Source organism: Triticum urartu, chromosome 1A, assembly GCF_056163025.1.
Source record: "Triticum urartu cultivar PI428250 chromosome 1A, HENAU_Tu73, whole genome shotgun sequence".
Classification (NCBI taxonomy): Eukaryota; Viridiplantae; Streptophyta; class Magnoliopsida; order Poales; family Poaceae; genus Triticum; species Triticum urartu.
Window position 1 is genome coordinate 97,140,737 of NC_141873.1, and position 72,089 is coordinate 97,212,825.

The window sequence follows — 72,089 nt, forward strand, 5'->3', positions numbered from 1 at the left end:
TCTTCTTTTTAGAAGAACTAGGTACATCTGTATTATTTCTTTGAGAATCTTGCTCAATTCTCTTAGGATGGCCTTCAGGATACAAAGGTTCCTGAGTCATTCTACCAGTTCTAGTAGCCACTCTAACATCATTATCATTATCTTTAATATTCAATTCATTGAGCAAATCATTTTGAGCTTTAAGTAATTGTTCTACTTGAGTGGTAACCATAGAAGCATGTTTACTAATAAGTTTAAGTTCACCTTTAACATTAGCCATATAATCACCCAAGTGTTCAAGCATATTTGAATTGTATTTCAATTGTCTACCAAAATAAGCATTAAAGTCTTCTTGCTTAGCCTTAAATTTATCAAACTCATCTAAGCATGGGCTAGAAAATTTAGTAAATGGGATTTCAGCTTTATCATATCTATAGAGAGAATTTACCTTTACTACCTGTGTTGGGTTATCAAGACCATGAGTTTCTTCAATAGGAGAAGGATTTGGATTATATCTTTCTTCAACAGGCGGTAAATTAAGACCATGTATTTCTTCAATAGGAGGTAAATTCTTAACATCTTCAGCTTTAATACCTTTTTCTTTCATAGATTTCTTTACCTCTTGCATATCTTCAGGACTGAGAAATAGAATGCCCCTCTTCTTCGGAGTTGGTTTAGGAATAGGCTCATGAATTGGCTCCGGAGGTGTCCAATTATTTTCATTTGTCAACATATTGTTCAATAGAATTTCACTTCATCTGGTGTTCTTTCCCTGGAGGCATCGGTTAGTCCATTATGAAAGATATCAAGTATTTCATTTTTCTTAAGAGGATGATCATGCAAAGCATTAAGTAATTGGAGAAGCCTCCCCCAAGCTTGTGGGAGACTCTCTTCTTCAATTTGCACAAAATTATATATATCCCTTAAAGCAGCTTGTTTCTTATGAGCAGGGAAATATTTAGCAGAAAAGTAATAAATCATATCCTGGGGACTACGCACACAACCAGGATCAAGAGAATTAAACCATATCTTAGCATCACCCTTTAATGAGAACGGGAATATTTTAAGGATGTAAAAGTAACGAGTTCTCTCATCTTTAGTGAACATGGTGGCTATATCATTCAACTTAGTAAGATGTGCCACAACATTTTCAGATTCATAACCATGAAAAGGATCAGATTCAACCAAAGTAATTATATCAGGATCAACAGAGAATTCATAATTCTTATCAATAACAAAGATAGGTGAAGTAGCAAAAGCAGGGTTATGTTTCATTCTAGCATTTATAGATTGCTTACTCCATTTAGCTAATAACCTTTTGAGTTCATTTCTATTTTTTCAAGCTAAAATAGCGAAAGAAGCTTCTTGATCAAAAACATAACCCTTAGGAATAACAAGTGATTCTTCATCATCACTTTCATCAGTATCATCAGATTCAATATTTTCAATTTCTCTAGCCCTAGCAATTTGTTCATCAAGAAAATCACTAAGTGGCACAGTAGTATTAGGCATAGAGGTAGTTTCATCATAAGTATCATGCATAGCAAAAGTGGCATCATCAATAACATGCGACATATCAGAACGAATAGCAGAAGCAGGTGTAGGTGTCGCAAACTTACTCATAACAGAAGGTGAATCAAGTGTAGAGCTAGATGGCAGTTCCTTACCTCCCCTCGTAGTTGAGGGATAGATCTTGGTTTTTGGATCTCTCAAGTTCTTCATAATGATAAGCAGATATATATCCCAAGTGACTCAAAGAATAGAGCTATGCTCCCCGGCAACGGCGCCAGAAAATAGTCTTGATAACCCATAAGTAAAGGGGATCGCAACAGTTTTCAAGCGTAGAGTATTCAACCCAAATTTGTTGATTCGACACAAGGGGAGCCAAAGAATATTCTCAAGTATTAGCAGCTAAGTTGTCAATTCAACCACACCTGGAGACCTAATATCTACAGCAAAGTATTTAGTAGCAAAGTAATATGATAGTAGTGATAACGGTAACAAAAGGTAACGATATTAAAAGCAATGTTTTTGGTATTTTGTAGTGATGATAGCAATAGCAACGGGAAAGTAAATAAGCGAAGAACAATATGTGGAAAGCTCTTAGGCAATGGATCGGTGATGTAGAATTATGCCGGATGCGGTTCATCATGTAACAGTCATAACCTAGGGTGACACAGAACTAGCTCCAGTTCATTGATATAATGTGGGCATGTATTCCGAATATAGTTATACGTGCTTATGGAAAAGAACTTGCATGACATCTTTTGTCCTACCCTCTCGTGGCAGCGGGGTCCTTACGGAAACTAAGGGATAGTAAGGCCTCCTTTTAATAGAGAACCGGAACAAAGCATTAACACATAGTGAATACATGAACTCCTCAAACTACGGTCGTCACTGGTAAGTATCCCGATTATTGTCGCTTCGGGGTTAACGGATCATAACACATAATAGGTGACTATAGACTTGCGAGATAGGATCAAGAACACTCGTATATTGATGAAAACATAATAGGTTCAGATCTGAAATCATGGCACTTGGGCCCTAGTGACAAGCATTAAGCATAGCAAAGTCATAGCAACATCAATCTCAGAACATAGTGGACACTAGGGATCAAACCCTAACAAAACTAACTCGATTACATGATAGATCCCATCCAACCCATCACAGTCTAGCAAGCCTACGATGGAATTACTCACGCACGGCGGTGAGCATCATGAAATTGGTGATGGGGGATGGTTGATGATGGCGATGGCGACGGATTCCCTCTCCGGAGCCCTGAACGGACTCCAGATCAGCCCTCCCGAGAGGTTTTAGGGCTTGGCGGCGGCTCCGTATCGTAAAACGCGATGATTTCTTCTCTCTGATTTTTTTCTCCCCGAAACTCAATATATGGAGTTGGAGTTGGAGTCGGAGAGGCAACAGGGGGTCCACGAGGTAGGGGAGCGTGCCCCCCACCCTCGGGGAGAGGTGGTGGGCCCCCTGGCCTTCATCTTTTGCAAGTATTTTTCATATTTTCTGAAAAGTGGCTCCGTGAAGTTTCAGGTCATTCCGAGAACGTTTGCTCCTGCACATAAATAACACCATGGTAATTCTACTGAAAACAGCGTCAGTCCGGGTTAGTTCCATTCAAATCATGCAAGTTAGAGTCCAAAACAAGGGCAAAAGTGTTTGGAAAAGTAGATACGTTGGAGACGTATCACCTGCTGAGGGCGAGGATCATCGGAAGTTTGAAGCAGCAGGAGGAGACCAATGCCTTGTTGAAGAGGACCGGCGTCATTGTCAAGAAACTTATGGACGAGAATGCCATGCTGCGCATCGAGCGCAGAAGGCTGGTGGAGGAATCCGTGGATGCTCTCAAGCAGCATCTTGAGGACAAGGAAGAGCTCATCGAAGCTCGCCATGGAGACTAGTTCCTGCGGCCTACAACAATACATGAAGAAAGTAGAGATCAGCGAGCCAGATCATTATCTTCCTTCTTCTTTTTCCCTTGTGTATTTCGGGTGTTGCTGCATGTGGCTTTTTATAATTATGTTCCTAAATATGTAAGACAATTATTATCCACTGTCATCGTCCTTATATATGCTTGCTATAAGTCGCAGTCGATGCTATATAGGTCCGTCGGATCTTAAATTAAGATTTGCGCAAAACTTTCTTTTCCGATTTTCATTTTTCTCTCTTAAATCGCAGTCCAGTGAGACATATAGCCATGCCGTAGAACAGTGGCTCAAGCGCCATTAATGGATACGTTGGGAGGGAGGTGCGTGACGGGTAGAGGTCAAAGGGCTCTCGTCCCGATGAGCACGCGCAGGGGTCTGATCGCACGTAATTGGTAAGTAGAACGCCCACGGTTTCAATAATACTTGTGTTTACGATTTTTAATGTGACAACCCTTCTTCCAAAATGACTGTGTTGATTGTTAATGTGTGCACCTTTGCAAATCTGACAGAAAAATTACCACAGCATGTTGGTGCCATGTCATGACACCATGCCAAGTTTCATGATTTTCGGGCTTTTTTTGGATTTACAGGAATTAAAGAACCAAGTTTCTCAAGCTTTCCGGCCGAGCCACGACACCGAGATCTTTGAATTTCATTCCCATGTGTTGCATGGGACCTAGAATTTCACCCCCGGACACATGTGATTTTTCAACCAACTTTGGTGCACTGGAGCATGTGCTTGTAGTTCAAATTTGAATTATGCACATTAAATGCCCAAAAATTCAATTAACGTATAAGAAAGGACAAACGAACCCGGAATAATTCCAAAATTTAGCACGATACTTCTATTTGGTATAATCTGCATGTGAAAAAAAATTAAGGCAGGAGAAGGTAGTGTATGTATGTCGTTTCGCATACGGAGGTGACACATTCCCACTCAGAACCACAAGCCTTATTGAGAGAAGCTCCGGCTTGCAAGAAGCTTACACCAAAGCGTGTACCAATTCGGCCAAAAAAATTACCGCAGCATGTTGGTGCCATGTCATGACACCATGGCAAGTTTCATGATTTTTAGGCGGGGTTTGGATTTACATGAATTAAAAAACCAAATTTCTCAATCTTTCCGTCCGAGCCACGACGCCCAGATGTTTGAATTTCATTCCCATTTCTTGCATGGGACCTAGATATTCACCCAAGGACACACATGTGATTTTTTGACCAACTTTGGTGCACTGGAGCATGTGTTTGTAGTTCAAATTTGAATTATGCACATTAAATGCCAAAAAATTCAATTACTGTATGAAAAAGGCCAAACGAACCCGAAATAATTCCAAAATTTAGCACGATACTTCTATTTGGTCTGTTCTACCTTTGTAAAAAAATTAAGGCGGGAGAAGGCAGTGTACGTATGTCGTTTGTCACACAAAGGTGACACATTCCCTCTCAGAACCATGAGCCTTCTTGAGGGAAGCTCCGGTTTGCAAGAAGCTTACACCAAAGTTTGTCCCAATTCGGCCAAAAAAATTACGACAACATGTTGGTGCCATGTCATGACACCATGCCAAGTTTCATGATTTTCAGGGTTGTTTTGGATTTACATGAATTAAAAAAACCAAGTTTCACAATCATTCCGACCGAGCCATGACACCCAGATGTTTGAATTTCATTCCCATTTCCCGCACGGGACCTAGAAATTCACCCAAGGACACACTTGTGATTTTTCAACCAACTTTGGTGCACTGGAGCATGTGCTTGTAGTTCAAATTTGAATTATGCACATTAAATGCCTAGAAACTCAATTAATGTATAAAAAAGGCCAAATGAACTCAGAATAATTCAAAAAGTTAGCATGATACTTCTATTTGGTCTAATCTGCCTGTGTAAAAAAATTAAGGCAGGAGAAGGCACTGTACATATGTTGTTACGCACACGGAGGTGACACGTTCCCTCTCGGAACCACCAGTCTTCTTGAGGGAAGTTCCGGTTTGCAAGAAGCTTATACCAAAGCTTGTCCCAATTCGGCCCAAAAATATACTGCAACATGTTGGTGCCTGATAAACCACAAGTATAGGGGATCGCAACAGTTTTCGAGGGTAGGGTATTCAACCCAAATTTACTGATTCGACAGAAGGGGAGCCAAAGAATATTCTCAAGTATTAGCAGTTGAGTTGTCAATTCAACCACACCTGGGTAACTTAATATCTGCAGGAAAGTATTTAGTAGCAAAGTAATACGGAAGTAACGCTAATGATAACAAAAGGAATATTTCTGGGTTTTATAGTAATTGTAATAGTAGCAACGGAAAAGTAAATAAGTGGAGAACAATATGTGAAAAGCTCATGGGCATTGGATCGGTGATGAAGAATTATGCCGGATGCGGTTCATCATGTAACAATCATAACATAGGGTGACACAGAACTAGCTCCAATTCATCAATATAGTGTAGGCATGTATTCCGAATATAGTCATACGTGCTTATGGAAAAGAACTTGCATGGCATATTTTGTCCTACCCTCCCGTGGCAGCGGGGTCCTAGCGGAAAATAAGGGATATTAAGGCCTCCTTTTAATAGAGTACCGCACCAAAGCATTAACACATGGTGAATACATGAACTCCTCAAACTATGGTCCTCATCGGGAGTGGTCCCGATTATTGTCACTTCGGGGTTGCCGGATCATAACACATAGTAGGTGACTATAGACTTGCAAGATAGGATCAAGAACTCACATATATTCATGAAAACATAATAGGTTCAGATCTGAAATCATGGCACTCGGGCCCAAGTGACAAGCATTAAGCATAGCAAAGTCATAGCAACATCAATCTCAGAACATAGTGGATACTAGGGATCAAACCTTAACAAAACTAACTCGATTACATGATAAGTCTCATCCAACCCATCACCATCCAGCAAGCCTACGATGGAATTACTCACGCACGATGGTGAGCATCATGAAATTGGTGATGGAGGATGGTTGATGATGACGACAGCAACGGATTCCCCTCTTCGGAGCCCCGAACGGACTCCGGATCAGCCCTCCCGAGAGAGTTTAGGGCTTGGCGGTGGCTCCGTATCGCAAAACATGATGAATCTTTCTCCCTGATTTTTTTCTCCCTGAACACGAATATATGGAGTTGGAGTCGAGGTCGGTGGAGCACCAGGGGGCCCACGAGGCAGGGGGCGAGCCCAGGGGGGCAGGCGTGCCCCTCACCCTCGTGGCTAGGGTGTGGGCCCCCTGGCCTTGATTATTCCGCCAGTATTTTTTATTATTTCCAAAAATAAGTTCCATGGAGTTTCAGGTCATTCTGAGAACTTTTGTTTCTGCACATAAATAACACCATGGCAATTCTGTTGAAAACAGTGTCAGTCCGGGTTAGTTCCATTCAAATCATGCAAGTTAGAGTCCAAAACAAGGGCAGATGTGTTTGGAAAAGTAGATACGACGGAGAGGTATCAACTCCCCCAAGCTTAAACCTTTGCTTGTCCTCAGTGATAAAGAAAAACTTTTACAAACTCGGTTTGCTGTTCTTGTTGTAAATATGTAAAGCCAACATTCAAGTTTTCAGCAAAGATTATGAACTAACCATATTCACAATAACTCTTAGGTCTCATGTTTACTCATATCAATGGCATAATCAACTAGCGAGCAATAATAATAAATCTCGGATGACAACACTTTCTCAAAACAATCATAATATGATATAACAAGATGGTATCTCACTAGCCCTTTCTGAGACCGCAAAACATAAATGCAGAGCACCTTTAAAGATCAAGGACTGACTAGACATTGTAATTCATGGTATAAGAGATCCAACCATAGTCATACCCAATATAAATTAATAGTAATGGATGCAAACGACTATGGTGCTCTCCAGCTGGTGCTTTTTAATAAGAGGGTGATGACTCAACATAAAAGTAAATAGATAGGGGAAGCAGGGATTTGTAGAGGTGCCAGAGCTCGATTTTGAAATAGAGATGAATAATATTTTGAGCGGTATACTTTCATTGTCAACATAACAACCAAGAGATGGCGATATCTTCCATGCTACACACATTATAGGCGGTTCCCAAACAGAATGGTAAAGGTTATACTCCCCCTCCACCAACAAGCATCAATCCATGGCTTGCTCGAAACAACGAGTGCCTCCAACTAACAACAGTCTCGGGGGAGTTTTGTTTGCAACTATTTTAATTTGATTTGCATAAAGCATGGGACTGGGCATCCCGGTGACCAGCCATTTTCTCGTGAGTGAGGACCGGAGTCCACTCCTCTTGAGAATAACCCGCCTAACATGGAAGATACGGACAGCCCTAGTTGACACATGAGCTATTCGAGCATACAAAACAAAATGTTTATTTGAAGGTTTATAGTTTGGCACATACAAATTTACTTGGAACGGCAGGTAAATACCGCATATAGGTAGGTATGGTGGAATCATATGGAACAACTTTGGGGTTTATGGAATTGGATGCAAAAGCAGTATTCCCACTTAGTACAAGTGAAGGCTACCAAAAGACTGTGAAGCGACCAACTAGAGAGCAACAACTGTAAAGAACATGCATTAAAATTAATATACACTGAGTGCAAGCATGAGTCACTACAAAAAAAGACACATCCATGACAATTTGGGCCGAACGAAAAAATTTTCTGTCATACATCTGACACTTCTATGATGATAATTGTGACAAAACCCGATATCATCATAGATGTGGTGGGATCCTACTTCTACGACAAAAAATCATGACAGAAAATGGACTTTCGTCCTGGGCGGGCCGGAGACATAGCTGCATGACATTCTTTGGGCCGTCCATGATGGAAAAAACCGTGGTAGAAGCGAGGGCGAGGAAAATTTCGGGGAGTTCCTGTCACAGCCCTAGAGTACCTGAGTGAAATTGTTGCATCTGCACTCATGCATCATGTCTAAAATTTCTGAAAGTTGAATTGAGGTTTGTTGAAACCCTCAGAAACCAGTTCAAAAATAATCAACATTAATATGTCTTCAAAGAAGTCCAAGAAAATGTTCCTCTTAGAATGTGAAAATATTGGCAAGAGGTAAAATTCAAACCAATGTTTTTGGTATCTCAGAAACATTTATTTTGGGCCTTTGAATTAATTCAATAACTATTTGCATTGGATATATATTCTTTATATAATTAATATATGTCCAATAATTCTGGAACATTTTATGTGGTTTTGGATATTTTAGTTCTAGCCACATAATTATTTTCAGGATTTCATAAAATGGTTTGGAGTTAAAACTAAACCCAAAACAATTGCAGAAAAATAGAAAACAGAAATAATTTAGAAACCAGAGAAGAGAGAGAGCTTACCTGGGCCACTGCTGGCCCGACACTATGCCGGCCCAGCCGACTGGCCAGCGCCAGTCACCCCCTACCTGGCGCCAGAAGGCAGGGGCGCGTGCTCGCCACGCGCCGGCCACCTCCTGCCTCCCTGCCAGCCTCCTCGTCGCTCTGGCCCTCCCTCGCGATGCCACGCATCCCCCGACCTCTCTCGCACTCTCCCTCGCCCTCATCCCCTCCTCTATCTCTCTCTCACACGCGCGACCGAACGTAGACGTCGCCGCCGACGAGCTCACCCACGCCCAGAGCCACCTCCGAGCCTCTCCGACGCGTCCCCGAGCTCCGCCGTGACGCCCCGGTCCTTTCCGCCGAACCACATGACGCCGGACGCCTCGAAGCACCATCCCCGACCCCTTCATCCTCCTCGGGTCGCCGGAGATTCGCCTCGCCGCCCCCCTCGCTCCGACACCTCCCCGGCCCCGCCATCTGCACTGGAAGACTCAACGTAAGCCCCTGCCCCTAACCCCCCTCCTCTACGTGTCGGTTGCACCCCCTAGCTGCCATCTCCACCGAGCCCGAGCACTCGGCTCCGCCGGCGACGCCGTCGTCATGGCCACAGCCACGCGGGCTCGAAACCGAGCGTGTCACCGCGTTTGCCACACTCCCGGGAGGCCGTAGCCCCTCTCCACGCCCCTGTTGTGTATCCCAGCGCCGAACCCGAGCACGCCCGAGCTCCGGCCACCGCGGCCGAGCTCCCCGCCGTCGCCTCCGGCCGTCCCAGGCCCGGCTGGCGCCACCATCCGACGCGCGCTGGTTTGGGCTCTCGAACGAGCCCAACCACGCTGCGAACGGGGCCCCAGAGCCTGTTCCCGCGGCCCTCCGCCGCGTCTGGTCATCGCCGGCGGTTTAGCCCCGGTTGACCAGGGGTTTGAACTCCCCTGACGTGTGGGCCCAGGCGCCTGCTTAATTAGTGTTAGGTTTAGTTAGTGTTAATTAACTTAGCTAATTAGATGAGCCACTGACATGCGGGCCCCGCCCGGCTAACTAAGTTAGTTAGGGCTAATCCTATTTAGGTTAGTTAGGTTAGTCGCTGACCAGTGGGCCCAACCCAGTTAGTTAGGGCTAACTAACTTGGTTAGTTGACTGGGTCACTGACCAGTGGGTCCCACTGGTCAGGTTTGACCTGGCCGACCAGTTGACCCGCTAACATCACCCTTGCGCAATGCTGATGCAGTAAAGCTTTTCTGGGATTTTAAATAAATCAGAAATGATTTATTTATTTCAAAAAATAGCTAAAACTTCTAAAAATCATAGAAAATAAGCTATAACTCCAAATGCAATAAATTATATATGAAAAATTATCAGAAAAATCCAAAGAATCTGATTATGGCATTTTCATGCATGTTTGAACAACTTAATCTCACTGTTTAGTCCAAACCATGATAATGCACTATTTGAATTCATAGTTTGAATTTGATTTTGAACCTAGTGTTCAAACCAACTCCATTTAACTTGTTGCTAGTTGCATTAGCTCAATCAATAGCATATTGCCCTGTCATGATCATGCATCATATTGTTGCATCGCATTGATTATGTTCTTCCCTGTTTGCCGGTAATTGTCCCCTCTCGGTAGACGCTGCTCCGACGCTATGATCGTTGACACTGATGAAGACTCAATGTTATCTTCAGAAGTGCCAGGCAAGCAAAACCCCCTTGTTCATTCCGATACAATCCCACTCTCTCGCTCCTGCTCTCTTTTACTGCATTAGGACAACAACGATTCAACTGTTACATATTGCGGTAGTTGAACCCCTTTCCTCTGCATGACTTGTCATTGCCACAGTAAATAGATGAAATCCACTAGCATGAGTAGGAGTTGTTTGAGCCCTGATGTGCCTACTCATTCATGCTTATTTGTCATGCCTGCTACTGCTTAGAGTTGAGTCAGGTCTGATTCATCGGGGATGAATTGGAACAGTGATGAACATGTCCTACTGTGTGTGAGCTAAGTGTGTGAACACGATTTGGTAAAGGTAGAGGTGAGAGGCCATGTAGGAGTACATGGTGGGTTGTCTCATTCAAACCGTCCTTAGGAACTGAGTTCTGTGTTTGTGATCCATGAAACAGTTACTACCACGCATTGGGCCCGAAACCAATGGACCCTCTCGGCTTCTTGATCACCCTTGTCCTCTGTCCAAGAGTTGCAACTAGTTTCTGGTGTTTATAGGATATGTGTTGGCGGCCGTGCGTAGCGCTGACCCTAGGGATGGGCTATGATGCGGTAGATACACCATGGTCGGGCATGCCGGGCGCCCGTTTGGTGTCTCGGAACCCTGTACACATCGTCCGGGGCCGTATGTGGAAACCTCAGCCAGACTCCCTGCAGATGGAACCTGGATAGGCGATAAACCTGGACTAGAGACTTGAGTGTTTAGGTAGGCTATGGCTGACACCCTCGTTGGGCTTCCGCTTGAAGGTTGCCGAGTACATGTCGCGTAAATGGCGGTAAGTGGTGAGAGCGTGTGTGAAGAAATACACCCCTGTAGGGTTAACATCATCTATTCGAATAGCCGTGTCCACGGTAATGGACTTCTGGGTTGCCTATAAAAGTTCATAGACAAGTGAAAGTGGATACTCTAAAACTCGCAAGATAAGTGTGAGTGCTATGGATGGCCTTCTCGTAGGGAGATGAGAGCGGATCCATAGTGGTGTATTGAATGGTGAACATGTGGACTCGTGTGCGCCACCTCAAAAGAGTTGCTTGCAGTCGTAGTTCAGGTTAGCCACTGAGTCAAAGCTGGCTTGCTGCAGTTAAACTCCACCCCCCCTTTGTTGATACCGATGCATATGTAGCTAGTTCTGATGTAAGTCTTGCTGAGTACTTTTGTACTCACGTTTGCTTAATTTATGTTTTGCAGAGAGACTCCAGTCTCGCTAGTAGTTTCGCGTGGACTTCGACGTTAGCTTGATACCTCAGCTATGATCTTGTGCCCTCGGCAGGATCTAGTAGATAGTCAGGCTTCTTAGCCTTTTTCATTTGTAGATGTCTGTACTCGGACATGTTAAGCTTCCGCATGTGCTTGATTTGTATGCTATGATTGTTGGGTCATAAGACCCATGTTTGTAATATCTCGCTCCTCGGAGCCTAATGAATAAATACTTTGAGTCGTAGAGTTATGTTGTGATGCCATGTTGTATTTACACATATCGAGCATATTGTGTGTATGATTGAAATGCTTGGTATGTGTGGGATACGGCAATCTAGTTGTTTATCCTTGGCAGCCTCTCTTATGGGGAAATGTACTCTAGTGCTTCCTTGAGCCATAGTAGTCCGCTATAGCCCGGTTCACCGGAGTCCTGCTAGCCCAGCACTACTGCTCAGGACACTTGACTGGCCGGCATGTGTTTCACTTTGTTCCTGTGTCTGTCCCCTTTGGGGAAATGTCACGCGGTGACATCCGGAGTCCTGTTAGCCCAGTGCTACAGCCCGGATTCACACGCTATTGACCGACATGCTCGAAGTTGATTCATGTATGCCTGTCCCCATGGATTAGTGCCGCTTTGGGTTCACGACTAGCCATGTCAGCCCGGGTTCTTTGTCATATGGATGCTAGCGACACTATCATATACGTGAGCCAAAAGGCGCAAACGGTCCCGGGCCAGGTAAGGTGGCACCCGTGGGAATACCGTGCGTGAGGCCGCAAAGTGATATGATGTGTTACATGCTAGATCGGTGTGACTTAGGATCGGGGTCCTGACAGCTTTGGTATCAGAGCCTAACTGCCTGTAGGATTACCAAGCCAAACTGGTCGAAGTCGAGTCTAGAAATGCTTTAGTTATGTAAGGGGATTGATTGTGGAAGGGAATGTAAGGCTCTTTTTACTCCTTTACCCTATGCCCTTCTGATCTGAGTCAACCTCTTCTTTTCTACGGGGATTAAGAATTAGGCCTTCTCATCTATCTATCAGGATGACGTGCTACTAATCCATAGACTTATAGAATTGATAGTTTCAAGCTTCAGTTCCGTTCCTACTACTTCCGTATGTTGATAGTTGATCTCAGAACCTTGATATTGTGTTGTTGAGTGGTTATGCCACCATTTTGCAGGATGTCTCAAATCATTTTGAGCATTTACAGCCGTTATGCTGTCCGAGTCATCCTAGGTTTCTAATTAGTCTGATGCATTTGCAAATCCTTCTTCCTATCCCGATGTCCTTTGGGCCAGATTAAGCACACTAATCGATGAGTTGAGGTACTCTATTGCCTCGACATATATGTTGGAGCTATTATTATGACCCTAGGTGTCTAGAGTATCACCTGGTAATCTAGCAATGCTTTGCATCCCCAGTGTGATGATTCTGGCCACCATTCTCGAAAGCATCCCGTGATGCCGTTTAGTTAGTACGCATTCTATTCCTGGGTTCTTGGCCCAAAATTCACTCTACTTATCTCGTGTTGATAGTGTTGCTAGTTCCTTTAGGATATTAGTAACCTTGCGACGGTCCTTGAGGTCCGTGGTATTTCCTTCTTCCAAATACCATGAACCATTAAGGCAGAAGTTCTTTGAACCAAAAGATCACAATAAGAGTGCTCTTAATGGGTTCTCCATTCAAGAATTGTGAATCTGCTAGTCCTACCTTGCTGCATGGATTATCCGGAAGAAACCTGTTGAACTTGTTCGACATACTAATCTATGCATCCACAACCCAGGAAATTATATGTCCCTTGAGTGGTTCCTCTTCAGTTGTATCCCGACCATCCTCTATCAGTTGATAGCCAAGAGTACGTGTGCATTTGTGTTCATCGATGCCTAGTATTCTTGTGGTTCGTCAAGCCGTTCTATTTCAGAATGACTAGGAGAAACAAAATCCAGTACCTCATCCATATCCAGGATTGGGTCAAAGCAGTTATATTCCGCAGATCAAAATGCAACCCAGCTTTTGGTTCTGTTCTACCCTGAAGTATTACCCACTTTATGTCAGGAGCGTCATGAGATTTGCACCTTCTCTTATGAATTCTTGACGCGGTGATACTTCTTACCATCATTTTTCATTCCTCGGTTCCTGTGTTATTGTAACCGGAATGCCGGCAAGTGAGTCGTGATGTGTGAAATCAATACTCCTAGCAACTCCGTTGCTTAGTAGTTAATGGGCAATATTCTCATTCTTAGCGTGTTGGTTATTGAATCATCATTCTAAGATTGATCATGCTACCTAGTCCATTTCCCTGGTGCACTCTTCGATCAAGAGTTGGGACTGTGTCTATCCTTGCTTATTTGATCATATCGTCTTGCCCTGACAAGCAAGATTTTTCTCGAGCTTAATAACATATCGGTGGTTCGTGATTTCCGAAGATCTTCTCGGAAGTATTACCTGGTTGTCGCCTGAACAGTATGTTGAGTTCGTGATTAAATGGGTTTTCTTATAAATCACCCCTTCTCCAAGAATCTGTGTTGGATATCCCTGAGCTAGTTGGTTGAGTTAAACAACAACTTGGAGAGTTGGAAGATAAAGCTTGTCTGACTTAGTTCATGTTAAGGGATATCTTTTTGTGTGTGTGCGTGTTGAAGAAAGATGATATCTCCATCGATTGGTCCTCGTGATCAGTTGTTGGATCTATTGCCTTGTCAAAATATTGACTTGAGTATGGGCTATCGTCAAGTCAAATCAGAACCAACAATGTTCGTAATGTTGTCTTACTCGTGGTTGATCCCTCGAGCATACACCATTACATCTTTTGGTCTGACCAATGCTATCACCGTGTTCACATGATGGTGGAAGTCCAGTGATATGGAAATTCGGATGAGTTGCTGTTGAGCCCATTAGCAACATTCTGTCTTCCCCCATGACTCATGTTGAACATCAACCTAGTGTTGGAAACTTGTGTAAGCATTTCTTCGTGTTTCGTTCATGAAGCATATGTTTGGATGAAAGAAGCGACTTTCTCTGATTCATGTGCATTTGGTGCAAGTTGCCGCTATAAATTCGAGAAAGCTTGTTTTTGCTCCCTCTGGAATCATCCCAAGTTAGTCATGCCTATGTGCGAAGTACTCTATGGTATGATAGGTTGGCCGCCTCCATTCTGTATGTGTTCCTAGCACACCAAGCCACTGATTGATTTGTTCAAGGAGAAGAAGTTCCTTCTTAAGAGCTAATGATGACTTATGCAAGGACTTTGTTATCCTTGATGATGGTTCCCCACCTGAACTCGGTAGTGTTTTATTATAAGACTACTATGTGGTCATGCTTGTCTGGAACAGCGTGTTCACCACTTTGTACAAAACCAGCTCATGTTTTGGAGCTTACTATCGTAGTTCATTCCCTGAGAATCTCGCAATGTCATCTCGTTGATTTGTGTTGCAAACTTTAATTTTTCTTGCTAGACTCGATGAGTCTGGAATGTCCTGACACCAACCAGATCTGAATCTCAGGTAGATGTGATGGTTGGAACGTTTTCCCAAGAACTATAATATTGGTCTCACCATAACCGGTAAAGTGGATGTCGTGGCCAACACACCCAACCAGAAGACCTATTATTGTAGTATCTTGATTTAGAAAGTTGGCCACCTCCCCATAAGGATTTCATAGGATTTACCCCCTGGATGTCCCTTATGGATTTTGTGTTCCTGAAGTCCGACCTTTACTTGATGTTCTAGGTATCAAACCATATCTATGATTGGGATACGCTAGTACCTCAAGGAGAACATTAGAAGCAGAGTGCTAAATGTCTCTCGGTCGATTATCCAGATTTTGTCCCCTTGGCCTCGCTAAGGTGAAATCTGAGAAAGTGTTATCTTCCTTTGCACCCGCATCCTCCACCAATATCAATCATGGTGGTATGTTGTGTTGCCAGGATCCTTGTCACAGATATTGGTAAAACCTTGATGAATATGGAAATGCTCAAGTTCTTGAGAGCACGTGCAAGCACTAGGATTTATCTTCAGCATTAAATGGGATCCGCTCTCAGTTTCCTCGGTTATGCTATAACCATTCAAACAGGGGAATCACTCTCGTATGTTGAGCTTTTTCCCAATCACTAGAATCATTCCCAGTATTTGCATTTTGTTCCCAGCTTGCACCCGTCATTGTGTCAGTCTACCATGGGTCCCATCCATTTCCAGTGATAAGCAAAAATCATCCATTGCGTTGTCTTCAACAAGGTAGTCCACATCATCCATCCTAGTCCAAGTATGCCATCTCTTCGAGCTATCTCAAACGATCAATTGTAAATTTCCTTAAGCCGGTATGAAGAGTTTCAATGATCTCTGAATCAAAAGTATTTCTTTTTGCCACTTAAGGGAATATTTCTGCGAGTCACCTTCCTTAAGATGTCTCGTTATGGTATCATGGCAATTATCTCCTCACTACCTTGAAAACCATGCACCATCCTACTCCAGCATGGAATTATCGCCTACCAATTTGAACCTTTGTCATATGTTTCTCTTCCATCATCTCTGATGCATGTTTTGCCTCTCAGCTCCAGAGATGTTTCCATGTCTCATTCCATGAGTTGATCTTGTGATCATTAATATGTTGCTTGAACCTCAAGAAGATCGTTTCTTCTTAAATTCTCCCTTTCTACTCATTGTCATGTTGGATGTAGTTCTCAAAGCAAGACGTCGAGATCAAGATGATGCAATAAATCAACATCCTCGAGAAGACATCTGGATCGTGAAGATTTTGTTAGCTTGTGTTTCCCCCTTCACCTTACCCTACGCTTGAATCTCAGGACGAGATTCTTGTTTAGTAGGGGTGAGTTGTCACAGCCCTAGAGTACCTGAGTGAAATTGTTGCATCTACACTCATGTATCATGTCTAAAATTTCTGAAAGTTGAATTTAGGTTTGTTGAAACCCTCAGAAACCAGTTCAAAAATAATCAACATTAATATGTCTTCAAAGAAGTCCAGGAAAATGTTCCTCCTAGTCTCTGAAAATATTGGCAAGAGGTAAAATTCAAACCAATGTTTTTGGTATCTCAGAAACATTTATCTTGGGCCTTTGAATTAATTCAATAACTATTTGCATTGGATAGATATTCTTTATATAATTAATATATGTCCAATAATTCTGGAACATTTTATGTGGTTCTGGATATTTTAGTTCTAGCCACATAATTATTTTCAGGATTTCATAAAATGGTTTAGTGTTAAAACTAAACCCAAAACAATTGCAGAAAAATAGAAAACAGAAACAATTTAGAAAACAGAGAAGAGAGAGAGCTTACCTGGGCCACTGCTGGCCCGACACTGTGCCGGCCCAGCTGACTAGCCAGCGCTAGTCACCCCCTACTTGGCGCCAGAAGGCAGGGGCGCGTGCTCGCCGCGCGCCGGCCACGCGCCGGCCACCTCCTGCCTCCTCGTCGCTCTGGCCCTCCCTCGCGACACCATGCATCCCCTGACCTCTCTCGCACTCTCCCTCGCCCTCATCCCCTCCTCTGTCTCTCTCTCACACGCGTGACCGAACGCAGCCGTCGCCGCCGACGAGCTCCCCCACGGCCAGAGCCACCTCCGAGCCTCTCTGACGCGCCCCCGAGCTCCGCCGTGACGCCCCGGTCCTTTCTGCTGAGCCACATGACGCCGGACGCCTCGAAGCACCATCCCCGACCCCTTCATCCTCCTCGGGTCGCCGGAGATTCGCCTCGCCGCCCCGCTCACTCCGACACCTCCCCGGCCCCGCCGTCTGCACCGGAAGACTCAACGTAAGCCCCTGCCCCTAACCCCCCTCCTCTACGTGTCGGTTGCACCCCCTAGCCGCCATCTCCACCGAGCCCGAGCACTCGGCTCCGCCGGCGACACCGTCGTCATGGCCACAGCCACGCGGGCTCGAAACCGAGCGCGTCACCGCGTTTTCCACACTCCCAGGAGGTCGTAGCCCCTCTCCACGCCCCTGTTGTGTATCCCAGCGCCGAACCCGAGCACGCCCGAGCTCCGGCCGCCGCGGCCGAGCTCCCCGCCGTCGCCTCCGGCCGTCCCAGGCCCGGCTGGCGCCACCATCCGACGCGCGCTGGTTTGGGCTCTCGAACGAGCCCAACCATGCTGCGAACGGGGCCCCAGAGCCCGTTCCCGCGGCCCTCCGCCGCATCTGGTCATCGCCGACGGTTTAGCCCCGGTTGACCAGGGGTTTGACCTCCCCTGACGTGTGGGCCCAGGCGCCTGCTTAATTAGTGTTAGGTTTAGTTAGTGTTAATTAACTTAGCTAATTAGATGAGCCACTGACATGCGGGCCCCGCCCGGCTAACTAAGTTAGTTAGGGCTAATCCTATTTAGGTTAGTTAGGTTAGTCGCTGACCAGTGGGCCCAACCCAGTTAGTTAGGGCTAACTAACTTGGTTAGTTGACTGGGTCACTAACTAGTGGGTCCCACTATTCAGGTTTGACCTGGCCGACTAGTTGACCCGCTGACATCACCCTTGCGCAATGCTGACGCAGTAAAGCTTTTCTGGGATTTTAAATAAATCAGAAATGATTTATTTATTTCAGAAAATAGCTAAAACTTCTAAAAATCATAGAAAATAATATATAACTCCAAATGCAATAAATTATATATGAAAAATTATCAGAAAAATCCAAGGAATATGATTATGGCATTTCATGCATGTTTGAACAACTTAATCTCACTATTTAGTCCAAAACATGATAATGCACTATTTAAATTCATAGTTTGAATTTGATTTTGAACCTAGTATTCAAACGAACTGCATTTAACTTGTTGCTAGTTGCATTAGCTCAATCAACAGCATATTGCCATGTCATGATCATGCATCATATAGTTGCATCGCATTGATTGTGTTCTTCCATGTTTGCCGGTAATTGTCCCCTCTCGGTAGACGCTCCTCCGACGCTGTGATCGTTGACACTGATGAAGACTCAATGTTATCTTCAGAAGTGCCAGGCAAGCAAAACCCCCTTGTACATTCCGATACAATCCCACTCTCTCGCTCCTGCTCTCTTTTACTGCATTAGGACAACAACGATTCAACTGTTACATATTGCGGTAGTTGAACCCCTTTCCTCTGCATGACCTGCCATTGCCACAGTAAATAGATGAAATCCACTAGCATGAGTAGGAGTTGTTTGAGCCCTGATGTGCCTACTCATTCATGCTTATTTGTCATGCCTGCTACTGCTTAGAGTTGAGTCAGGTCTGATTCATCGGGGATGAATTGGAACAGTGATGAACATGTCCTACTGTGTGTGAGCTAAGTGTGTGAACACGATTTGGTAAAGGTAGAGGTGAGAGGCCATGTAGGAGTACATGGTGGGTTGTCTCATTGAAACCGTCCTTAGGAACTGATTTCTGTGTTTGTGATCCATGAAACAGTTACTACCACGCATTGGGCCCGAAACCAATGGACCCTCTCGGCTTCTTGATCACCCTTGTCCTCTGTCCAGGAGTTGCGACTAGTTTCTGGTGTTTATAGGATATGTGTTGGCGTCCATGCGTAGCGCTGACCCTAGGGGTGGGCTATGATGTGGTAGATACACCGTGGCCGGGCATGCCGGGCGCCCGTTTGGTGTCTCGGAACCCTGTACACATCGTCTGGGGCCGTATGTGGAAACCTCGGTCGGACTCCCTGTGGATGGAACCTGGATAGGCGATAAACCTAGACTAGAGACTTGAGTGTTTAGGTAGGCTCTGGCCGACACCCTCGTTGGGCTTCCGCTTGAAGGTTGCCGAGTACATGTCGTGTAAATGGCGGTAAGTGGTGAGAGCGTGTGTGAAGAAGTACACCCCTGCAGGGTTAACATCATCTATTCGAATAGCCTTGTCCGCGGTAATGGACTTCTGGGTTGCCTATAACAGTTCATAGACAAGTGAAAGTGGATACTCTAAAACTCGCAAGATAAGTGTGAGTGCTATGGATGGCCTTATCGTAGGGAGACGAGAGCGGATCCATAGTGGTGTATTGAATGGTGGACATGTGGACTCATGTGCGCCACCTCAAAAGAGTTGCTTGCAGTCGTAGTTCAGGTTAGCCACTGAGTCAAAGCTGGCTTGCTGCAGTTAAACTCCACCCCCCCTTTGTTGATACCGATGCATATGTAGCTAGTTCTGATGTAAGTCTTGCTGAGTACTTTTGTACTCACGTTTGCTTAATTTATGTTTTGCAGAGAGACTCCAGTCTCGCTAGTAGTTTCGCGTGGACTTCGACGTTAGCTTGATACCTCAGCTATGATCTTGTGCCCTCGGCAGGATCTGGTAGATAGTCAGGCTTCTTAGACTTTTTCATTTGTAGATGTCTGTACTCGGACATGTTAAGCTTCCGCATGTGCTTGATTTGTATGCTATGATTGTTGGGTCATAAGACCCATGTTTGTAATATCTCGCTCCTCGGAGCCTAATGAATAAATACTTTGAGTCGGAGAGTTATGTTGTGATGCCATGTTGTATTTACACATATCGAGCATATTGTGTGTATGATTGAAATGCTTGGTATGTGTGGGATCCGACAATCTAGTTGTTTATCCTTGGCAGCCTCTCTTATGGGGAAATGTAGTCTAGTGCTTCCTTGAGCCATAGTAGTCCGCTACAGCCCGGTTCACCGGAGTCCTGCTAGCCCAGCACTACTGCTCAGGACACTTGACTAGCCGGCATGTGTTTCACTTCGTTCCTGTGTCCGTCCCCTTCGGGGAAATGTCACGCGGTGACATCCGGAGTCCTGTTAGCCCAGTGCTACAACCCGGATTCACACGCTGTTGACCGACATGCTCGAAGTTGATTCATGTATGCCTGTCCCCATGGGTTAATGCCGCTTTGGGTTCACGACTAGCCATGTCAGCCCGGGTTCTTTGTCATATGGATGCTAGCGACACTATCATATACGTGAGCCAAAAGGCGCAAATGGTCCCGGGCAAGGTAAGGTGGCACCCGTGGGAATACCGTGCGTGAGGCCACAAAGTGATATGATGTGTTACATGCTAGATCGGTGTGACTTAGGATTGGGGTCCTGACAGTTCCCGGTTATGGTGGGAGGTCGGGGGCCGAGCGATGCGCGTTTCTCTCGTACACGTACGCGCGTGTGTGCGAGGCGTTGGCTCTAACTGAACCCGAGCAAGGCGTTGGGCTCTAACTGAACCCGAGCGATTGCATTGCAGGCTACACATTACTGAACATGAGCGATCAATCGATGGTTGTTAACTGAATCCGATCGAGCGATTCCTTCGCTACTGCTGCTAACTGAAGCCGATCGATGCTGCCTCTGGGATGAACAGTGAGAGTTAAGGGGGGTTTGGATGAACAGTGAGTGGTGGCGTTGCCTCTAGATGAACAGGACCCCATGGTGTGGAGGCCTGGATGAACAGTAGACGGTGGAGGGGTGCCCGTGGAGGGGTGGTTGAACAGGACCCCGTGGTGTGGAGGGCTGGATGAACAGTAGATGGTGGAGGGGTGGTTGAATAGTAGCCGGTGGAGTAGCGCGCGGTGGAGGCTGGATGAACAGGAGCCCGTGGAGGCTAGAGGAGGTCGACGGTGGAGATGAACAGTATCCCGTGGAGTCCCATTTTGCAGTACGCCACACCCCTCCCGATGAACAGGACCCCCGTTTCGACCGTAGGAGGTCCGTTTCGTCTGTTTTGCGGTACGCCACACCCCTCCTGATCAACAGGACCCCCGTTTCGACCGTAGGAGGTCCGTTTCCTCCTTTTTACGGTACGCTACACCCCTCCCGATCAACAGGACCCCAGTTTCGACCGTATGAGGTCCGTTTCCTCCGTTCTTCGGTACGCTAGTGTCAGGACACCGATTCCAAGTCACATCGATCTAGCCGGTAACACCTCATATCACTTTGCGGCCTCACGCACGGTATTCCCACGGGTGTCGCCTTACCATGGCCCGGGACCGTTTGCGCCTTTTGGCTCACGTATATGATAGTGTCGCTAGCATCCATATGACAGAGAACCCGGGACGACATGGCTAGTTGTGAACCCAAAGCGGCACTAACCTATGGGGATAGGCATACATGAATCAACCTCGAGCATGTCAGTCAGCAGTGTGTGAATCCGGGCTGTAGCACTGCGCTAAAAGGACTCCGGTGAACCGGGCTGTAGTAGGCTAGGCAGGACTCCGGATGTCACCGCTTGACATTTCCCCGAAGGGACAGACAGAGGAACAAAGTGAAACACATGCCGTCTAGTCAAGTGTCCTGAGAAGTAGTGCTGGGCTAGCAGGACTCCGATGAACCGGGCTGTAGCGGACTACTATGGCTCAAGGAGGCACTAGACTACATTTCCCCATAGGAGAGGCTGCCAAGGATAACTACTAGATTGTCGGATCCCACACATAGCAAGCATTTCAATCATACACACAATATGCTCGATATGTGTAAATACAACATGGCATCACAACATAACTCTACGACTCTAGTATTTATTCATTAGGCTCCGAGGAGTGAGATATTACAAACATGGGTCTCATGACCCAACATTCAGAGCATACAAGCAACAACCACATGCGGAAGCTTAACTTGTCTGAGTACAGAAAACTACAAATGAAGAAGGCTCGGAAGCCTGACTATCTACAAGACCCTCCCAAGGGTACAAGATCGTAGCTGAGGTAACAAGCTAAACGTCGAAGTCCACATGGAACTACTAGCGAGACTGACGTCTCTCTTCAAAACGTAGAATAAGCAAATGTGAGTACAAATGTACCCAGCAAGACTTACATCAGAACTATCTACATATGCATCAGTATCAACAAAGGGGTGGTGAAGTTTAACTGCAGCAAGCCAGCTTTGACTCAGTGGCTAACCTGAACTATGACTGCAAGTAACTCTTGAGGTGGCACACAAGGGTCCACATATTCACCATATCAATACTCCACTGTGGATCCGCTCCCGCCTCCCTGCGAGAATGCCATCCATAGCACTCACACTTATCTTGCGCATTTTAGAGTATCCACTTTCACTTGTCTATGAACTATGCAAGGGGTCCAAGTTTCCATATCCGCGGAATCCGGCTATTCGAATAGAAAATGATAACCCTACAGGGGTGTACTTCTTCATGCACGCTCTCGCCACTTACCACCATGTACACATCGCGTATCTCGGAAACCTTCAAGCGGAAGCCTGGTGAGGGAGTCAACCACGACCTCACTAACCAACCGGGGTGTCGCTCATGGCCCCAAATGATGTGTGCAGGGTTCCCAAGCCCACCATCCGGGTGTCACTTGGTACACCGTGCCACTGTGCCTAGTCTGTCCCAAGCCCACCTGTACCGGGTGCCACTTGGTAGACTACTAACACAACCTACAAACACCAGAAACTAGTTGCAACTCCTGGACAAAGATCATGTTGATTAATAAGTCGAGAGGGGCACTTAAGCATTCCAATGCGTGGTAGTAGCTGTTCATGGATCACAAACACAGAACTCAGTTCCGGAGGACGGCTGCAATGAGACAACCCACCATGTACTCCTACATGGCCTCTCACCGCTACCTTTACCAAATCGTGTTCACACACTTAGCTCACACAAAGTAGGACATGTTCATCACCATTCCAATTCATTCCCGATGAATCAAACCTGACTCAACTCTAAGCAATAGCAGGCATGACAAACAAGCATGAATGAGTAGGCACACCAGGGCTCAAACAACGCCTACTCATGCTAGTGGGTTTCATCTATTTACTATGGCAATGACAGGTCATGCAAAGGAAAGGGGTTCAACTACCGTAGCATGTAGCAGTTGAATCGTTGTTGTCCTAATGCAGTAAAAGAGAGCAGGAGCGAGAGAGTGGGATTGTATCGGAATGACCAAGGGGGTTTTGCTTGCCTGGCACTTCTGAAGATGATATAGCTCTTCATCGGTGTGATTTGGCCTAATGCAAGTAGCAACACAATTAAGTGTAGTTGGTTTGAACCCAAGGTTCAAATTCAAACTCCACATATGGTTATTTAAATGACATTCATTTGATTTGTCCTAAACAGTAGCTATAAGTTGTTCTAACATGCATGAAAATGGTACATATGGATAGATTGGATTTTTCTGATCATTTTTCATATATAATTTATCTTATTTGGAGTTACGGTTGAATTTCTATGATTTTTAGAAGTTTTAACTATTTTCTGGAATTTTCTAAACCTTCTCTGATTTATTCAAATTTCATAAAATAGTTACAGCGTCAGCATGACGTCAAGATGACGTCCTCAGGTCAACACAGCTGACCGGGGTCAAACCTGAGTTGTGGGTCCCACATTCCATGTCACTATGCTGATTAGGTTTAGATTTAAACTAATCCAAAACTTAATAGGGGCTGGCCCCACCTGTCATGGACCCAGGGGGTCATTAGGTTAGTGCCTAATGGCGTTTTCACCGGAGTTAGGCTGCCGGCCATGGACAGACGCGGCGGAGGTGCTCGGGAATCGCCCACACGGCTCGAACGGTGGTGGTGGCCGGGCCTGTGGTTGCCGGAACCGACGACGACGAGCTGATGAGCGGCGGCCGGAGCTCGGGTGCGGTCTGGTTCGGCGCTGCTGCTCACAAACGAGCGAGCTGAGGCGCTGGGGGTGCTCTACAGGTCGTGGCAAGCACAACGGGTGCACGCCCGTGACCAAATGGTCACCGGGGCTTCGCCGGAGACGAGCCCGTGCGGCGGTGGCTGCTATTAGCAAGGGGGCGGCGGCTACGGCAATCAAACGGAGGCGGGGTTAGGGGGAAATGACCGGGGGCTCACAGCGGTTGCAACGTGGGCCTCGGCGAGCTCGGGGAGGGCCTGGTGACGTCGGAAGGTCGCCGTCGATCTCGGGGCAGAGGCGGCGAACATGGCGGTGCAGAGGGTGATGCAGGGCATCCGGCGTCGCGTGAGTTGACGGAGAGGCGTGAGAGATGGAGGCGGAGCCCGTGGACAGTACGGGGAGACGAGGGAAGCACGGTGGTTGCGGCTTTACGGCGGCGCGGCTGCGTTAGCCATGGCGGGGAGAGGCGAGGGAGAGGAGCAGCGGGTGAGGATGTCGGCCCAATCAAGACGGCAGCGGGGGAGGCCGAAGCGGCGTCGACGTGGCCTGGGGAAGCAGGCAGGTAGGAGGCGTGGCGGCGCGCGCGCATGGCCGCACGGCCACACAACAAAATTAGCAGGCCGGCTGGTGAGCGCCAGGTAAGTGGGGCTGCCGCTATAGGTAAGTGGCCCAGGTGGTTTTCTCCCTTTCTTTTCCTATTTCTGTTTTGTTTCCTATTTTGTTCTGTTTGTTTGATTTGGTTTAACTACCAAATCACTTTATAAACTTCTGAAATTCAATATGTGGACTTAGGGAGCTAGTCCAGAGTCACATACAAACTTTCAAAATTATTGGACCCATATTTAATATATAACAAATATGTCCAATGCAAATAATTATTAGATTAACTCAAATTCCCGAAATAAATATTTCTGACATTTCAAAAATATTGGTTTGAATTTTACCTCTTGCCAATATTTTCATAGAATAACATGAACATTTTCTTGGACTTATTTGAGAAAATTTTAATGTTGATCATTTTAAAAAAAATTCTGAGGCTTTGAAAATTCCCTCAATTCAAATTCCTTGAATTTAAAAAGATGCATGGATGCTCACAAATGCAATTAATTACAAGAAAGATCTAGGGCTGTGACAACTCACCCCCACTAAACAAGAATCTCGCCCCGAGATTCAAGACGTGAGTTAAGAAGACAGCGGGGACACGGAACTGACATAGTCTTCACGATCAATGTTGCACTTCATAAGAACGTTGATTCGTCACCATCTTTGTCTCAACGTCTTGCTCTGAGAACTCCATCCAACACGACAACGAGAGGAAAGGGAGATTTTTAGATGATCATCTTGAGGTTCGAGCCACTTAGGATCATCTCAATGATCACAAGATCAACTCACGAAATGAGACATAGAAACATCTCTTGTGTTGGGACACAAAACATAGATCAAGACGGATGGATAGTAACAGATGATGAAGTTCGATTTGGTAGGCAACTATTCCACGCTTAAGAAGATGGTGGATGGGTTCAAAGTAGCAAGGAGATAATTACCACGATTCCATAACAGGGCATCTTAGAGGAGGTGACTCGTAGAATTATTGCCTTAAGTGGCAAAAAGAATTACTTTTGATCCATAGATCATTGAAACTCTTCATACCAGCCTAAGGAAATCACAACCGACCATTCGAAGGAGTTCAAAAGAATGTCATACTCGGACTAGAATGGATGATGTGGACTACCTTGTTGAAGACAACGCAATGGATGATTTTGCTTATCATCGAAAATGGATGGGACCCATGGTAAGTCCACTTTTGAAGATGATCCTGAACAACAACTACTGAGGTGCAAGCTGGGAACAAAATGCAAATGTTGGGAATGATTCTAGTAACTGGGGAAGAACTCAACAGTCGAGAGTGTTTCGAACGTTCCAATGGTTATAGAATCATCGAAGAAACTGAGAGCAGAAGGATCCTTAAGGAACAACTTCAAGAATAAGTCATGCGAAATCCTCATGGGAGGTGACCAAATGGCTTAATCAAGATAGTACAACAACAGTGCTTCCAGCTAGGTGTGTCCACTCCACTGGAACCTATATCATAGTTCTCGCAAGAAGTTCCAACCATCATATCTGCCTGAGATTCAAATCTGGTTGGTAACAGGATAATTCAGACAATGTGTCTGTAAAGAAATTTTGCAACACAAATCGACAAGATGGCGTTGCGAGATTCTCGGGAAATGGACTATGGTAGTAAGCTCCAAAACATGAGCTGGTTCTGCTACACACTTGTGAACATGTTGCCCAAGACAAGCATGACCACGGAGTAGTCTTACAATAAAACACTACCAAAGTTCAGGTGAGGAACCATCATCGAGGATATCGAAGTCCTTACACAAGTCTGGATTAGCTCTTAGGAAGGAACTTATTCTCCTTGAACAAATCAATTAGTGGCTTGGTGTGCTAGGGAATACATATGGAGTGGAGGTAATTAATCTACCAAACCATATAATACTTCGCACGTATGCATGACTGATTTGGGATGGTTCTAGAGGAAACAAAACAAACCTTTCTCAATTCTTGGCGGCAACTTACACCTAATGCACGTGAACTCAGAGAAAGTCACTTCTTTCACCAAAACATATACTTCATGAACGGGAGATGAAGAAATGCTTTCAAAAGTTTCCAACACTAGCTTAGATGTTCAACATGAATCATGGACAAGATGAAATGTTGATGATGAGCTCAACAACAATCATCGAGATTTCCATGAAGATGGAATTCCACAACTATGTGAACAAGGTTATAGCATTGGTCAGACCCAAAAGATATAATGATGTATGCTCGAGGAAACAACCACGGGTAAGACAACATTATGAATATCGTTGGTTCTGATTTGATTTGAGGATAGCCCATACTTGAATCAAAGATTGGATAAGACGATAGCGCCGACAATTGATCACGTGGGTCAATCGATGAAGATATCATCTTTCTTCAACACAGATACAAGATATCCTTTAGGGATGAGCATGGTCGGACAAGCTTTTATCTTCCAACTCTCCAAGTTGTTTGTTAAGCTTAACCAACTAGCTCAGGGTATCCAACACAGAGTCTTGGAGAAAAGGGTGGCTACAAGAAACCAACTTGATCCCGAACTCAACATAGCGGTCAGGTGACAACCTGCTGATACCTCCGAGAAGATATCCGGAAAATCACGAACCACCGATATGTTACTAAGCTCGAGAACAATCTTGCTTTTCTGGGCAAGACGATATGATCAATAGAGCAAGCGTTTGACAAAATCCTAACTCATTGATCGAAGAGTGCACCAGAAATAAGGACTAGGTAGCACGATCAATCTTAGGATGATGATTTAGTAACCAGCACACTAAGAATGAGCGTTTTGTCCATTAACTACCAAGCAATAGGGTTGCCAGGAGTATTGATTTCGCACATCACAGTACACTTGTCGGCATTCCGGTTACAACAACACATGATCGAGGAATGGATAATGATGGTGAGAAGTATCACTTCGTCAAGAATTAATAAGAGGTGGTGCAATTCTCATGGCAATCCTGACATAAAGGGATAATACTCCGAGGTAGAGCACAACAAAAGCAGGATTGGCATTTTGATTTGCGGAATACAACTACTTTGACCAGTCCAAGAAATGGATGAGGTACTGGAGTTTGTTTCTCCTAGTCATTCCAGAATATAATGGCTTGACGGACCACAAGAATAATAGACATCGATGAACACGAATGCACAACTGTTCCTGACTATCAAGTGATAAACTAGGGTTGGAATACAAGCTGAGGAGGGTCAACTCAAGAAACGTATAACCTTCTGAGTTGTGGATGCATAGATTAGTATGTCAAACCAAGTTCAACACATTTCTTCCAGATAATCCATGCAGAAAGGTAGGACTGGCAGAGTCACAGCATAGAATCGAGAGCTCGTCAAGAGCACTCTGGTTGTGATCTTTCGGTTCAACGAGGAACTTCTGCCATGAATGGTTCATGGTATTTGGAAGAATGATATACCACAGACCTCGAGGACTATCGCAAAGGTTACTAATATCCTAAAGGAACTAGCAAACACTATCAACATGAAGTAAGTAGGGTGAATCTCGGGTTCAAGAACCCAGGAATAGAATACCTACTACTAAATGGCATCACAGGATGCTTTCAAGAATGATGGCCAGGATCATCACACTGGGGATACGGAAGCATTGCTAAATTCTCGAGGACACCTAGGGTCATAATACTAACTCCAACATACATGTCAAGGCAACGGAGTACCTCAACCCACTGGTCAGTGTGGTTAATCTGGCCCAAAGGACATCAGGAACGGGAGGAAGGGATTTGCAGATGCATCAGACTATTTAGAGACCTGGGATGACTCGGGCAGCATAACGGCTGTAATTGCTCAAAACGATTTGAGACAACCTGCAAAAATGGTGGCATAGCTACTCAACATCACAAACTCAAGGTTCTGAGGCCAGCTATGAACATATGGAGGTAGTACAAACTGAACTGAGGCTTGAACTCAACAATCCTAGGCAACTATGGTTTAGTACCACGTCATCCTGAGAGATAGAAGAGAAACCTAGTTCTTAATCCCGTAGAAAAGATAAGATGACTCAGATGAGAAGGGCATAGGGTAGAAGAAGTAAAAAGAGCCTTACATTCCCTTCCGCAATCAATTCCCTTATATAACTAAGCATTTCTAGACTCAACTTCGACCAGCTTGGCTTGGTAATCCTACAGGCAGTCTGGCTCTGATACCAAAGCTGTCAGGACCCCGATTCCAAGTCACATCGATCTAGCCGGTAACACCTCAAATCACTTTGCGGCCTCACGCACGGTATTCCCACGGGTGTCGCCTTACCATGGCCCGGGACCGTTTGCGCCTTTTGGCTCACGTGTATGATAGTGTCGCTAGCATCCATATGATAGAGAACCCGAGCTGACATGGCTAGTCGTGAACCCAAAGTGGCACTAACCTATGGGGACATGCATACATGAATCAACCTCGAGCATGTCGGTCAGCAGCGTGTGAATCCGGGTTGTAGCACTGGGCTAACAAGACTCCGGTGAACCGGGCTGTAGCAGGCTAGGCAGGACTCCGGATATCACCGCATGACATTTCCCCGAAGGGACAGACACAGGAACGAAGTGAAACGCATGCCGTCCAGTCAAGTGTCCTCAGTAGTATTGCTGGGCTAGCAGGACTCCGGTGAACCGGGCTATAGCGGACTACTATGGCTCAAGGAGGCACTCGACTACATTTCCCCATAGGAGAGGCTGCCAAGGATAACAACTAGATTGTCGGAACCCACACATAGCAAGCATTTCAATCATACACACAATATGCTCGATATGTGTAAATACAACATGGCATCACAACATAACTCTACGACTCCAGTATTTATTCATTAGGCTTCGAGGAGCAAGATATTACAAACATGGGTCTCATGACCCAACATTCAGAGAATACAAGCAACAAGCACATGGGGAATCTTAACTTGTCTGAGTACAGACAACTACAAATGAAGAAGGCTCAAAAGCCTCACTATCTACAAGACCCTCCCAAGGGTACAAGATCGTAGCTGAGGTAACAAGCTAAACGTCGAAGTCCACACAGAACTACTAGTGAGACTGACGTCTCTCTGCAAAACATAGAATAAGCAAACGTGAGTACAAATGTACCCAACAAGACTTACATCAGAACTATCTATATATGCATCAGTATCAACAAAGGGGTGGTGGAGTTTAACTGCAGCAAACCAGCTTTGACTCAGTGGCTAACCTGAACTACGACTGCAAGTAACTCTTGAGGTGGCGCACATGAGTCCACATATTCACCATATCAATACTCCACTATGGATCCTCTCCCGCCTCCCTGCGAGAATGCCATCCATAGCACTCACACTTATCTTACGCATTTTAGAGTATCCACTTTCACTTGTCTATGAACTATGCAAGGGGTCCAAGTTTCCATATCTGAGGAATCCGGCTATTCGAATAGATAATGATAACCCTGCAGGGGTGTACTTCTTCACGCACGCTCTCGCCACTTACCACCATGTACACATCGTGTATCTCGGCAACCTTCAAGCGGAAGCCTAGCGAGGGAGTCGGCCATGAGCTGACTAACCAACAAGTCTCTAGTCCAGGTTTATCGCCTATTCGGGTTCCATCCGCAAGGAGATCCGGTCGGGGTGTCACTCACGGCCCCAAACGATGTGTGCAGGGTTCCCAAGCCCACCATCCGGGTGCCACTTGGTACACCATGCCACTGTGCCTAGTCTGTCCCAAGCCCACCTGTACCGGGTGCCACTTGGTAGACTACTAACGCAACCTACAAACACCAGAAACTAGTTGCAACTCCTGGACAGAGATCATGTTGATTAATAAGTCGAGAGGGGCACTTAAGCATTCCAATGCGTGGTAGTAGCTGTTCACAGATCACAAACACAGAACTCGGTTCCTGAGGACGGCTACAATGAGACAACCCACCATGTACTCCTACATGGCATCTCACCGCTACCTTTACCAAATCGTGTTCACACACTTAGCTCACACACAGTAGGACATGTTCATCACCATTCCAATTCATTCCCGATGAATCAGACCTGACTCAACTCTAAGAAATAGCAGGCATGACAAACCAGCATGAATGAGTAGGCACACCAGGGCTCAAACAACTCCTACTCATGCTAGTGGGTTTCATCTATTTACTGTGGCAATGACAGGTCATGCAAAGGAAAGGTGTTCAACTACCGCAGCATGTAACAATTGAATCGTTGTTGTCCTAATGCAGTAAGAGAGAGTAGGAGCAAGAGGGTGGGATTGTATCGGAATGACCAAGGGGGTTTTGCTTGCCTGGCACTTCTGAAGATGATATAGCTCTTCATCGGTGTGATCGAACTCATCGCCGAAACATACACCTACCGAGGGGGAACAACCACCGACAAATAAGATGGAACACAATCAATGCAATGCAACAATATGATGCATGATCATGACATGGCAATATGATGTGATTTGGCCTAATGCAAGTAGCAACACAATTAAGTGTAGTTGGTTTGAACCCAAGGTTCAAATTCAAACTCCACATATGGTTATTTAAATGCCATTCATTTGATTTGTCCTAAACAGTAGCTATAAGTTGTTCTAACATGCATGAAAATGGTACAGATGGATAGATTGGATTTTTTTATGATTTGTAGAAGTTTTAACTATTTTCTGGAATTTTCTAAACCTTTTCTGATTTATTCAAATTTCAGAAAATAGTTACAGCGTCAGCATGACGTCAAGATGACATCATCAGGTCAACACAGCTGACCGGGGTCAAATCTGAGTCGTGGGTCCCACATTCCATGTCACGGTGCTGATTAGGTTTAGATTTAAACTAATTCAAAACTTAACAGGGGCTGGCCCCACCTGTCATGGACCCAGGGGGTCATTAGGTTAGTGCCTAATGGCGTTTTCGCTGGAGTTAGGCCGCCGGCCATGGACAGATGCAACGGAGGTGCTCAGGAATCGCCCACAAGGCTCAGTTCAAGGTGTGCTTGGGCTCAGTGGAGAGCCCTCACTGGCGCGCGTTGAACGGTGGTGGTGGTCGGGCCTGTGGTTGCTGGAACCGACGACGGCGAGCTCGTGAGCGGCGGCCGGAGGTCGGGTGCGTTCTGGTTCGGCGCTGCTGCTCACAAACGAACGAGCTGAGGCGCTGGGGGTGCTCTACGGGTCGTGGCAAGCACAACGGGTGCACGCCCGTGACCAAATGGTCACCGGGGCTTCGCCGGCGACGAGCCCGTGCGGCGGTGGCTGCTATTAGCAAGGGGCGGCGGCTACGACAATCAAACGGAGGCAGGGTTAGGGGGAAATGACCGGGGGCTCACAGCGGTTGCAACAGGGGCCTCGGCGAGCTCGAGGAGGGGCTAGTGACGTCGGAAGGTCGCCGGCGATCTCGGGGCAGAGGCGGCAAAGATGGCGGTGCAGAGGGTGATGCAGGGCATCCGGCGTCGCGTGAGTTGACGGAGAGGCGCGGGAGATGGAGGCGGAGCCCGTGGATAGTACGGGGAGACGAGGGAAGCACAGTGGCTGTGGCTTTACGGCGGCGCGGGTGCGTCAGCCATGGTGGGAAGAGGCGAGGGAGAGGAGCAGGGGGGAGTGACGATGTCGGCCCAATCTAGACGGCAGCGGGGGAGGCCGAAGCGGCGTCAACATGGCCTAGGGAAGCAGGCACGCAGGAGGCGTGGCGGCCCGGCCGTGAGCGCATCCCGGCCACACGCCTGGCCGACTAGCGCCAGGAGGACGACGACGCTGATGGGCTGGGCCGCCGGCAAAATTAGCAGGCCGGCTGGTGAGCGCCAGGTAAGTGGGGCTGCTGCTATAGGTAAGTGGCCCAGGTGGTTTTCTCCCTTTCTTTTCCTATTTCTGTTTTGTTTCCTATTTTGTTCTGTTTGTTTGATTTGGTTTAACTACCAAATTACTTGATAAACTTCTGAAATTCAATATGTGGACTTAGGGAACTAGTCCAGAGCCACATACAAACTTTCAAAATTATTGGACCCATATTTAATATATGACAAATATAAGTCCAATGCAAATAATTATTAGATTAACTCAAATTCCCAAAATAAATATTTTTGACATTCCAAAAATACTGGTTTGAATTTTACCTCTTGTCAATATTTTCACAGAATAACAGGAACATTTTCTTGGACTTATTTGAGAAAATTTTAATGTTGATCATTTTTAAAATGTTTCTGAGGCTTTGAAAATTCCCTCAATTCAAATTCCTTGAATTTAAAAAGATGCATGGATGCTCACAAATGCAATTAATTATAAGAAAGATCTAGGGCTGTGACCGCCAGGCCTCGTTTCCATCGCCTGTTCCGTCCAAGCCCTCCCGATGAACACAACTACACATTCTGTTCTGACCCAGCCGGTTGGCTCCCACGCGTTCCGTTGCCTCTCGATGAACATGACGCAATCCGTTGCCTCCGGATGAACACGACGCATTCTGTTGCCTCCCCATAAACACGACGCATTCCATTGCCTCCCCATGAACACGACGCATTCCGTTGTCTACCCATGAACACAACGATGATGCTGTTTCTCCGTTCCGACCCATCCATGTACACGAGCCCTAGCTGTACGTATGCGCGAGTAGGCGTTCGAGACCCTGCCCGTATGTACACATACGTGGCCGTATTTTCTTTCTTGCACCCTGGCCACTGTACGTACGTGTACATGCTACGTGCGCGCCTCTACATCGACCAGTATGTACGTACACGTTCACGACCAGAATGACAACGCTACATACGCTTCGACCAGGTGGGTCCCGACTGTCAGGCACTTCCGTGCCTGCGAAGATGTAGCTGGTGGGTCCCAGTAGTCAGGGGGCGAATCGTTTTTTTTGCCCGGACGCACTTCCTTGCATGCGAAGGTGTAGCTGTTGGGTCCCAGCAGTCAGGGGGGCGAATCGTTATTTTGCCCGGACACACTTCCTTGCGTGCGAAGGTGTAGCTGGTGGGTCCCAGCTGTCGGGGGGTGAATCGTTTTTTTCGGACGCACTTCCTTGCGTGCGAAGATGTAGCTGGTGGGTCCCAACAGTCAGGGGGGCGAATCATTTTTCTCGGACGCACTTCCTTGCGTTTGAAGATGTAGCTCATGGGTCCCAGTAGTCAGGGGGCAAATCATTTTTTTCGCGAAATACGGTGGCCCGTCCGGTGGGTCCCCGCTGTCAAGTGGAGGAATAATTATTTTGCGTGTAATAATGAGGCACTTCCTTGCGGCTGTCGTGGACCCAGCTGTCAGCCTCTCCACGTATAGTCCACGTCCGATGGAAGTCGTTCCTTGACCGTGTTGACCACGCCGCGCTGAGAGCACCAGGGCGGTGGACGACAGCGAGACCTAGGAAGGGGACGACGCGGAGCCGGGGAAGATGCAGGAGTGGATGCACATGCAGAGAGGAGTACGAGGGTTCACTGGTTCGGCTGCGCTGCCGTCGCCGCAGAATAACAGGGGGTGTGGGTGAGTGGAGGGATGGCCTGGCCAGCGGTGGGAGTAGTAGGGGCAGTGAGGCCTCCGCGGCAGCATAGCCGGCCACGGGAGGCAGGAGCAGGCGGCACGACCGGCGCTGCTTTGGGCGGCTGGAGCAAGAAGACCAGAGGTTGAAGAAGCACGATGGCCGTTAGATGGACATCGTACGGTCACTACAGCTAGAATCGTTTATATTGACTAAGTTGACAAAGCCCTTTGTACGTCAACTTAGTAGGCCCACAGGTCAGCTTCCGAAACGGTGCGCCCAGATGTCAGGGGGAGGAATCATTTTTTGGGCGGGTGAAGCTAGAATATCCGATATTGAAGAAGAAGCATGGCATCTGTTGGATGGACATCCAACGGCCACTGCTGCTAGAACCGTGTGTTGACTATAAGTTGACAAAGCCTTGCATACACGTCAACTATGTTTTTTTAGGGGACACGTCAACTTAGTAAGGCCAGAAGTGTGTGGCATAGAACTTATAGCCCATTTGAGATTTGTAAGAATGTGTAGCCCATTTTTGAATTCTAATGGAATTTACTACAGCCCATTTAGAGTTTGTTAAAAGTATAGACCATTTCAACCAACCATTCAAAACAGAACTCAATAAAATTTCCCACATTTTGATGGGATCCAAAATATTTTTATCCCGAAATTTCTAGTCAGATTAAATACAATTTCAATATAAATTTATATTATGTAAAAATCCAATTAAACATTGCGCTCGCAACAATTAATGAAATTAAAATTTTCAATATCCAAAATATTTTATAAAGTAATCACGTGTTTGGTGCATTTTTTTATAGTTACTGCCCAGTTTTTATAATCACATCCCATTTATTATTTCTTAAAGCCCATTTTCTTGTTAAGCCTAATGCATCCCTCCTAGAAAAGATTTGCAGCCCAGCGGGGCGGAGAATAACAACTTGACCTTGCATGGGTATTCCTAAAAAAAGTATAGCTGGGCTAGCCATTTTCAGCTTGAAAAAAAATTAATATCTGGGCTAGATATCTGGCCTGGGCTAGATGGGCCACAGCCTGCCCAGTTAATAACTGCAGCGATGTTTTCATTATTGTTCAGAGGAGAAAAATTAATATCTGGGCTAAACATCAAAAAACTCTGCAGTGCTCACACCTCAAAAACACAAATACTGCTTGAGCTACTTGGTCCCAGCTGTCGGCCGCTTCTTGTGCAATTCTCTCGTTTATTGACTACTCCCTCCTTTCCGGTTTATAAGGCTCAATTCAAAAATCTCACCAACCAAGGTAGATGATGAGTGGTGGAATATTTTTTGTAGTTTGCAAAAGCACCCAATTAATGCTCTTGTTTTTCTCAAAAAATTATGTTTATGAATGCATTAATTGCAATGCATGCATGCATAAAGTGCATGCATTGGTCAGTTTTATCTTAATACTTGCATGCAATGATTTAATGCACCTTGAAGTCTGAACATGTGATGGGGAACAAGCAAATTGAGCCTTACAAAATGGAAAAACTAAAATTTTGAGATAAGCCATATAAACCGGAAAGGAGGGAGTACTACATAGGTTCACAATGGTGTGGGACCGTGATGTCAGGAAACCAGGAGGAAGCAAAATAAATTATAGTTATATATATATATATAATAAGGAGGCACTTGCGTACGTGAGGCTATGGACCTGGTGGGTCCCCACTGTCATCCTCTCCAAGTAAAGGCATCTCCTCGCCCGTGCGTGCTTTCTGCCCGAAACAATCAGCGCCGCCCGCCCCGCTTCCCAGTGCAGGCGATTGCTCCGCCTTTAAATGACACAAGTGTCATCCGTCCGTCCATCTCCCGCCCACATTAATGATACGCGGTTGCCCAGGCGGCTACTCCGGCGCCACACGTCCGTCCGTCCCTCCGCCCGCCCACCATTGTTATATAAACTGCTGCACCGGCCATAGCCACAGTCATCCGCATTCGTTCCCTTTCTCCTGTCCACACCACTACTGCCCACCATGGCTTCCATACGCTCCAGCGCTCTTCGGGACGGCCGAACGACGGACCACAAGGAGATGGAAGCCATTGCTGCCGACCGGCTGGCCGACAGGCAGCCGGAGGGCGACGACGTCGCAATGGAGAACATGGTAGTCGACGATTCGGCGCCAACCCCCTCCTCCGTGCCATCCTCGCTGGTGCATTGCACCATGACCATCGGCGAGGCCCGTGCCCAATATATGGACAGGGCGACGCAGATGCGTGAGGAGCAGTTCCGGGAGGCGCAGGCCGACGCCGCCTACAACCACCATCTCCTCCAGGAGCACCTGCAGGTGGAGGAGCAGATCGCCGCGGAGCGGGCGGAGCAGGAGGTGCTGCTTGACTCGTACTGCTCCGCCCGCAAGGGCCGCCTCGAGCGCTAGCGGTACCGCATGCAGGTGGCGGAGGCTGTGGCCGCCTACAAAGAGGCTAGCAAAGAGGGCGATGAAGCAGGTGAGGCGCTGATTGGCGAGACCAAGGATGAGGCAGAGGACAATGCCGGCTCCAAAGAGTCCCCGCTCCGCTGGCATCGATGAGGCCCTGCTCCACCGAGGCCCCGCGGCGCCAACAACGAGGCAGAGGACACCGCCGGCTCCGATGAGTCCCCTCTTCGCTGGCGTCGACGAGGCCCTGCGCCGCCGAGGCCCCACGGCGCCAACAACGAGGTAGAGGACACCGCCGGCTACGCCCCGCCAACAACGAGGCAGAGGACATCGCCGGCTCAGTCGAGGCCCCACCCTGCCAGCAACGTGGGGGAGGATTTCCACTGCTCCGCTAAGGCACCGCCCGTCGGCAACGAGACAGAGGACATCGCCGGCTCCGCCGAGGCCCCGCCCCGCTACCAACAAGGCCGCGCCACACAGAAAACGAGGAAGAGTAGAACACGGTAGGTTGCCGCTGCTCGGGTCCAAGTAAGGCCACCGCTGCTACCCTCCGGTTGAAGCCTAGCTAGGCAGATTGACCATTGATGGCCGGTTAGCTTCTTGGCGGCGGCGTGGACTCGGAGAGCTGCGCTGGAGAAGAACGCTGCTACTACTTAACTGCTGGTGCAGTTGGCTGACTGACACATGAGCCCAACAGGCCACATGTCAATTACGCAACTGCACCTGCAGTTAAGTCACTGAAGCTTCTGTCGGCTCAGCAGGACACAGGTGGGTAGCTTCGGTTAATTAATTATACCCCCAGGGCACCCCTTTTTAGTTGAAGAATGTACGAAATGTAATGAAATCCGGCATGTTTATATGAAATTCGACCGTGTATGAATGAATTTATTTCGATTAGTTTGAATTCCTGTATCACTGGCATTGGGTGAACATGCAAAACAATACGTACTAGCATTATTCCCAGGGTGATCACCTCGTTTGCAGCAGTTTGACATGTACTCCCTCCCCAAGTTTTGTCTGCAGTCAAAGTATCTCTACTTTGACCAATCTTATACAAAAAATTATGCACTTTCACAATGTGTGAAGTAAAAAGGAAAAGAAGGAGTACAAAGAGTTTGAGCAGCTTTTTAGCGTTTATGTACATTGCAATCAAACACACAGGCCTGGCAACTCATAGAGAATATTCAAAACAGTCGATGATTATGCATCTCAGCGACTCACATGTCAGAGGCATATTTACTTCACAACTTAAGAATAAAGAAAAACTTGATCGACGCTGCTGACAGCAAAGGGCGTCCCATTCGAAAATATCAAACGCACGTCTTGCTAAAATCAATGAGCAAAATTTGACAAGGTTGTCCCATTCCAAAATATCAAATGCCTATGATTGTGGAATGGGCAGTGTTTGTCATCATTTCGGACATTGACATGACACCTCGTGCTAAATAAACGAGCTGTTCTTTTTGTGCAGTTCCACCAAAATCAACCAAATTCGCGCATAGCTTGTATGATTTCGCCCTTATATGTTGCAATGCCTTGAACTTATCGGCACCTCCTTTCTTGTGGTGGAAATGAATGATTCAATGTATTCATGAACATTTTGTGCAGTTCCCATTGAAATCAAGCTGAGCACCCCTGTTTGCACAAATACAAAAAAGTGATTAGTATAAAGCAAATTGTACTATGAATTGACAGTTTCAACAGGCACATACATGGTCCATGTAGAGCACACTTTTAGAAAAATGGAACTCACCAGAAAGAATCCTAGAACAACATTGTACTCGCGCATCACAGCAAAAAAATGGAGATTTGTCAGTCCTTCTGAGCTGAAGTTAGTTTGGTCTTGTGGGGAGTAATGTAACCATCCTTCAACTACTCCTTCTGATGAGAAGGTAGACAGGGCTTCTTCATCCTGGCATAATCAAAACTAGTCACTTCACGTACTCCATATTCTTCTTCAGAGGAAGATGATCCTGTTGTGCAAAGACAAGAGGACTACTAAATGCTAGCATCCCTGTTTGCTCGAAAAAAGGAAAGGAAATATTTAAAACAGCACAGAGGAAGCACTTCTCAAGGACAATACCACTTTTTCATGACAGTATCTAAATAGTAGCACAACACCAATAGAGATGACAAAGCTCAATCATATGGATGAAATCAGTGGGCGAGTACCAACCTTTGTCAGGAGGCTTATTGTGTAGAGCATACAGATGAAGCACTTCTTCGGAACCATCTGTTGCTATATACGGTGGTGGCCATGCTTTCTATATACTCCTCGATTAGTTTAATGTTTCCAACATCTTCTTGTGTAGTTCCTCTAAAATATATGGTATCTTCAAAGAAGATCCCTATTTGCACAAGTAGATATAATTACATATTACATTAAGAGTGGCATCAAATCAGTGGCAAAACAATTGCTCGTTCCAGCCATAGCAATAAATTAAGATGCAAAACTATATCATTACTTGTGTCATCACAGTTCCAGTGCTTCATTACAGCACCGGGAGTTGATCTGTGTTTTTCTTCCGCTTGTTCTTCCCCTTCATCACTTGGTTCAATAACAGACAAGCTTCGCCTTCAATGTAAGATTTGGCATGTCAATTAGGGAGCACAAGTATAGTACTAAACTTAATTTTCTGATGAAAGTGGCAAAATACATGCCAGCAGTTGTGAAATATCCTTATCTTACCTCAATGGGATATTACTGTGCAGATACAGATTGGAAGTCTTGTCTCCATTTGTGCAGTTCACTAAAATCAAGCAACATTATCGTACAAGTAGCACAACATATGAAAGCACACTGCAGAATCATCTGAAAGAAGGCTAGTACTGACCTCTCATGATGCGGAATTAAAAAAACTCACAAGAAGAAGATCTGAACCAAATTCACCTTAACGGATAGGAAGTAAGATCTCCTCTTGTGCAGTTCCACTAAGATCAAGCAATGTTGTCGATGTGACATTTTGGTTGAATTGCACAAAACACACTTAAAACAAAAGTGTTTTGTGCAGTGCAACAAAAGGTCACAATGGCAACAAGGTGAAGTAGATAACCCTGTTTCCACAGAGGTGCAGAGGAAACAATTAGTGGTCAATAATGGTGGATGACACAGAAGCCAACAAAAAGAAGCATCTACCTTATCTAAATGGGAAAGAAAGCAAGACAGTAGCATTTCTCAAATGGTGGCATTGATTAATATTACCATAGAGATTATATTAACAATAAAATTCATTCAACATGTAATTTGCTTTTAACTATGGCATTGCATCAATTTTCCAGCGGCATTATTAGAGGGTATTTGTTTACAGGGACATTTTGGTGTAGGGACTAAAAAAACTCCGTGTCAGTCCCATCTAAACCAAACAGGAGGGACTTTTAGGGACTAAAAGTGGGCATTTGGGACTAAAGAAAGAAGACCCCGAGGGAGTCTTTTTGGGACTTTTTCCAACAGTTGCCCCTACCACGCATCGCACCTTGTCTCTATTAGTTCATTACTAGGGGTAACATGGTCTTTTAGCATGTCATTTAATAACCTCTAGTCCATGTTTAGTCCCTGGAACCAAGAAGGTAGGGACTAGGGAGTTTTTCACCAAACAGGGCCTTAGATTAACAATAGCTAATGAGTTGCACGAGACAGTGGACGCACCAGCACCATGTGCATCTACCGATGTACTGTGGTCATGCACAGTCTGTTGCAACAAAGAACAAACAACCAAGGAGCATATTTGTGTTGGTCCCAGTTTTGTTATCTTTGGACACCTTTCCCTATGTGAGCGCAGCAAATCTAGTCCTGCTCAAACTCTACAGCCTTGTCCCTTCCTTTCCTTTTTTGAACTAGTACTTTCGCCCCTTCCTTTCCTCTTTGAACCATGTCCTAGATTTATGCGATACAACTTTCCCCACAACTTTCCCCCATTCCTTTCCTCTTTGAACCACTTCCTAGATTCATGCTATACAACTTTCCCCCTTCATTTCCTCTTTGAACCACGTCCTAGATTCATGCTATATACAACTTTTCCCACTACTTTCCCCCACTCCTTTCCTCTTTGAATCACGTCCTAGATTCATGGTATACATGCAGCTGGAGAAATGCATGTGGAGTAGGTAAATTATACCTTAAGGTTCTTGGGGCGTGGTTCGGTGGGCGACGGGACGACGGCAAATAAGAAGAGGTCAGAGGCCCTCCCGCGCCGCCGCTGGGTGGAAAGTGAACAGCTGCGCCGGTAGTCCCTCGCCGACGGCGACAGCGTTAAGCCTCCTTCCCTTCCCGGCGGACGGATCCTGCCGGCTCTTTGAGCAGCAGTGAGGGGAGAGAGAGGCCAACGAAGTCTTGTTTAGATCTGCAGAGGGCGAGAGACTGTGAAGAGAGCAACTACAAGCACTGAGGCTCCAGCGGGAGAGGGCGAGAGAGTGTGAAGAGAGCAACTACAAGCGCTGAGGCTCCAGCGTGTATATATATACTGGAGAGAGTGTGTGAAGCGTGCAAACCCTAGTAAACATTTTGACCAGTCAAAGAATCCTCCTGGCACAAATTATGCTCAAGTGTAGTTATCGAAGCCGAGACCTCAAGTTTGATGAGCGAACAGGCTAACCAGCTACACAACCCTCCCGTTATGTTCAACGAAAGGGAAATAACCTTTTATACATTCCTGCATTCATGTGACAAGCATGCCGTGTTTTTTTTGTGTGTGTGGGACTCATTGGGATTTCAATCATAATCGTGTCATGTGGCTTTGGTGGTAAGACTATCCAAAGTGGTGCAGAAATAATGTAGCCTTAGTCACCTTACCTCTCTCCACGTAGTACGTTGGGTCCCACCAGTCAGAGGGTGAAACAAACAAATTAATAAGAAAAATTAAAAGCGCCAGCGGTGTTTCTTACCTGACACATCTCGCTACTGCTCGGGAACACTGTCCAATTGATCCCTCTGTTCGCTCACATAGTATTTTAAGTGAATCCTTATTATAACATGCACACAAATTTTCGGCACTTGTATTTGACTTAAGTCAGTGTGCCACCGTATTTCGTATACTTACTACTCCCTCCGTCTAGGTGTAATAAGTCACGTTAGAACGTGCAACGGGACCAAGGTGCGTGCTTGTGCGTGTGTGTGTGTGTGTTTTAACAGGATGTGTGTGTTAGAGAGAGTGACAGATCGACCTACTCCTACAGAGAGATGTTGTGTAGTGTACGATTTTAGCCGCGAGAGATGGTGCATCCTCTCGTTTCCGGGCGTGTCCGGTAGGGACATGCGGACAGCTGCCACGCCCGCTCCTGACCAGCCTGGCCCACCCAAAGCCCCTCCATCGCCCGCGCGTGCTTCCCGCCCGAAACGGTCAGCGCCACTCCAAAGAATCGGTGCCTCATTCATGCCCGGGCAGAGCGGACGCGACCTCTCTCACTGGTGCAAGAATGATGGTTGCTTCGTCCGTCCAACTTACTGCTGGGTTATGTGATTTGACGGCTCATTGGTCTTTATTACTGAGGTGGTAGGACTGTTGGATGTCCCATGCTTTCGGCGAAAGGAGGTACTACTACTAGATTACAATTTTCTCCATTCTTACAGCCGAGGCGTGCAAGAGCAGTGAAAACACGCAGGCTCAGTGATTACATGGCCCACCTCACACTATCACCGTGCGACACCTAACTCTTTACATAGTACTCCCTCCATTCCTAAATATTACTAGATGAGTCCCCGCGCTTTGCTGCGGAACAACGGTATATCTCTCTACGCAAAATTATCGATTTCATAGAACTAAAAAAACTCTATAACTGCATGACAAATGTGGTAGCCAAACTAAATAAACTCCCATCATCATTTAGATCATCCCACATAAGGAAAAAAGATCAGCCAACTCCTATTGCATAATGGGATTATATTTTTCTTTTTGACATGTTAATGGGACTTAAAAGCTCACTTACATGCATGCTACCGGTGCATGCTTGCATGCAGACATGTTGATGTGATTTAAAACCCACTCACATGCATGTGCCACGGTATTTCTGCATGCTTCCATGTGGCTTAGTGCGGAGCCTCTCAACGTCTAGATCAGACGGCTATTATGGACTGATTTACTTCATCTAACGGCTACATCAATTTTGATGACGTGGCTCAAGGAGAGGATAGAGAATTCCTAGCAGTGGGGGCTAGCTATTACTAGTAGATAAGTCTTTGTAGAGATTCCACTACATATGGAACAAAATGAATGAATCTACACTTAAAATGCATCTATATACATCCGCATGTGGTTCATGGTGAAATCTCTACAAAGACTTATATTTAGGAATGAGGGAGACGGCGTACTAAGCAAGCTTCTCCTTGTTCTACGAGTTGACGGGACACATCAAAAGTACTCCAGTGTATAGAGCCTTGCCTCTAAGGTAGGCCCCACATGGTTTGCCTCTTTTCTTAACATAACACGTCAAGTCACAATTTGTTTGTTCACCCGTGGTAGACGATCCCCTCCACCAAGTGGACAACCAGTACACGTGCCAAATTACCATGTGGGCTGCCTTTTTGTACAGAAATGAGCTCCACCGTGTACCCGCGCGTGTGTGGTTGGGAAAGAGACGGGAGTACGTGCACCGTGCATGCACCTCTTCTCTTCGTGCATGTCCCCCACCTACGTGGGTGTGTGTGAGAGATACAAACCGCGTCCGTGAGTGTTTTTTGTTTTGGGGTGGGGGTAGGGTGGGGGGTTGATTTCGTGAATTATTTGTCGGAATATGTGTCGATGACATCTCAAACAAAATTTTGCATGCAATGTGTGTGAAATGGAGGCCTATCCATATCATACATAGAGGGTCGGGAAATCCACGAGAAGAGAGGGAGGGGTCATAGCTATCGATAGAGTCGAAGAGAGGATCAAGTGGGTGGGTGCGAGATCGATGAAGAGAGCCATCGAAATTGTGTGTGTGTGCATGTCAAAGATATAGGGCGAATGGCCTACCGGAATGTTAGAGGGCACATGTCAAGTTTGTGTGTGGTAGGGAGACATGACTAGAGCGCTCGATGTATCGGTGTGTGTGGTGGGTATGGGGTGGGGGAGGGGTAGGCAGAGGCCTAACTATAGAGGTAGAACGACTCGTATATGTGTTGAGAAGGAGAGACCCATCTATGTCTTGAGGGAGATCGGTCGACATCCATACATAACTGAAGGATGGGAAATATGATGGGATAGAGAGAGAGAGAGAGAGGGAGGGAGAGGGAGGGAGAGGGGTAGAGTGTTGATGGGTGATGGAGTTGCTTCTCAAAGATCGTGGGAGAGGCCTACTAGACAAACTGAGGGTGGAACTGCAATGTTATCAATAAGAGTGGGGATGTGTTTCTGTGTGTGCCTGTGCGTGATAGATCTGTCGGGATGCATCCATGGATGATGAAGGGGAACCATGTGTTTGGTGAGCAAACCTAACTAGATCGGTAATTCAATTGTTGTTTGTCGGATGAAGGGAGAGACACAACTAATGAGGTAGATCGATTTACGTGTGGGTAAAAACGAGTTATAAGGACCTAGCTAGCTATATGTATAGCGAGAGATCGGTCGGTGTACGTCCATTTGTTAGAGGCAAATAAGGCCCAGTGAGACGGATAGATAGAGAGAATGGAGCTAGGAGGTGGTGCGAGAGGCCCAACTACTAGCTAGATAGGGGGAGGAGTGTGCGGTTGTGAGATCGATGAAAAGAGGGGCGAGAGTTTACACGTGTGTCTGATCGTATGAGAGACACGAGGCAAGGATACATAAAGGAGGAGATTGAAGGTGTGTGTGTATGTTGTAGGCAGGCATCGCTGGAGAGGTTTATCGATCGATGTGTGTCGGAAAGGAGTTGTGGAGACTCTGGGAGAACGACCTAAAGAAAAAAAATGAATGTGCCCGGTGGATAGAATGCCGAGGGAGGGGGAGGGCGAGGAGGGCGTGTGCATGCACGAGAGAAAGATAGTGGTAGCTACAAAGGTTAGAGGATTGTGTGGGTGTAAGAGACTAACAAAGATCATAATTTGATATGAAAGCGGATTCATATATTTGAATAGGAGATCATAGTGTTTTAAACATTGCGTGCATGAATATAGCGGTGATACACGTGTTGTGCACATGTTATAGCATAATGTGATAATGCATGGCGTTTGCAACTCACAGCTAAATGCCAAACAATCGAAACCATACTATACATCAAACAATCTCACATTTTATTTGAATTTGTGATAATGTGTGGCGTTTGCATCTTACAACTAAATATCGAACAATCTAAACAATACTATATATCGAACATTCTCACATTTTATTTGAATTGGTTGTAATGTGTGGTGTTTGCAACTCACATCTAAATACTTGTAGGCGTAGTGGGCGGGGCACCATACATAATGTGGTAAACACATTATACATATGAGACATGGTTTATATTATGAAGATCTAGCTAGAGCTAGAAATGTAATGTGATTTGAAATCAAAATAAAGTGGATTCAAAAAATCTAGTTCGAGTTCATATAGTACACATAGTTCATATGTAACTCGAGACTAATCATGTGCTGTGTTGTGAAGATAATACACAAACAATGGTTTAACTTGACAATAATGATGATTGTAGATCTTATTAAAATAGAGAAACGAATTCAAATGCTTTGACTTCACAACAATCGTTACTGTAGATCTTATTCAAATAGAGAAACGAATTCAAATTTAGTTCATATTGAAGCAGTAGTATATACGTTCGGAATGCACTAAAACGTTCATTTGAGTAGTAGGTTGCATGCATTATACACGTAGCAAAATATTTTAATTGAACATAACATGAACTCAAAGTTTTGAATGACATTTGTAGTGCACATTGATTTGGTATAGTACATGTTAGGCTTGTCCGGAAATTTTAACCCACGCCTTGTTAGCCCGAAATATTTAAGATATATCTTTGTCTCGTTGTGCTCCGACAAATCCCTCCATCTCAACCCGCGCCTTGCTATTCCGAAATTACAATGCGCGCGAAAACTCCCACCTACTGTGAAATCCCGACACGCGAAATGCCCTTGGTACCCCTGAACCGAAAGAACCGCCTCAAATCAGTGGGGATACTTCCGTAACATACCCCACATTTCGGACAAGCGCGTCTCTAAGCCATGGTTCCCCACTCCCATCCCATCCGCCCACCCATTCGTACACCATGAGGCCGCGAAAACCCGCGATGAAACCCCACACCCTGCTCCGTCCGCCACCCAGCCGAAGCCTCTTCCCCGACGACGTCATCCATAGCAACACCTCCACCTCCCCCATCCACTGTACCGGATGAGGATCCGTCATCGATCTCATCGTCCCGCCGGTTCAGCCACCCCGTCCTCCACCTCCAAGGAGCTGCCCCGATGTTCCCCTTGTCTTTCGTGCCACTTCCATTCCCACACCACTGTCTTCACCTGCACCACCGAAAGAGCATCATCATCACCGTTTCCTCGGATGAAGCTGCGGCCTAATCGGCGCCACCAAAGAGGTTGTACACTAATCGCCGCATTTTCTTCTTGATTTGATATCACGGTGCGGCCGGCGCTCGGTTCCGAGCCGACATGGCGCGGCTCCATCCACGGCGGCGTCACCGGCCACTTCCTCCATGGCGTCGCTCCCTCGGCGGCGACGTCCACATCAATAGGAGCTGCTGCTGCTTTAGCTCTCGCTCACGCTGCTGCTCTGCTCTTGTTCTTGGTCCCCTGCCAGGTCTGCTCTTGCTATTGATCTTGCTCGCGCTGCTGCTCTCGCTCTTGCTCTTGCTTGCGATGCTGCTCCGATTTAGCTACACTTTAGTCGATTGAATCGACTTCTGGGTCAGTCGATTTTCAGGGGGTGGGGGGGGCTTGCCGGGGTGAAGGAAGAACCAGCCGCAGCGGGGAGGGGGGCTCGCCGGAGAGGTACCCCACTATCTATCTTAGGGTTCAGGATAGGGGCGGTGGTCGCCGGCGGTGGCTGGGCGTTGGCAGGGCAGTGGCGTGGGGATCGCCGGAGAAAAAGCTCGGCACGGGGGGAGGCTAGAGGGATGGCCGGGGCGGCGGCGGACCGATGGTGGGGAGTGTTTTCGGGGCGTGCGGGGCAGCGCACCACCGGCCGCGGGCGGCGGGGGGCTGCTGTTTGGCCGGTGGTGGCTGGCGGCTCAGGGGGGTGGAGGTTGAAGATGAACCACAGGCCCTTGATTTCGTATCCAACGACTGCAAAATCGACTGATCGGAGATGAAAAAGTCAGTCGACCGACGTGTAGCCTCACCTTGCTAGTGCGTTCAGTTTCGACAGCAAAATTCAGTTTCGACAGTTAAGTTCAGTTTTGACAGTTAAGTTCATTTTCGACAGTTATGTTCAGAGGTGAGCGGCTGATGTATTTTACATCTAGCACTTTGTGGTTATGTATTTTACGTCATGTATTGGAGATGCTAATAGAATTCCACTCAGGTTAATGTTGTTCGTTGTCTCTCTTGTCCTGCTTCAGCCTCAACATCGTACAACTCACCGGAGCTGCTCCAATGACGAAATCCTCCATCACAGCAGAGCAGTACCTCGGGCTCCATCTCCAGACGCCTAAGATCTTCTTGCCCTCCTCCGATAGCAAAGTCAGCCGTAGCATCCTCAATGGCCAACCCAATCACGCTGAGATCGACATGGCTTCGCCAAAGAGGTTGTACACTTCTTGCATCTCTTTTTTACTCTACATGTTATATATATTATCCACCGAGCACACGGATTTGTTCCTTTAGTGTATCCTTGAAAGAAAAAACATAGGAATTTTGTTTTCACTTGTCCTCCTTTTCAAATTCCTATTCATGAAGCACAAGACTAAGAGATAGTAGCATAATAGCATTATAACCATACATTTTCTTATGGTTTGACTTAATCTCACCATGCTTCTTTGCATCCTGTGATCTTCCAATTGTTGTGAATCAAACACCCAGACTGGCAAAAATCTTGTGTTTTTAAATTCTCTGTTTTGCACGTGCATTCCTATCCTATTCCTATATATTTCCTATCCCTGCATTGTTCGAATCCTCCAATTCAAACAAGCCCTTACAGAATTACTTCTCTTACAGATAGTTGTCAAAGAAAATCTTGTGTGGTTTGTCCCGCTCCAGCTGCGCCGTCGTCCACCCCAGCTCAGCTACTCCAACGACAGAAGGGTCCAGCACAGTAGGGATCCGGCCTCCAGACTGTCTTTCGCCACCTCAGATCTTCTTCCCCGCCGCTGGCAGCAATGAAAACTGCATTACCATCATCAACCGAGCAGATGACCTCGAGGACTACACAGGTCCGGAAGAGAGGTTGCACTCTTTCGTGTCTACTTACGTTATGCAACGCTTAATATTACATGCTACTTTATCGTCCTGTTCACCGATTAGACTCTGAGTTGGCTCCAAACTAATGGTCAAACTTGAGTTTTTGAATGGTTGTGGGGTACATATCGGGGCCGCTATCAATATTATCTATCTACTATCTGGTTAATCTCCGGTGTCTACTATGAGTTTCATGTTGGGTGGGAAACAAACAGTAAAGAAGCCATTATCTTTATTTTTTAACTGAAGCCATTATCTGCCTGCTATTATTGGTTTTGGGTCTATCCACAGGCTGCTACCATCACTCTGGATTTTTGCATGCACTCCTTACATAATCTCACTATGTTTTATTCCTATGCATGACAATTATTATAAACAATGGAACTGAACATGTAGAGCAAAAGAGATGAGCCTTGCATGGCAATAAAATTTAATGCAGACGTTGCTCCATGGTAGGCGCAAAGGCAGTCCCCCTCCATGCATTTCGGATTGTAATCGAGAGGAAGATATCTGTTCCGAGGGGGATTCAAAAGGAGAAGACAACTCCTATTTACCCCATGAGGTGTTCGCTCCAACTTGGCATGCTGATGTTGGTTATATCATGCATATGGTGTCTTGCATTCCTTACTTTATACATCAAATATGTCATCTTCTTTGTTTAGACATCCTTTGTGCGAATGCCATCTGTTTAGTTTATTCATCGTTTATGTGAATTATGCAACGCCATCTTGTTTAGCCAGGCATCATATATGTGAATTTTGCAATGCCATCCTGCTTAGCCAGTCATCTTATATGTAAATTATATCAGGCCATCCTTTTTTCGTTACATATTACATTTGTCAACAATGTTAGTACATTCAACTATTGTTCGTGTGCATCAGCCATTTGACATGGTGATGGCAAATTCTAGAGTGAAAATAAGGTCTTCAGAGCGGACTATGCTATCTGACGAAGCGCATATCTCGCTTGTTGCGGATAGCTCCTCAGAGGAGGATTCAGAGACAGATGACCATTCCTATCCCCCCCCTGAGGTGTATGCTCTAACTTGGCAGGGTTATGTTGCTCATATCGTGCGTATGGTGTCTCGCATTGCTATGTCATTTGATTTGTTTAGACATGCTTTGTGTGAATGCCACATGTTCAGTGTCCAATTACCATATATGTGAATTATGCATTGCCATCTTGTTGCAAGACATTATATATGTGAATTATACAATGCTATCTTGTTGCAAAGGCATTATATATGTGAATTATGCAATGCCATGCTGTTTAGCCAATCATCATATATGTGAATTATATCATGCTATCATTTTTTTGTATTATGTGTTCCATTTGTCGACAATGTTTGTATATTCAACTACTCTTCCTGTGCATCAGCCATTTGAAGCGGTGATGGAAGTATCTGGAGTGAAAACAAGGTATCCAGAGCAGACAATGCTACCTGCTGAAGCAGACATCTTGCTGGTTACAGAGAGCTCCTCTGAGGAGGATTCAGAGACTGATGACCAGTCCTATTTCCCCCCTGAGGTCTATGCTGAAACTTGGCAGGGTTAGTTATATCATCTCATCCTGTTTACTATTTAGAGTCATCATATTTTGAATTATGGCATTCTATCCGTGAATGTATGTGAATTATGGCATGCCAACCTATTTAATAAACACATTATATAGTTATGTCATGTCATCCTGTTTACATAGTCTCATATTTTGAACTATGTCTTTCCATCTTTTTTAGTTAGCCATCATAATGTGAAATTGTGTCATGTTATCCTGTTTAGTTAGCCATCATATATGTGAAATTGTTTCATGCTATCCTGTTTGGTTAGACAACATAAATATGAATTATTTCATGCCCTCTTTTATTCCCCAGTATCCATTGCACCTGTCTATCATACAATTTCTATACTTTCAATTACTTTTCTTGTTTATCAGCCATTTGAATTGGAGAGCGTGATGGCAGTATCTATGGGAGTAACAACACGGTCTTCAGAAAAGATAGTGCTACCAGTTGATGCAGATAGAACCACGGTTGTACTTGCCCAAGGACCAGATCCACCACACATAACCCAGACTCTCGCAGATTGTAACCCTACCCAGTTGGACAGAGAACCAGCTACACCCCTTCTAACCCCAACCCCGGCAGATAGTAACCCAGTTCCAGTTGACACATCACCGTCTCCACCACAGAGCAACCAAACACGAGCAGTTAGTAAGGGAACTGTAGTGCCCAAAGCACGAGGACCACCACTCCAAATCCCAACTCAACGCTTAAAGGAGAAGAAGATTTGTTCTCAGGTCAGGTTTTGTAGCGATGGTTCATACTCCTTTGCTCTTGCATTACTCTATTTACTCATACCAACTATTTTCAAATTTGAAGGATGAAATTGAAACTCCAATGGCGCAATAGGTATGTTTTAAACCCGTTTCTTTAACTGGTTTGCTGTTGTAACCTGCTCTATGTTGATTTCAGTTTCAATTGAATAAACAGTTATGTTCTCATGTCATGCACATTACAAGTGTTGTTATTTCTCTATAGTTACCCACACTTATCTTCTGTCTATTCTGCTTTGTCTCGAACAAACATTATTTAAACTGTGTCTCTATCTTGATTTGGCAACAAAAACTAGAATGATATAGACCATAAAGTGACCATGGTACATAGATATATGTTGGTTTCATGCTGTTATCCTGTCCACTTTACTACTGAACTCATTTACCAAATTGAGTTTCATATACAACATGGTAAACATGTGATGTGTCTGCTTGTTTCTCTTTTAGAATGCGGAAAAAATATTGGAGAATAGTACCGGGTTATCCAATGGTAAAGGAAGTAATGCAGATAAGGTTCAAGATAGTGAGACATCCCTGTTGGTCTCCAAGAAAGCTGATAAAAACTATCTTGACGATAGTGAGGGAACCCAAAAGTCCTGTCTTGATGTAGTGTTTGAGTTACTGGCCACTACTGCTGGCACAAGCTCTTCGAACTCGCTGCCTGAATCAGTTCGTCTTCCTGAGTCTCAAATTCAAGTTGAAAGACATCGATCAAATGTGCTGCGACAGGAAGCTGAAGGACTGAGGAAGTCCCTGCAGAATTCAGATGCATATTTTCTGGTGCAATAGCAAGCGCTGGAGGATTTAAGCGCCAAACAAGAGAAAGTTAATAAGCTTGCTAAGCATCTTGCCAGCATTATGGGTACCCAGGATATTGTTTCTTGAGATCTTCTGAAGTGGTTTCAGTTCTGGATTTGTTTTGCTGCAGCGTTTATTTGCGCTGGTCGCCAACTATGACAACCAGTGTATATGACACTAGTAGAAAACGGGCCATTAGTACCGATTTGTAAGGGCCTTTAGTGCCGGTTATGGAACCGGCACTAACGTTTCGGCACTAAAGGCCCCCCCTTTAGTACCGGTTCAGCACGAACCGGTGCTAAAGGGGAACCACGTGGCACGAGCCAGCTCCGGGGCCGGGAGCCCTTTAGTACCGGTTGGTAACACCAACCGGTACTAAATGGTTGTGGGTTTTTGTTCTATTTTGTATTTTTCAATTAAATTTGTGTTATCAATTTAATTTAGGATTGTTTTACGTTATAATGAGTTGTAGTCGTCATCATCATCATCATCATCATCGCATATTAATAAATAAATAAACTCTAGCTAGCTAAAAATCATCGTAGTCGTCTAATTACCACTATTTAATCATCATAGTCATTACCGCGCTAGCTATCTAATCATCATTAACGCTGGCTAGCTTAAAGAGGAAACATTCACTTTGTAACAGAAGCAAACATATCATCAAGTTCAACATAATCGTCACCAAGATCGAAGTTCAGGACACGGACATGAGACAAGTACTAATTAAGAGCATGAACTAGTAGCTACTGATCCTGCTGCTCCCTCTCAGGTAGAATAGCATAGAACATGTATAGCTCTCCTGATTCATCATACTGGAGCATGCAGATGAATCTGTCTCCTAATCTTGGGTTGCGCTTCGTCTTACTGCCCCCTAGTACTTCTCTGTGATCGTTAACAATTTTGCTCCAATCTTTCACTATTAAGCATTCTTCGCTTTCAGAAATCTTGAATGCACTCATATGCAATGTAGGAAATCTTGGTCGTAAGCTAACCATTGACATGCGACCTTTTGTCTCGATCCACTGAGGCACAACTGTCATCGGAAGTCCCTGTTGAACAACATCGTATAGTAATTAATATACTAAGCAATGAAAGTTTAGCTTCAAAAATAATGTATGCAAAAGATGCACTAATTAAGGACAAATATTTAAAATCTTACCATCTTTTGATTATAGATGTGACCGTAGTTCAATACGATCACCATTGGTCGCACGTTTTGAGTACTAACATTTCTAAGTTTAGGGAAAAAATTTGTCTTGACAGTATTAAGATCCTCAAGCCATGAAACATAATGACTTATCTCCTCGCAGTTTAGTTGAGCCCCGGGGCAGTAGTAGGTCCTGTCTACCAAGCGCCGGACATGTTTGCTTGAACCGAAATAAGCTGACAATACAAATTAGTTGTCAACTATTTTTGAATAAACTGTATGAAAGACATAAACATATGCATGCATGGTTGAGAAAAACTAACCAAATGGTAGAACTGGAGGCGTTTGCACATCGACCCAGATGTCTATATTACCTTCAATATCATCTTCCGGACGAATATCAAAGGTGATAACCATATCAGGCTCAAATGCATAAGCCTTGCATAGTGCTTGCCAAGTTTTGCATTCAAAATGGGTGTATGTGTCTCCATTATATAATTTGACGTTGAAAGTATACCCATGCTCCGTCTTCAAGTAAACTCTCTTTACCTCCATATCATCTATAGCACTAAAACCTATCTTATCGAAGACAAAAATTCTTGCATGGCAGGGGATGTGCTAGTAGAATAGTGAAAATTTAAAATTATAAGTTGAAGCAAATGAAGCTTAAGTTTTGCATTCAAATAATAATTGACAAAGTGACTTACTGTGTCAACTTCGAATGTCTCATCCAGCTTGATGCTGAAGCGCCTACCATCAACAAGGAAATTTTGGTCGCACAGGCCGCGCTGGTCTTCACAGTGTTCGCACATAATAAAATCTTTTTCGTCGTCAGATGACATTTCCTATGTTCATATAGGTGAAACATTAAACACCTATATCTAGCCAAATATATATTCATCTAACATTTGACATTAATATATCTAACTATATATTCAATTGACATTACTATATATTTAACTTTTCTATCTAATTCATCTAACATTCGACATTAATCTAACATTTATATAAACTCAAAATATATAAAAAATTAAATAAACAGAAAAACTCATTAACAAATAATATTTTAATTAGATCATCAAATCTCAGATACCTAAATTTTTCTTACTAAAAATAAACTAGTTATATTAATTATTGAACTAGTTCAAATCTCATATACCTAAATTTTCTTACTAAAAATAAACTAGTTATATTAATTATTCAACTAGTTCAGATCTCATATACCTAAATTTTCTTACTAAAAATAAACTAGTTATATTAATTATTGAACTAGTTCAAATCTCATATACCTAAATTTTCTTACTAAAAATAAACTAGTTATATTAATTATTCAACTAGTTCAAATCTCATATACCTAAATTTTCTTACTAAAAATAAACTAGTTATATTAATTATTGAACTAGTTCAAATCTCATATACCTAAATTTTCTTACTAAAAATAAACTAGTTATATTCATCTAACATTCAACATTAATCTAACATTCAACATTAATCTAACATTCGATCATCTAATTAACTTTTCTAAAAAACAGAAAATAAGTAAAAAAATGTGTGTCTATATGTGTGTGTGTACGTATGTGTGTATGTGTGTGTATGCGTGTGTGGTATATGTGTGTGTACGTACGAGCGGGGGCGCCCCGTACGTACGAGCGGGGGCGCCGGCGTACGGGGCGGGGGCGGCGGCGTACGGGGCGGGGGCGCCGGCGTTCGGGGCGGCGGCGGGCACAGACGGCGGCGCGCGGCGTTCGGGGCGGACGGCGCGCGGCGCGGCGGCTGGGTACGCGCGAGGAGAGAGCGAGATACGTACGGACGGCGGCGCGGGACGATGATGGGACCGCGGCGCGGGACGATGACGGACGGCGGCGCGCGGCGTTCGGGGCGGCGGCGGGGACGACGACGACGACGACGGGCGACGGGCGGCGACGACGGGAGCGTCGCGCGAGAGGTTGACGAAAGAAGTGGGGAGATGTAACTGAAATTTCGTAAGTGCTGTATATATAGGGTGAGCCTTTAGTACCGGTTGGAGCCACCAACCGGTACTAAAGGCCTACTTTGGCCAGGCAAAGAGGCGGGAAGAGTTGGCCTGTAGTACCGGTTGGTGGCTCCAACCGGTACTAAAGGGTGGTCTTTAGTACCAGTTGGAGCCACCAACCGGTACTAAAGGCCTTGCGCTACCACCCCAAAGTTTAGTCCCACCTCGCCCGGCGAAGGGCAGCCGCACTGGTTTATAAACCCGACCGCGGCTACGTCTTCGAACTCCTCTATATAGCAGGCTTCTGGGCCTAATTAATTAGGGCGCGCTGCCCTGTGAGTCTGCTGGCCCTCCTGGGCCTGCATTTGCACACCTTAGGTCTGGTAGACCCACAGGGCAGTGCGCCAACAAATTTGTTATATAGTTTTTTTTTCTGCATTACTTATTTTCTTTTATTTATTTTTGAGTAGTTTTTATATAGTTTTTTCTTTTCTGCATTATTTATTTTCTTCTATTTATTTTTGAGTAATTTTTTTGTATAGTTTTTTTATTTTCTGCATTATTTATTTTTGTATAGTCTGAAACCCTGATACTCGGAAAGAGTTTGTCCAATTTGTACACGAAGTGCGTTCAGTTTTTGCCGTGACCCTCTCTACTCTTTCGCGCATGCTATGCGGGTGATATGATGATACCATGCCAAGTTTCAACATTTTTAGGATTCATTTCGTAGTGATTTTCAATTTCACGGTCATTTAGCTCTCTAAACAATTAGGTAAATGAACGAAAAACAACAAATGATGTCAGAACATGTTGGAAATTGATGACGCCGCTTTAAATGCTGCATACTGAACACAAAAGAAGTCCGGAGTTTAAATAAGTTATTAAAAATAAAAAAGAGGTGCAATGCTGGTTAATTTACTTCAAGCCATTCGGAATAGTGTAGACTGCACTGCACATAGCTCAGTGCAATCTATGCTATTCCGCAAGGCTTGAAGCTAATCAACATGTAGGTGAGCATTGCAACTCTTCGTCATTGTCTGTGCACTCACGGCTTATAAACCGCTCATACTGCCTCTCTCTTGGCGAAGATCACAAGATAGTTTGGTTAAATTGCATTACTTGTAAGTCCAGTTAACATGGATGCTTATGATGCAAGAGCAACAGCAAAAGTGAAAATTTGGCACAAATAGGTAGTTGTGTAACTAAAATAGGTAGGAGGAGAGATAGCTCTTATGTCACAAAAAAGAAGTTGTATCAAACCTTTTATGTCGGATCTAGAACAAACCAATCGGTATCGCCATCATACAGCCCAACCGTGGCTCGTGATGCATATATATGCATATCAAATGCACGGTTGGACGTATGATGGCGAATCCGAATGATTTGTATTCAGTCGATGAACTGGTAGATGTATGCAGTCGATGAACTGGTAGATGTATGTAGTCAATGAACTGAAAGACTTATGCAGGGAAGGCGAGAGGTGGGCTAGCTATATATAGGGTCGTCTGGCTCACAAAGTGATTGTGGTAGTTTCGATCCAACGACTCACATAAGCTAGGAAGAAACACACCCTTGATCCAACGACTCGCAAGAGCTAGAAAGAAACACACGATCCGTGTGATTCTTCCTGATTGGTGGGATGCACATTAGTACCCACTCCGGACTCCAAAACCCTGATACTCGGAAAGAGTTTGTCCAGTTTGTACACGAAGTGCGTCCAGTTTTTGCCGTGACCCTCTCTACTCTTTCGCGCATGCTATGCGGGTGATATGATGATACCATGCCAAGTTTCAACATTTTCAGGATTCATTTTGTAGTGATTTTCAATTTCACGGTCATTTAGCTCTCTAAACAATTAGGTAAATGACCGAAAAACAACAAATGATGTCAGAACATGTTGGAAATTGATGACGCCGCTTTAAATGCTGCATACTGAACACAAAAGAAGTCCGGAGTTTAAATAAGTTATTAAAAATAAAAAAGAGGTGCAATGCTGGTTAATTTGCTTCAAGCCATTCGGAATAGTGTAGACTGCACTGCACATAGCTCAGTGCAATCTATGCTATTCCACGAGGCTTGAAGCTAATCAACATGTAGGTGAGCATTGCAACTCTTCGTCATTGTCTGTGCACTCACGGCTTATAAACCGCTCATACTGCCTCTCTCTTGGCGAGGTGGGACTAAAAACAGCTTGCCATAACCTCATTAGTACCGGTTCGTGGTAAGAACCGGCACTAAATGGTGATGGTGGGGCCATAGCCTGACCGCAGGCTGATGCAGCCTCTTTAGTACCGGTTCGTGGCATGAACCGGTACTAAAGGTTCACCACGAACCGGTACTATTGATCGCCGCCACGAACCGGCACTAATGTACACATTAGTGCCGACTCTAATTCAAACCGGCACTAATGTGCTTCACGTTTGACCCTTTTTCTACTAGTGTGATATGCTGCTTTGTTCCCTATATTTGCACTAGTGGCGAACTTTGATTCCCAGTGGATGTAATATGTGTAATAGCGGTGATAGCCTAGCATTAGTTGCTTGCTTATTTATTTCCTTGTTGTCTTGTTTATTTGTTTGCTTGTAGTCATTGCAGTTCTTTTTCCGCGGTTAGCTAGTGGCTGCAATAACCTATTTTTTAAAACTAGGCCACAATAACCATGGGCTAATATTTACTGTAGTGACACTGGGCCTCCTACTAGCTGTAGAAACAGTGGGACTTCTATGGGCCATAGAAACAATGGACCTTCTGCAGGTCGTATCATCAATGGGCCTTATACGGGCTATATGATCGATTAGCCAAACATGGGCCAAACAGACCGCATTATGGCCGTAAACGGGCTAGAGTTGGAATCATCCGTTCATGGGACGACCATAACGGGCCATTGTTAATAGGCCATATTTGATGAAGCTATGAAAATGGCCCAACGTATTAACGGACCATAAACGGGCCGACTGTAACCACGGGCTGAATTTGGCCCACAAGCAGAAAATGACAGTAACGGGTCATAAGTAAACGAATGCTGGAAATGAGCCCAAGAATAAATGGGCTCTGAGAAGGCCGAAAGATAACATGGGCTCGAAACGGCCCAACAAAATAACGGGCCGTTAATGGGTATAAAGTGATACACTATTCATTACGGGTCAGTTTCACCATGGGCCATTAATGGGTGTAAAGTGATACACTGTTCATTACCAGCCAGTTTCACCACGGGCCGTTAATAGGCCAAGAGTTACATAGGGCCTCATATGGGCCGAAAGACGTCATGGGCCATACATGCGCCAGAAGTGAAAACGGGCTAGAATCATATTGGATGGCCCAGATGATGCTACCGGGCCTAATTCGGATAGGGCATAACGGGCCTTGGGTTAGCGGGCTATAAATGGGCTATATGCGAACATGCTGTTAACAGGCTTTCCATGGGCCGGCCCGCCACCTTTTGACTAAGTCAAATGGGCCGGCCTTTTCACAGGAATGGGCCTCTGTTGGGCCGTGCCACGTGTCGACGTACCATAGGCGCCTTCCGTCCAATGAGTGGATGACATCTGTCCCAACGATGAGCTGATACGTGTTTCCTCCAGCCAATGATGATTTTACACGTGGAAAATCCCCATTGGTCGGGGCGGTTAACGGGTTATCGGATCCAAAACCCGACCCGATAGCTTAACGGTGTTCTGTTACGGTGGATGCCATGTGTCGGTCACCCTTGATGAAAGCACTTCTGTGACGCGCGATTTATCGTCATGGAAGTGGACACTTCCGTGATGATAATTTTGGTAATGTCATGGAACACTTCTATGACAACACAGGTATGACTATTGTCATGGATGTACATGCATGACAAAAAACGCGACCTATTGTGACAAACACATATCATCACGAAAGTGTATATTTTTTGTAGTGAGTAGGATATAATCCACCATGAACATAAATATCGTGAAGGCTATGTTGATTTTGTTTCAACTACATGCGTGAACATGTGCCAAGTCAAGTCACTTAAGTCATTCAAAGGAGGATACCACCCCATCATACCACATCACAACCATCTTAATAGCATGTTGGCACGCAAGGTAAACCATTATAAGCTCCTAGCTAATTAAGCATGGCATAAGCAACTATAATCTCTAATTGTCATTGCAAACATGTTTATTCATAACAGGCTGAATCAAGAAGGATGAACTAATCATATTTACAAAAACAAGAGAGGTCGAGTTCATACCAGCTTCTCTCATCTCAATCAGTCCATCATATATCGTCATAATTGCCTGTCACTTGCATGACCGAACAATGTGAATAATAGTGATAGTGCACGTGCATTGGACTAAGCTGGAATCTGCAAGCATTCAATAAACAGGAGAAGACAAGGCAATATGGGATCTTTTGTTAGATCAACAATAATGCATATAAGAGCCACTTTAACAATTTAATTATGGTCTTCTCCTATAGACCCCCGAAGAAAAGAAAAGAAATAAAAGTATTTACACGTGAAAGCTCCCAACAAGCAAAAGAAGAACAGGAAATCTTTTTGGGTTTTCTTTTTAATTACTACTACAAGCATGGAAATTAAAACTTGCTAAAAGCTACAGCTAATTTTTTTGGTTTTTCTTAAGGTTTATTAAACACACAAGAAGAAAGCATAAAAAGAGAAAATAAACTAGCATGGATGATACAATGAAAAAGTATGAGCACCGACATCTAGCAATGAGTGTGTGAACATGAATGTAATGCCGGTGAGAAATACGTACTCCCCCAAGCTTAGGCTTTTGGCCTAAGTGGGTTTTTGCCACGGATGGCCTGGCGGATATCCAAAGTTGTAGTTGGGGTCGTACTGAGATGCAGCAGTCATTGCATCGTGGGCTGCAGCTTGGAGGCGAGCTATCTCAGCCCTCCTCTTATACTCTTCCGCCTCCTCTCTAGTTATAAAATATCTCCCTTTTGCCTGAAAGTCAGAGAAAGTAGAGGCAGGGAGAGCGACGTGATAGGTGCGTCGTCTGTCAAAGATTAGTCCGTACTGGTGGAACTGATCATTCCTCTCAACAAAATGATGATGAACCATAGCCTCATAATCCAAATAAGCAGGAGGCAACTCAATATCATCCTCACATATGGTTATACCAAGAAAATTAGCTATATAGGTTGCATAAGTTCCACGAAAGAAATCTCCATTAAATCTATTATGATGCAACCTACGAGCAACAATGGCTCCCAAATTATAATGTTTATCTCCTAACACAGCACTCCTAAGAATACTAAGGTCAGGGACACACATATGACATGCTTCATCTTTACCATTTATGCACCTAGCTATGAAGAGATCAAGATAATGTATAGCCGGAAAATGAATGCTCCCTATGGTAGCTTGTGCTATATCTCTAGATTCCCCCACAGTTATACTAGCAAGAAAATCTCTAAACTCAGGTTTGCGAGGTTCACTAGTACTACCCCATTGTGGAAGTTTGCAAGCAGTGGTAAAATCCTCTAAGTCCATAGTATAAGAATTTTCATAGATATCAAACAGGACAGTTGAGAATTGTGTGAAGATGAAAATTCAAACCTCCTCACAAAGGAATTAGTGAGATAGTGGTATTGACGGCACTTTTCTGCCTCGAAGCTCACAAGATCAGCGTTACTCAAATATGCGTTAAATTCTTCCTTAATTCCTGCTCGATCCATGAAGTCCTCTGAAGGCCATTCAGAAGGCCGCACTGGGGCATCCCTTGGTGGTTCATCATCAGCATCACGCATTGCAAGCCTGGGTCCTTGCTTCCTTGAAGGACCACCTTGGTACATTTTCCTAAACATATTTCTTCCTCTGAAATTTTTCTGAAATTTTTAGTAACTTCAAATAAAAGTGAACCAAGCTCAACAAAATTGATAGCAACTACTCCTACAAGTGCCTAGGACCTATATCATGCATTAGAACTACTTGGAACCATATAAATTTGACATGCAAGCTCAAGAACATGGTCACCTAGGCAGCACAAATTTGCAATGGATAAAGCACTAGAACAAAAACTAATTGGACCAATGAGGAGTCACATACCAAGGAACAATCCCCCAAAGTAGTTTTGTGAGAGGTGCTTTGAGCAAGGAGATCGAAAATCGCAGCAAAATGAGCTAGAACTCGTGCTTAAGCTGGATGGTGATTTTTTTTGGAGGAAGAAGAAGTGTGTAGCTGCAGGAATAAGTGGAGGGGAGCCACTGTGGGCCCACGAGGCAGGGGGCGCACCCAGGGGGGTGGGCGCGCCCTGGACTCTCGTAGCCAAGTGCTTGCTCCCCCTGCTGTGTTCTCAGTGCCAGATATTCTCAAATATTCCAGAAAAAATCATATTAAATTGGCAGGGCATTTGGAGAACTTTTATTTTCGGGGTATTTTTATATTGCACGGATAATTTAGAAAACTGACAGTAAATACTATTTTTACTTATTTCAACTAAATAACAGAAAGTAAAAGGAGGGTACAGAAGGTTGTGCTTTCTAACTTCATCCATCTCATGCTCATCAAAAGGAATCCACTAACAAGGTTGATCAAGTCTTGTTAACAAACTCATTTCGAGTAACATGAAACTGGAGAAATTTCAAATGACACTATGTTACCTCAACGGGGATATGCACGTCCTCAACAATAAGAATATCATATTTCGTCTTGACAGTAGTAAGAGGAAATTCAAAACCTCCAAAAATAATCGATGGAATTTTTCCAATAGAATTGATACTATGGACTTGAGGTTGTTTCCTCAGAAAGTGTACCGTATGCTCATTACCATTAACATGAAAAGTGACATTGCCTTCGATGCAATCAATAACAGCCCCTACAGTATTCAAAAAGGGTCTTCCAAGAATAATAGACATACTATCGTCCTCGAGAATATCAAGAATAACAAAGTCCGTTAAAGTAGTAACGTTTGCAATTACAACAGGCACATTCTCACAAATACCGACATGTATAGCAGTTGATTTATCAGCCATTTGCAAAGATATTTCAGTAGGTGTCAACTTATTCAAATCAAGTCTACGATATAAAGAGAGAGGCATAACACTAACACCGGCCCCAAGATCAAATAAAGCAGGTCTAACATAGTTTCTTTTAATGGAGCATGGTATAGTTGGTACTCCTGGATCTCCTAGTTTCTTAGGTATTCCACCCTTAAAACTATAATTAGCAAGCATAGTGGAAATTTCAGCTTTAGGTATCTTTCTTTTATTAGTAACAATATCTTTCACGTACTTAGCATAAGGATTCATTTTAAGCATATCAGTCAAACGCATACGCAAAAAGATAGGTCTAATCATTTCAGCAAAGCGCTCAAAATCCTCACCTTTTGCTTGGATGGTTTGGGAGGAAAAGGCATGGGTTTCTGAACCCATGGTTCTCTTTCTTTACCATGTTTCCTAGCAACAAAGTCTCTCTTATCATAACGCCGATTCTTTGACTCTGGGTTATCAAGATCAATGGCAGGTTCAATTTCTATATCATTATCATTACTGGGTTGAGCATCAACATGAACATCACAATTAACATTTTCATTAGGTTCATGTTCATTACCAGATTGTGTTTCAGCATCAGAAATAGAAATATCATTGGTATTCTCAGGTGGTTCAGCAATAGGTTCACTAGAAGCATGCAAAGTCCTATCATTTTTCTTTTTCTTCCTTTTAGAAGGACTAGGTGCATCTATATTATTTCTCTGAGAATCTTGCTCAATTCTCTGAGGGTGGCCTTTAGGATACAAAGGTTTGTGAGTCATCTTACCAGTTCTAGTAGCCACTCTAATAGCATAGTCATTATTCTTACTATTCAATTCATTGAGCAAATCATCTTGAGCTTTAAGTACTTGTTCTACTTGAGTGGTAACCATAGAAGCATGTTTACTAATGAGTTTAAGCATTTTGTTTCAATTGTCTACCAAAGTAAGCATTGAAGTCTTCTTGCCTAACCATAAAGTTAACAAACTCATCCAAACATTGGCTAGCAAACTTAGTATGAGGGATTTCAGCTTTATCATATCTACAGAGAGAATTTACCTTTACTACCTATGTCGGGTTATCAAGACCATGTATTTCTTCAATAGGTGATGGATTAAAATTATGCATTTCTTCGACAGGCGGTAAATTAAGACCATGTATTTCTTCAATAGGAGCTAAATTCTTAACATCTTTAGCTTTAATACCCTTTTCTTTCATAGATTTCTTTGCCTCTTGCATATCTTCAGGACTAAGAAATAGAACACCTCTTTTCTTCGGAGGTGGTTTAGGAATAGGCTCAGGAGCTGGCTCAGAAAGTTTCCAATTATTTTCATTTGGCAACATATTATTCAATAGAATTTCAGCTTCATCCGGTGTTCTTTCCCTAAAAACAGAACTAGCACAACTATCCAGGTAATCTCTGGAAGCATCGGTTAAGAGGATGATCAGGCAAAATTATAATTGGAGAAGCCTCCCCCAAGCTTGTGGGAGACTCTCTTCTTCAATTTGCACAAAATTATATATTGCCCTTAAAGCAGCTTGTTTCTTATGAGCAGGGATATATTTAGCAGAGAAGAAATTAATCATATCCTGGGGACTACGCACACAACGAGGATCAAGAGAATCGAACCATATCTTAGCGACACCCTTTAATGAGAACTGGAATATTTTAAGGATATAAAAGTAGAGAGTTCTCTCATCATTAGTGAACAGGGTGGCTATATCATTTAATTTAGTAAGATGTGCCACAACAGTTTCATATTCATAGCCATAGAAATGATTAGATTCAACTAAAGTAATTATTTCAGGATCAACAGAGAAATCATAATCCTTATCAGTAACAAATATAGGTGAAGTAGCATAAGCAGGATCATATTTCAATCTACCATTTAGAGTTTTTTGTTTCAGCTTAGCTAATAATTTCTTAATATCACTCCTATCATTGCAAGCAAGAAAATCTCTAGCAGTTTCTTCATCCATAACACAGCCCTCAGGCACAATAGGTAATTCATATTTATTGGGAGAGCCTTCATCATCACTTTCATCAATATTATCAGTTTCAATAATTTCATTCTCTCTAGCCCTAGAAATTTCATCATAAGTAGTATCAAGCATAGAAGTAGTTTCATCATAAGTATCATCCATAGCATAAGTGGCATCATCAATAATATGCAACATATCAGAATTCATAGCAGAAGCAGGTTTAGGTGTCGCAAGCTTACTCAAAATAGAAGGTGAATCAACTGCAGAGCTAGATGGGAATTCCTTACCTCCCCTCGTAGTTGAGGGATAAATTTTTGTTTTCAAGTCTTTCAAGTTCTTCATAATGATAAGCAGATATAAATCCCAAGTGACTCAAAGAATAGAGCTATGCTCCCCGGCAACAGCGCCAGAAAATAGTATTGATAACCCACAAGTATAGGGGATCGCAACAGTTTTCGAGGGTATAGTATTAAACCCAAATTTATTGATTCGACACAAGGGGAGCAAAAGAATATTCTCAAGTATTAGTAGTTGAGTTGTCAATTCAACCACACCTGGGTAACTTAGTAACTGCAGCAAAGTATTTAGTAGCAAAGTAATATGGAAGTAACGGTAACGATAACAAAAGTAATATTTTTGGGTTTTATAGTAATTGTAACAGTAGCAACGGAAAAGTAAATAAGCGGAGAACAATATGTGAAAAGCTCGTAGGCATTGGATCGGTGATGGAGAATTATGCTGGATGCGGTTCATCATGTAACAATCATAACATAGGGTGACACAGAACTAGCTCCAATTCATCAATATAATGTAGGCAAGTATTCCGAATATAGTCATACGTGCTTATGGAAAAGAACTTGCATGACATCTTTTGTCCTACCCTCCCGTGGCAGCGGGGTCCTAGCGGAAACTAAGGGATATTGAGGCCTACTTTCAATAGAGTACCGGATGTCGTGGTTCTGAGTCTGACAGTAGAATGGGGGGTAGGGATGTAGAGGCAAGATCCTAGCTATGGAGGAGTTCAGGCCCTTCTTAGAGGAAGTAACAGCCCTACGTCTCGTAGCCCGGAGGCGGTCGACTGGATTATATGCATGTATGTTATAAGGGGTGCGAACCCTTGTCCCAGAGGAGGGGGTGGCTTATATAGAGTTCGCTAGACTCCTCCCGCCCTCAGTTACAAAGGGTTTAAGGTACATAAGGATGGGAACGTTACTGGTAACGCCTGCAATAAAGATACATAATGACCATTAAAGCTATGACTTAATTCCCGACCATTGCGGAGTGGAGTGGCTCTAGATCTTCTGGTAGTCGAGTGATTGTCCATACAGTCGAGTGTCTTCAAGACTGTCGAGTGGAACATAGCTTCATGGTCGAGTGGATGATGATTTTTCTTCGAATGCTTCTGGTTCTTTTGGAGATGTCCATGGGGAGGGTATCTTGGACAGATCCATGACCCTACCCTAGGTACATAGCTTCATCATTAGCCCCAGAATGGATCAGGGTTTGAGTGAGGAAGGAGTTGAGAACACTTCCGACTCATTTTTCGTGTTATGAGTATATCTTGTTCTGGATCAATGAACTGACGTGACGACACCAACATCTTTTTCAGCCGCCTTGATCCATTCTTAGTTTTTGTCAAGTGAACTTTTACTAAAAAGCTCCGAGTGATGATGTGGAGGATGTCTTCCATCTAAAAAGTTGTTCTGCTGTCCGCGAATTTCGTGGGATTCGAATTTTGGGAAGTGCGCCGGGCAGGGGAGGCCGTGGTAATCGGGATGGATTAGGCAGGTTGCCTCGATCACCGCGCCACCTTTTTTGCCATGTATCGCACGCGCGACTGTTGCTGGATTTGATAAGATCGTCCGGCCTACAAGTCAGCCACTCGGAAGTGTCCTTATAAAAGGCATTGGACCGGGATTTAGAAAAGTGCGCCCTCATTCTCCTTCTTCCTCCTTAGATTTCTCTACCGCACCTGCTTCTGCTCTCGGCGTCGTAGCCCCGCTCGGACTCGATTCGCTGGCATGGGGAAGGAGAAGACGGTGGCATTGGAGCATGCAAAGAAGGCGACGGCGAAGGCGAAGGGGAAGAGGACCAGCCAGGCTGGATCCTTGTCACGGTCCGGCTTGCCGCCTAGCTGGATCCAGGGCGACTGGATCCACTCGACGATCAGCCAAGACGACATCGACGATCTGGTTGAGGGGGGACTGATCCCTCACCAATCGGCGCGACTCCCGGGGAACGAGACCTAGCCGCAGCCGTAGGAGGGTGAGTGCGTCCTCCTCGCCACTCATGTCGACCGCGGGTTTTCTTTGCCTCCCACCCTTTCTTTCGTGGTTTCTTGAACTTCTTCGGGGCTCAACTCCACCACTTTACTCCAAACACCATCGTGTACCTTGCTGCTTTCGTGTCCATGTGCGAGAATTTCTTGGGCTGCCGACTGCACTAGGGTCTTTTCAAGCACATATTCACATGTCGCTCCCAGACGGTCAAGAAGGCCAACCCAAGTGACGAGAGGACACACGTCATACAGATGTGCAGGGGCCTTGGAATCCAAATGAGGAACAAGAGCACCTTCCCAGCTATGATCCTTCCCGACTAGGTCCGGGGCTGGCAGTCGACCTAGTTTTACTGCAAGGACCAGCCGACCCCGGGTCAGTCGACTGGACTTCCCCCCTTTTCCATGGCTCGAGTGGAGAAGCCCTCCTCCTTGAGAGTGATCCCGAAAGAGAAGACGTAGGTGAAGGTGTTGGTCGAGCGGGTCGTCCAACTTGTCCGCGACGGAGTGACTGGTATGGACCTGCTGGAGGTCTTCCTAAGTCGACGCATCCAACCACTCCAAGCCTGTGACCATCCGATGTGGATGTACTCGGGACTCGAGGATTCCACTCGGAACCACCCGGAGGATGTTAGTGAGGACACAGTGGAGAAGTGGCTGAGAGGTATTACCGTCAACAAGGATAATCCCCGGGGTCCAGGAGGGTGGTTCCATTCGACCATTTGCGCAAGCCGGAACAGGTACGATTCTGCTTTGTCGAGTATCTTCTTGATTCGCTATGTAACATCTTGTTGACGGTCGACTGTATTTCTTTTGTTCATTGTCTTTTCAGGCTCTTATTGATATGTACTCAATGCCCAATGGAGTGCAGGAGCAGAATGTCGAGGAAGGGGCAAGCGGGGGCGAGAGTGGCGAGTGCCACTCGGATGCAGAGGAGGACAAGGAGAGCGACAACTCGAGTGATGAAGAAGAGGTCGAATCACCTCCTCGCAGAGAGAGGAGGTCCAAGCATGCTCATGACCCGGCGAGCACCCCTGACCTGGCGGCCGCACCAACTGGGCAATCTTCGAAGCGCCCTTGGACGTCTTCTCCGGTGCTGACTGAGAAGGTATCGAAACAACACAAGACTGCGCCGCCTCCTGCGCCGAAACCATTGAAGGACACATCCTCCAAACCACCGAAGGCTTTTCCAGGAATCAAAGTGACCATCCCCACTATCTCTGGGTAATCATCTGACCCGATCTTTTGGTCGACTCGAGCAACAGAACATAACTGACTGAATGTTGACATTTGCAGTGCTGCTACATCTGGAACTTCTTCCTACCAATACCGAGACGAGGAAATGGAAGACGCGGTTACCTCCAACCCAGGTAAAACTCTCATGATCTTGTTCTTGATTATTTGGTCGATTAAATTCTGGCGATTCACTTGGGGTCGACTAATTTATTTGCAGCCTCACCCAAAGTCATCGAGCTTTCGGATGATGATGAAGATGTGGCCCCTAGGCCCAGAAAGAACAAAAAAGTAGCAGCTGGCAAGACATCTCAGCAGGGACCGATGACAACACCAACCGTCCAGCAATCTGAAGACGCAGGTGGGGCCTCTGTAACTTTTGCTGTCCCATTGTCGAGTGAGCGCCCTGCACCATCGATTGTACCGGTGTTTCCTTCAGTCGTCCAACCTCACGCTTCGGAGCTCCAAGCTGCCGCACCTGGGTCATCTGCCCCCTTCTTCACCAACTACCATGTTCCAGAAAGCCAGTCGGACGCGGCTGCGGAGGCCATCCGTCAGGCTAACGTGATGATGGAGCGGATGAAGACGGTGCACAAGAACAGCCAGGCTGCTTACGATGCCAGCGCTGCTCTACAGGCCAATGTCCAGGTAAGTAGGCTTTCGACTGACCTTGGTCTATTAGGATATGCTACCTGAAATATTTTCTTTCATACAATCTCTTATTGTTTGCGTCAAATCTGTACACCCACTGGTGTTTTGTTGTCTTTGGTATTTGCGCTCTTCCACTCGGCCTAGGCGAGTGGGATCTGAACCGGTGGGGGCACGCTAAGTGCACCCACTAGGTGTAGTCCCCTAGACTGCAGTCGACTACGGGCAGTCGACTCGGGTCTGAGTACTTTTTACTTTCTTTTCTTCCATTCGACCCGGGCTGACCAGTCGAATGGGATCAGAACCAGTGGGGGCACATCAAGTGCACCCACTGGGTGTAGTCCCCGAGACCGCGGTCGACTGCTGGTAGTCGCTCGGGGTCTGTATAGTTCTGATGGGATCCGGTGCTTTTTTTTACTCGACCCGGGCGGACCGGTCGAGTGGGGTCTGAATCAGTGGGTGCACGCCAGTGCACCCGCTGGGTGTAGTCCCCGAGACCGCGGTCGACTGCGGGCAGTCGGCGGGGGTGTGAGTAAACTTTTAAGTTTTATTCACTCGGAAGTAAATAATCTTTGATCTTGTCAATTGACATGTCTTTTGCCTTCTGCAGAAATCTTGTACTCTCATTTCTAAGTTCGCTGAATTTGAGGAGAAGCAAAGGCAACTTAACCTTGACTTGGAGCTGGCCCAACAAAAGTTGAAGAAAGTTCAAGATGAAGCTGCAGGTATGGAAGGTAACTGCCTATCGACTGCTCACGTCGACCATCCTTTAAAATATTTCTTCGATATCTTGTTTGACCCGATTGCTTATTTTGCTGAGAAAATGAGGTTGGCTCTGGAGAAGAAGGACTCGGACCTTGCAGATGCGCAGAAGGAAGCTCAAGATAAGACTGCCCTTGCTGACCGGAAGCTAGCTTCGGTCGGAGTGCTGGAGGAAGAAGTAAGCAAGTTGAAGTCCTCTCTCACTGAGTCCAACCGAGAGGTAACTCGTTTGAAGAAGGATAAGATGGCTCTGAATGAGAAACTGGAATCTGCGACTCGTAAGAGAAATGACGTGGAGGCTTATCTGAGAACTCTCGCCAAGAAGCTCTTTCTTATGCTAGAAGGTACTCCTTTTAATCCGACTGCTTTACTTCTTGTAAGTTAATCCAGTCCAGTCGACTCACTAACTCTTTGACTTCAGAGTTCGGCCAAAACTTTGATGAGGAGACTAGACGGATCGAGACGGGTTTGGACCCTATTGTTTCTCTAGTCGGCAACGAGGCTGCCATGAATGTGCTTCGCCTGGAATCCCGTGTTGCCAGCGTTACAAGTTATCTCGCTCGTCTGAAGGTGGCAGTTTCACATATCGACTCATTACTCTGGCTAGAGGTGACGCTTCAAAATGACCTCGAGTCTCTGATGGCTCGCCTCAACGAGGTCCCTGGTTGAGTGAAGGAATGGAAGAAGTCCTCTGCCCGGTGTGGTGCTGATGTGGCGTTGTCCTTGGTGAGAGTCCACTGCAAGGAAGCTCGTGAAGATAAGGTGGAGGCGATCAAGGTCGCTGAGGGAGTCCTGGATTAGGGGGTGTCCGGATGGCCGGACTATACCTTCAGCTGGACTCCTGGACTATGAAGATACAAGATTGAAGACTTCGTCCCGTGTTTGGGAGGGACTTTCCTTGGCATGGAAGGCAAGCTTGGCGATACGTAGATCCCCTACTATTGTAACCGACTTTGTGTAACCCTAGTCCTCTCCGGTGTCTATATAAACCGGAGGGTTTTAGCCCGTAGGACAACATACAGAACAACAACCATACCATAGGCTATCTTCTAGGGTTTAGCCTCTCTGATCTCGTGGTAGATCTACTCTTGTACTACCCATATCATCAATATTAATCAAGCAGGACGTAGGGTTTTACCTCCATCAAGAGGGCCCAAACCTGGGTAAAACTTCGTGTCCCCTGCCTCCTGTTACCATCCGGCCTAGACGCACAGTTCGGGACCCCCTACCCGAGATCCGCCGATTTTGACACCGACATTGGTGCTTTCATTGAGAGTTCCTCTGTGTCATCTCCATCAGGAAGGATGCCCCGCCCTGTCTTTAAAGACGGCACCGTTCCTAAGGGAGCTTTGGCTGTCGGCCAAACCCTCCGGCTAGGTGGTTTTCTTATGATCGCCTGTTTGGCTTCTGCGTCGATGATGACCTCTCGAGCCATCAAAAACAATCTTCATGTTAGCTCGGAACTTGCCGACCAGTTAGATCGAATGGAGCTCTCCTCCATAAACAAGCTCTTGGATCGCATCGCCGCCCTGGGAGTCGCTACGGATTACGACCAGATTGAGCCTAAGCCCGATCTGAGAGAGATTAACTCTCCCCAAGTCACCCATCACGTTCCCGTGGTAGAGGGACAGTGCGGCGACCCCTCATCTATCTTAAGGACTAGCTACGTCCGGATTCCCGATCCCTGCAAGCCGGATACCCGTGGAGGGGAGGATATCACTCAAGACCTGAACTTAGAGTTAGGCGACGGACTGGATTCATTGGACAACATCCAAGAATCCAAATTTATGAGTTCAGAAATTCCTCGGCCTCTGAGCCTCAGATGGGGTGAGGCTTCGGATTTAATTCCACCCACCCACCCGAACATCAACGATCTATCCCAAATTAGGCAAGAGCCCAAAGAAACAGTACATCATTACTGTGCCAGATTCCTCCTGGTTATGAACAGGATGAAGGACTGCCGTGAGGAAGACCCAATTTCATTCTTCTGCAATAATTGCACGGACAAGGGAATCCTCAACGCCATAAGTCGCCGTGATATTACACGCTTCGCTGACTTGGCGTCCATAGTATGAAAGTACTGTGCGATGGAAAGCGCCTGGAAAACCGAAATAAAATTTTGGGACAATCTGGCCCTGAATACAAACCCAGTCCGAAATAAAAGGGTGCATCATCGCCAGACACCCGGGTCAAACAACAAAAAGCAAAACCCCTCTATAGGGCATGGAACCGTATTGGAAGGATGGCTTAATGGACCCTGTAAAATTCACAGTACAGAGGACGCCACACCAACTCACAGCCTTAGAGCATGTTGGATACTCCGGCAGGTGACCAAAATTGGCAAAGATCTCCTAATTCCGGAGGCCACAGAAAGCCACCCCAGAGACACCAATACGGTATTAATAGTCTTCGAGACTTTCGCATCAAATAACATGCGAAAAAGGACACTCCGCAGCCTTGCCGAAATCTACCAAGTGGCAACAATAAACCCATGGAGTGACACGGCTATTACCCTTAACGCGAGTGATGAACCTAAAATCCGAACAGCCCGAGTACCAGCCGCATTGGTCCTCTTTCCAGTAGTGGACGGCTTTCGTCTTACCAAGGTACTCATGGACGGCGGCAGTGGATTGAACCTCATTTATGAGGAAACCCTTCAAAAAATGGAAATAGACTGGAACCGCTTGAGCGAAGTAGCACAACCTTTAGAGGAATAATCCCCAGTCGGGAAGCGCGCTGTACAGGAAAAATCACACTAGATGTGGTGTTTGGCACGCCGGATAATTACAGGTCCGAAGAGGTCACATTCCATGTGGCTCCGTTCAGCAGCGGTTATCACGCTCTGCTAGGGAGGGAAGAGTTTACAATCTTCCAAGCAATACCCCATTACGGGTACATGAAGCTCAAGATGCCCGAGCCCAACGGGATCATCACTCTCGCTAGTGATCCGGACATAGCACTCCGCGCTGAAAACAAGACAGCCGAACTGGCCCTCGAGGCACTATCCGAAGCCCTAGCGGCCGAGGAACTTACTGTGTTGCGCTCCACGGTGAATAGAGACGATGTGGTACTCGACAAAAGATCCAAGTCCACCTCCTTTAAACCGGCGGACAAAATAGTCAAATTCCAGATCCATCCAACGGACCCCAATAAAACAGCTTCCATCGGGGCACATTTAATCCCTGATGTAGATGCAGCACTGCGAGAGTTCCTACGAGAGAGCTGGGACATTTTCGGCTGGCACCCTTCAGACATGCTAGGAATCCCACGCAGGCTGGCCGAGCACAGCTTAAATATCCTAAAAGAATTCAAACCTGTCAAGCAAGCTCTTTGGCGTTTTTCCGAACCTAGGAGACAGGCCATGGGAGAGGAGCTACAAAGCTATTGGAGGCCGGATTCATCAGAGATATAAAACATCCGGACTGGCTAGCAAACCTGGTGATGGTACCAAAGAAGGACAAATCCTGGCACCTGTGCGTTGATTTTAAAGACCTTAACAAGGCTTGCCCAAAGGATCCCTTCCCCCTCCCCCACATCAATCAAATTATCGATGCTACCGCAGGACACGATTCGTTGTGTTTCCTCGACGCATATTCCGGCTACCATCAAATCAAGATGGCAGAATCAGACCAAGCCGCAACAGCATTTATCACACCATACGGCCCATTCTGGTTCAACACAATGCCCTTCGGGCTCAAAAACACCGGCACAACATATCAGCGCATGATTCAGACATGTCTGGCAAACCAGATCGGCAAAACGGTGGAGGCATATGTAGATGATGTGGTCGTCAAAACAAGACATGTCGAATCTCTAGTAGACGACTTGAGGCTCACATTCGATAACCTCCGAACATAAGACATCAAGCTCAACCCGGAAAAATTCGTTTTCGGCGTCCCAGCCGGAAAGCTCTTGGGCTTCATTGTATCCGGTAGAGGAATTGAAGCAAATCCAGCCAAGATCCGAGCTCTGTCACAATTGGATATCCCAAAGGACCTCAAACAAATACAAAAGTTAACTGGATGCGTGGCGGCTCTAAGCCGCTTTATCTCCCGCTTGGGAGAAAAGGCCCTACCCCTTTACCGCCT